General features: G+C 44.9%; 1 protein-coding gene across 1 annotated transcript; it reads left to right on the top strand.

Moving 5' to 3' along the window:
* The first annotated feature begins 7,360 nt into the window (after positions 1–7,360).
* LOC126534402 (AB hydrolase superfamily protein YfhM-like) lies at positions 7,361–54,161 on the top strand. The gene is made up of 7 exons (XM_050181687.3): positions 7,361–7,640; positions 16,245–16,472; positions 24,783–24,919; positions 29,914–30,026; positions 40,422–40,599; positions 49,575–49,711; positions 53,452–54,161. The coding sequence occupies exons 2-7, from the start codon at positions 16,284–16,286 to the stop codon at positions 53,868–53,870; spliced, it is 1,173 nt and encodes a 390-aa protein (XP_050037644.2). The 5' UTR covers positions 7,361–7,640; positions 16,245–16,283; the 3' UTR covers positions 53,871–54,161.
* Positions 54,162–61,816: the final 7,655 nt, after the last annotated feature.

Raw genomic sequence — 61,816 nt, 5'->3', positions numbered from 1 at the left:
CGAGCATAGTCCAATACCGGGCAGACCCGCGGCGAAGGTTAAGCAGGCGTCAAGCACTGCCCGTACATGCGCCGAACCCGAAGATAGCGAAATGCCGGGCCGGCAGGCGGCGGAGGTGGAGTTCGCCATTAAGCGACATACATACCAAGCTTTGCTGCTGATCTTGCTTCGCAGAGTGGAAGGGCACGGGGTTTTTCATGCACTTTTATGGCCATTATTTGCCGACTTTCTGAATTGAATTATTTTGTGCACGCAAATTTCCCTACGCTGTTGCTGTCCTCGGTGTCTGTTCGTCGGCCTCATATATATATATATATATATATATCATAACACGCGAACAAAGACACCAAGGAAAACACAGGGGAGGTTACTTGTACTTATTAACTGAAAATAAAGAAATTATAAACTAATGGAATTGAAAGTGAGTAAAAAACAACTTGCCGCAGGTGGCGAAGGATCCTACGTCTTCGCCTTACCCGCGCGATGTTCAACCAATGGAACCACACTCTCAAAATGTTTACACTCTTTGGGTCGCATATTTGCCACACAAGTATAATCGTCATCTGTCTTGCTTGCGTTTCCTTTCTTGAAAACGCTGCGTTCGCTACTTTCCTGTCGAGCGTGCTCTGTCATGCTGATAATTCGCATGCCATTCGTGACTTGGAAGTACCGGGCTTGCAGCAATAAAGAAAGGAAATGCTGGCACAGATGACGATTATTGTTGTGTGCCAAGATACTACCCAAAGGGTGTAATTTTGTTTAAGAGTGTACCGCGACGTTTCTGGTGTATTTATGTGTTACTACTACAACTAAACCTGGCAGTGTTGGCCAGCTTTGGGAGAGTTGTGTCTGCAATACCACCGAAATCACGATAAGAAAAGAATACTGGGAGACATGGACGAACAGCTATTTCCAAATAACTCACAAACCATGGCGGCGGCTGTGGAACATCCTTTCTGCCGCAAGCGTCACGATTACGTGAACTTTTTGGGTTAATCCAACTTGTTAATAAACGGACACGTGCTACCTGAAGGCATCAATGTTGCTGGATCCACGGCTCTCGTTAGGCAATGAACGAAAAGAAAGGATGTTACCCGACGTGCTCGTTGTTTAGCAATCATAAAAAGAATATCATATCATATCAATTGAATCTATATATATCTATATATATATATATATATATATATATATATATATATATATATTGAACAAGAAAAAAGGAACCCGTCGGACCCGATTTTGATTAGGCATATCACAAGCAGCACACAAACAATGACACCAAGGTGATAGCAATGACACGTTGGTGTCATTGTTGGCGGCCTATGATACACACACACACACACACACACATATATATATATATATATATATATATATATATATATATATATATATATATATATATCTTGCACTTAACCCTTAAGGCGTAGACAATTTTAATTACGATTGGTCACCATCTCCGAAGCCTTTGCCAATTCATGTTCTAGGCAAAATACCACTGCAGGTATTTTGAAACCCTAAGAGCAAAAGTTCTTAAATATACGTTTCTGGGGCTGTCTAAGTCGTGCCTTGTCGACCGTCCACTTCTTTAATTTTTGATAGTGATCCTTCTTTTATGGAGTTTTTATTGCAAATAATCGCTTTTGTGCATTTTAGTATTTCTTTTCCCCTTTCTAGCACGGCGCTTACTTTCAGCATTTGTGTACTATTTGCATTCAAGTTGGCAGAGATTAGTTCGCTGAGCTTTGCTAGTTCATCGCATTTCCCTGTAGGTACGCCATGCTGAACTGATGATGCAACGGTATTTTGCCTCTTGCTGGTAAAACGACAAACAACCAAGCTGACAATGACGTATTTGCAGCATACCTATGCGAATTTGTTAAATGAAGACACCATTGAGATTGCCTGTACAAGAGTAAGTGAGAACCGATCAGCGGAGAAAGATGGGTGGGGCAATGTGAGGCACTGTGAGAAATAAAAATCAATATAAATTAAAACTAACTGCGCATTGCTAGCTTCCAATAACCCGTTCCCGACATCACGCATTCAAACTTAAAACAGCTGTGACATGCGCAGTACAGCCGTGGATGGCATTGCTCTCTGAAGGTTTCTGCTTCCAGAACTTACTATAGGCGAAGCCCATTCCTTGCTAGTCGACGCTGATGAACACTGGGTCAAAGCTCAGAATCCCATAATATGCGCACAGGAAGAGGTCTCGCACTTTGGAAACTATATAGAGCACATACACTTCTTTGGAAGAACGTAACCGCGGGACCTTGTTGCATAGGATGGTGCGTTTTTACAGCCTCACACGCCGATTGTTAGCCGCGACAGTGTTTGCATTGTCAGACGACGATGTGAGGGGTAGCTTTGGGAGAGTTGTGTCTGCAATACCAGCGAATCACGATAAGAAAAGAATACTGGGAGACACGGACGAACAGCTAATTCCAAATAACTCTAGGGATTATCCAGCACGTTTTCATATTTCTACGTGCATTGTGTGTGCGTCTCTTGAAATAGAGACGAAGAAAGACAGCGGTCGCCTCAACCATGACGACTACTATGTACCGCTTTTGTTACAGTCGCCAACTACATTGGTTAGTGCGGCAATTGTCCTTGTAAGTATACCTCGTAAGTTGCCTTCGGTATAATTATTGTGGTGATAACGTAGTAGCTACCTCATCTATTCTTGTCACACATAAGGAAGAAAATGAAGAGGAATACCTGAAACAAAAAAAATCCCAGGTAAATCAAGTACGCAGACACAAGAAACCAAAATTAGGTCGCATCCCAGAAAAGCGTGTTTCACTAGCAAAAAGTAATCAAGTCCTTCCCCAGGCAACAACGGGAATTGTTACAATAATTATCGCTGAAGCGCTCCAATATTTTCTTAGATTTTTATATTTATTATATGTATTTTAATTTTTATATGAAATTTGTCCGCTTTAGATGCTCTAACGGATGCAGTTTACAGAAGGCCCATAACTGTTTTTGATACAAAGGGACAAATTTACAACATGCGGCTTTCCATTTTTTTGTCTCATAAATATTAAAAAATCCTTTTAAAATAATTCAGGCCTTGAATCAAAATTTTGTTTCACGTCACTATAATTTAAATTTCACTTTAAGATGCAAGAAATTTCATTACGATATACCAAGCAGTTATCTTTGAAAAACAAAACATTTGTGCGTTTTACGCGTATCTGAATAGACGTCATAGCAGTAGGGCCCCGCTAAACCTTCCTCTTAAGACTGAATGGTCAAGGTATGAGTCACCAGGGCGTCAAACTTTATGCCAGAAGTGAGACTGCTGTCACTCTGACAGTACCTTCGACAAAAAGTACCCTTTGGTAGTCTGTAAAGTACGAAGAACACTGGTCACTAATCAATGACCTTGCAATTGAATGCACCATTATTACTGAACGAAGTATGCAGTAAGTTGACGTACACTCACACCAACAGATGAGTTTCCTGCACCAGCTCTACCCGCGCCACTGTCGTTCCAGCCATCCATCTCATACTGAAGTTTGAGATCCCCTATATGACAATGTTCACAGCAACATGTCCATGTGATCGGACATTCTGCAAGCACAACCTTGAAAGTTTGTCGTGCTTGTATTTATTTGAAGGCCGCTGTCCGAGTTTGCAGCTGGTCCTACCATGCAGCACACATAAGAAGTGACTATTTTAAAATTCTCTCATCAAGCTCTTTTTAATGAACATGAGGTCATATTCTTATGGCTGCCAGAGGACTCTGTCGCTGTCAGTAACAACCTTCCTCGTAATGATGCGCGATGTGGCGACTGGGGGTCCGAAGACGTGGGACATGCACTCACCGTAGGGCCGTAGGGATCGTAGCCCTTGGTGTGACATCCAGGACGTTATGAGAAGAACGTTCACATATTTGCACTTTTTGCATTTCAAGAACATAAGCATGACAATACCAAGTCCAGTTCAAGTATAAGCTACTGATCTCTCAACGAAGGGACCCTCTCGTCTTTTATTTTATTGTGCTGCTAACGTCGCCTTCCTTGAGCACTCTTCTGAAGCAGTCTTCCGCTTCGGCTGCGGACAGCTTAGCCGAAAAGAAGTGCGTGGCACTGTGCTCTAACAGGGAAGGACACACTAAGGACACACAATGATCCCGTCTCAGAGACAGGCGTGGCAGTTTGGGTCTATTGGTGTTCCTAATGAACACCTATATCCAGTTCGTACTTTTTTTTTTCATTTCGCACTGCACATTCCATCGCACCTCTTTCACGACGATGCAAGGCTAGTTAATGTGCAAACTCTTCCTAGCCGTGGCGTTTGTGAAAGCTTTCTGTTTCCAGGTTGAAAAGGCAGACATTTGCATCTTGGGAGCGTCTAAAGATACAAACACGTGTTGTACGTGTTTCTGTATTTGATATGACATCGAACGCGAAATTCTGTGGATACCGTAAAACCAGCCGGACTCGATACAGTTTCGACGCCTAAAAGTTTCTGGACCATGATGTTCATGCGTTGCAGGCTCACTCATCAAACTACACTGGCATCGCTGACAAAAGATTTAAATTAAGGTGTGACAGGCGGCCCTGCGGTTACGCACTGTTATTTCCTGCATCAATTACTCACTCCCTCCCTCTTTCTTTTTCTTCACTTCACTTGCTTCCCCAGTTTAGGATCGCAAACCGGAACTCACCTCTGGTTAACTCCCTCGCATTTCATTCCTTCTTTTCCTTTCAACTCTTAATGATGCGATGGCTCCACTAAGGGAAAATGTAGACAGATAGGCGCCTATGATTGCTATATATCTCCAGTATTCGCAGGCACAATACATCATCGTAGGCTACCGATGGACGTGCAAACAGATCTTTAGCGTAACGTTTACGGAAACTTTGGCCTGGCTCAGGTTTATTTTATTGGGACGTCCTATCCATGATCAGAGCAACGGACCCGCTTTATTAGAGAATGGGTCGGTATTAAGCTTCAAAGGGGTCCTAAGGAAATTTAGGCATTATATAAGAACAACCCGTGTGCATACATCATCCGGTGACCGTCATATCAGCAAAGTGTTAGTCTAATGTTTGCACCGAATGAGCTCAAAATTCATACCAACGCCGGATGCCTTTAGTATAAGAGCAGCCAATGTTGTCGCCGGTGCAAATGACGCTGCAGCCTTTCTTTAATACCTCGTGGGTCACATCCACGCCGTCAGTGATAATAACGCGATGTAGGAGCCAACACAAGCGCCATCAAATGGAGGATTCTTATGTAAGGGCTGTGTAATGCCGTAACTTGTACTAGGCAGCACTGAAGTAACTACGAGATAAAAAGAAGCTGCCGACTTCGTTATAAAATTGTTACGCAACCTCCGAGCTGAGGAAGTACTGATGGCTGGGAAGCAATCTTACTTCGGGGGACCTGCACTGACAGTATTGTCACGTGGTAGTGACGATAAAGAACACAGTACGAATACTGTGAAAGACAAAGCTAGCTTTTATTGGGCGAACCTGTGCCCACAAAACAGGCTACACTTATAGCACAACGATAGCGGCAAACACAGTCGGCGATCGTCGAAATTCTGATCAGCGGGTCAAGCGCGTCGGCTTTTATAGATCAGTCGTCGAATGTTCCAGAGTAACCGCTGGGACCCGCGTGTCTTCCACAAAGTTCTACACCATTCGCGTCAGGCGATGAAATCAGGTTCGGTGACAACAGACAGCGGATAGAAGCGTCGATAACTTTCCAGAAACTTCGGATACATGCAGGCGCGTCCCGCGCTGTGCGATAACATTTGTTAGGTGGCGAAACGTGGTCGCCCGATAAAGATAAGTGCACGTGCCAATATTGAGACAACCCAAGAGTAGGTGGCTCGACTTGCTCGCACCAATGCTTCCCATTTCATTTAGTTCTGTCTCTCGTATTACTATGCCATTTTAACAAATTCATTTAACGAACACACTCTGCAAGGTGCTTTAGAACCTACAGTGTATAACAAAGGGCAAAATAAACATGTGTTCTATGCCACAGGTGCAAAGAATCACTGGCGAATTGAAGCATACAGCATCTGTGTCGCAGAGCCGCAACAGATGGCGTACTCTCGTTAGCTCTTTCAGAAACAGCCAGTCACCTTTAGCGATTTCTGTCAGGGAAAATCTCTGACTCCGCCATTTGGGTTTTTGCAGGCTTACATATCTTAGAATGCCATCCCAGACTCTTGGCCTGATCGCGGTGAAGATAGGCGCCTTTGTAAAATGAGAAGCCACATCGTTGTTGCTCCGCACATGCTTTCGATTGCAGTCAACCCCATCAAAGCGGTTCGCACACTGATCAGAAACATACCGGGATATGTACGTTGGCAGAAGGTCCTTCCATTATCTTTTCGCTAGTATCGCGCTATTTTGGCTTCGTTGAATCTGTATAGCTACGCGAACGCAGGTGAGTGAATACGATTTCGATAAGTCGGCCTGCACCTTCGGAAGTGTTTTACTTTCATGTTTGAGCTCTGTTTACTAGCCGAGAAAACACGCTAAACGAGAACCAGAAACATACAGGACAAGGCGAAAGACTTCCAGTGAATTTTTATTTACAAAATACATCGGATGCGAAGAATACATCAATAAGCGGATTACTTTCCTTATGGTTCCAGGTTACTTTCCCTTCCATATGAGTGTTGGAAAATATGCTGCATATAACCTATTGCGACGGCTTGTTTATTAATAAACAAGAACCGCTTTTGGTCTCAGTTCTACTCACACCATGAATTCACCCCTTTCCAGCGAAGTATACATCCAATTGAAGACTAGCGTCGTGTGGTGGGTGCTGCTTGTAGTCGTCTTGCATCTTCCTGGCGTTACTTCGCAATGCATCATTCCTGGAGCACGCATCAGCTAGCTCAATTTCCCACTCCTATTCAGCTTCTTGTTTTGTTTTTTCCCGTTGGTTTCATCGCGCTCCTCTACACTGCACATTGAAATTTTCGAGGTGTTCACGTGCGCTCGTAACAGTGCAGCAGTTGCTGCGATCAAGACTATAAAACATATGCACGGAAAGAATTACTTACTCTATAAGCGCACTAGCTATTTCTTTTGTTTAGCTTGCGGTATACGTTCACACCTCGAGCACACATGATTGCGCAAGAAGGAACACCGAAGGCCCCATTTGTTATTAGTCATCTCATATTATATATATTTATATACAGATATCCTGGTGGCCATAACAAACAACCAAGCACATTTCACAGTTGAGAGCATTGAGAGCAGAGGTAACGCAGTGAGGACAATAGAAGAGCCGTGCGGAAGAAAGCTGCACACCTGGCCCTAGTCTTGAGAGGCATTTTGCTGCGAGAAATACCAAGGGCTTGCGCATGCAGCTGCGTCGACGGTGCTGTTCTCTTTGGGGTGAAAAATTGAGAGACCTTTGTGCTTGATTTTCTCTTATTCGCTTATTTGTCACATTTTTTCAAGCAAGGGTTACTGTGGCTTTCTTACGTCTCTTTCTACTGAGTATGCAAGCAGCCAACCAAGAAAGCAAAGAGGCCTGGGTTGCCCTCGTTCTTGATGTTTCCGACTCGTAAGGTAAATCGAAGTGACCTGTTCCCTGCCTCTGCCTAAAACTTGAAACGGCTTCATATCTCAGCACAGATTGCATCGTCCAAGGTAAAGTGCCGTACGGCACCTCAATCTTTTTTCCTATGTAGATCAATCGATATAAAGCTGGAAGAAAGTTGAACGCTACGACCACGCGTGTAGGCTTCCGATTACCTTATTTATTATTCTTAGCTTTGTCTTGCCTAATAACAGATTAAATGAAGATGCTGAGTTATATATCCTGTTGCCTCTTGGCCATGAGGTATAGGTCCAAACATGTTTTTTGGAAACGAAGATTCAAGTATCGGTCGTTGCCACATATTAAGGCTTCTGTGAAATACCTAGATGCGCAACACAATTCATCGAAACGCAGTGGGCAGTGGTGCTTTTACGAATCAACAAAAAATACGCATGAATATCGTATGCGCACGAATGTTGTTAAGAACGAAGATTAGAAGGAAGACTACAGCTGCCTGTAGTTTGTCACGGTTTTACGTACTGAACGCTGCACTGTTATCAGTTATCAGTAGAGTTTTAATCATTGATATCCTAAGTGGGCGAGAAAGGACAGTTCTTCGCAGGAATAGGCAAGTTATCTAGGCAAGCAGCCAACTTAAGAAGAACTCCTGTTTGACTTACAAGTCGTGCACACGCTATAGTCCGCTTTCGATATATCTCTTTTTTTATGTGTGTACGTAGGTTGGAGCCTACCTGGCACCTGTTTTCAGTTGTAAAAAGGAAATTCGAAGGAGCTCAAATACATCATGCGCACATGTGCAGAATATCCGCGTATTGGATTCACCTTTTTTTCGTCTATATTGTAATATATTGCCTCTGACAATGTTAAAGGCCTTAGGAGATGCCTCGCTCGACAAGGTGAACTGCCGTGCAAGATGTACTGCAAGAGAGAAAGTAGACGTCACGTTTATTGCCGATTTCTGTACTTCCGCCCAGAAATCGCTAACTTCTTTACGCAACAGCCATACAATGCCTCTTTTGCTGTATTTTAAATGTAAGCATTATCAATTGTCGCGGCTTGCAACAGCTGCATAGTGTATCATCACTTTTCGGACGGTGCGAGCGGCTACTTTTGTCACGATAAAGTAATGACAGATAAAAAAAAGAAACATTTGTTAGATCAAGGCCGCAAGTGTGCTCAATACAGTGCTTGTTGTTATGGTGTGCGGCGGGTTCCACGTCAACGGCGATCTCGTCGTGAACACTTGCGAAACTTTTGTCTGTCTATATTTTTGCAGCCTACCGCATATCTGCACTTGAAGGTATGATAGCTTCTCGCTCACGTAGCGACGCGGTTCTTCTTTTGGGCTGCGTTTCATAGTATGTAATTTATAAATCACTCCTCGGGAAGGCTACACGGTAGCACACGTTCCGAAGTAGTGAATAGTACCAAACGCCTACTGGAGCCTCTCAATGTGCGGTGATTTTCTTGCCTAGATTTTTTCAGGCTGTAGTTCTTGCCGCAGTTCATCGCTTTTTCTTTCTGAGCTAGAGCATATAACACCAGGGGTACTGTAGATCTCGAATGAGTGGCAGAACATGCATGGAAAAAAGTCACCGTGAATCCAGCGCTGCACGGTGCCATCCCTAATAAAACATGCAACATAGTTTTGATTTCCAGCGTTTCATCTCAGTAGGAACAAATTAGCGATAAAGAAATACCATTTTTATTGGCACTGAAAGGGTCTTTTGATAGTTTTTGACGATATCATCGGCCATGACTGAAAAATGAAACCTTAAGCAAATGTCAAAAATTAAGCATCCGCAAAGCGAAATGAGTCAGCACTGGCAGTTAGGCCGCCATGAAACCTCCTTCATCATGAGTCCCAGCGATGTTGAACTGTATGCAGTAGTTTAGTACCGTGCCCCAAAAACCACGTAGTTGATACTGTGCTTGTGTTGTCGGAATTATGGGCTCATTCGCAGTGCAGGGTTTCTGGAATAGCTCATTCCGGGCTAGCTGTTTTAGGTTCCATGGCCCAATTTGCCTGCACATTCTGGAAACTACAGGAATTCCGTGAGCAAGGTTGACCTGAATACGAGTGGCGATGTTTATTGGCAATGTGTCTTGGGCAGAATCCTTCCGGGCGTGAGACCCCTGGCGCGTGAGCTTTATTCACTTCAACTTCTTCTGAGAGTTTGCGACTGGGCCGTCAAAAAAAGATGACGTAGGTCACACATCTTTCCCTGTCTCGGAAGGAGTCGGCAGTCATGCTGCTTTCTTTTGCGCTTCCTTCGTGGTATTACGTCGGATTGGCGCATGCAGATGGCGACGAAACTTCCTGAGGCGTCACGGATGCACGTTTTGACGAATCTGCCAGGGACGCACGGGTTTCCTCGCCGTCTGGCTGGCTCGGAGGAGCTCCTCGTCGTACTCTTTCAACGTCTTCAGTGGTATTGAGTAACGGTAAAAGATGAGTCCTGTGGCATTTTACAGATTTGCCATCCGTTTCTACCCAATATGACGTACGTTCTGCTGCACGCCACTGAAAGGTGCCTGGCTTGCCTAAGTCAACGATCGATACTTCCAGATGGTCTCACAAGTCTCGCATAGTCCATGCCCCTTGGGGGCCATCATAGTGCGTCTTTTGCTTTTGCTTCTGAAGGTGCTCATATTCAAACGTGCGCAAATTGCAGTTAGGGAGTCGCGGAAGAGGTGTCATGGCAGCTACTGGACATGATGTGTGCAGTTTTCTGCACATCAGAAGTTTTGCGGAAAGCAACAATCCTTGAGGGGACTTGAACGGTCGATAACCGAAGTCACATAGGGGGTCTTCTGTTTTCTTTAGAGACTGCTTCAGGGTGTTTACGACAGCTTCTGCTAAACAATTCCCTTATGGGTACTTGGGACCCCATGTCACGCACTCGAAGTGGTAATTGCGGATGAAGCTTGCCAAAACGAAGCCTGGATTGTAAGCGACCAAGACTTCTGGTATCCCGTATACCAAGACAGATTATTTGCAGGGAGCAACTACCGCTGCTGCTGTCAGAGTACCAAATCGTACCATGTTAGGAAATCTCGAATAATAGTTAGAGGTGATGAGGCGCCAGCATCAGTCAAGGCAGAACAGGTATATTGCGACTCTTTGCCAGAGCTCTGCAAGGAACTCAGTGGTAATCACAGGCATCCCATACGGAAAGCTTTAAGAGGAAGCTTTAGCTCGGGCCCAACTCCGACGCGGCCTATTCAAATACATGTAAAAATGCAAAAACGTCTTTCTGAGACAACCCCTGAACCGATTTTAATGAAATTTGTTGCATTTGAGAGAGAAAGTTAAATTCCAGTGACTGTTGGAAGCGGAATTTTGATTTAGGGTTTGAATTTTGTTAGAAGAATTTTCAAAAATTCAGACGCATGAAAAAAATAGAAGCACGAAGTTTACAAACTAATAGCTCTGCATCAATAACAGATATCGCGATTCTGTAAACGGCATGCATTAGACCATTCAAAGCGGCCAAATTTGATATGTCAGTTTACATCTTACGTGAATTTGTTACGTTGTTTACGAGGGTTCTGCAAAAGTTGTAATTACACATTACTCCATTTTTTGAGGTTCATGTGTAACATATCAATTTTGTCCGCTTTAGATGTGCTATCAGGTACAATTCACAGAATTGCGATATCACTTTTTCTTGCTGAGTTACGGAGTTGTAAACTTGATAGTTTCGTTTTCTGAAAATTTGCGATTTTTGCCAAATTTTTATAAAAAATTGACAACCTAAATCGAAAATTAGAAACCAACAGTCACTAGATTTTAAGTTTTTCTTTTAAATGCAGCAAACCCCGTCATATTTGGTGCAGTGGTTGCCGAGAAAAACGAATTCTCCTTTTACATGTATTTAGATAGGAGCACCCGAGCTAAAGGTTCCTCTTAAGAGGAAGCTTTAGCTCGGGTGCTCCTATCTAAATACATGTAAAAGGAGAATTCGTTTTTCTCGGCAACTACTGCACCAAATTTGACGGGGTTTGCTGCATTTAAAAGAAAAGCTTAAAATCTAGTGACTGTTGGTTTCGAATTTTCGATTTAGGTCCTCAAATTTTTATAAAAATCTGGCAAAAATCGCAAATTTTCAGAAAACGAAACTATCAAGTTTACAACTCCGTAACTCAGCAAGAAAAAATGATATCGCGATTCTGTGAATTGTACCTGATAGCACATCTAAAGCGGACAAAATTGATATGTTACACATGAACCTCAAAAAATTGAGTAATGTGTAATTACAACTTTTGCAGAACCTTCGTAAACAACGTAACAAATTCACGTAAGATGTAAACTGACGTATCAAATTTGTCCGCTTTGAATGGTCTAATGGATGCCGTTTACAGAATCGCGACATCTGTTCTTGATGCATAGCTATTAGCTTGTAAACTTCGTGCTTCTATTTTTTTCAAACGTCTGAATTTTTGAAAATCCTTTTAACAAAATTCAAGCCCTAAATCAAAATTCCGCTTCCAACAGTCACTAGAATTTAACTTTCTCTCTCAAATGCAACAAATTTCATTAAAATCGGTCCAGGGGTTATCTCAGAAAAACGTTTTTGCGTTTTTACATGTATTTGAATAGGCCGCGTCGGAGTTGGGCCCGAGCTAAAGCTTCCTCTTAAGAAGAAGCTTTAGCTCGGAAAATGCTACTTGTCAACGTCTATTCGATTCTAAGAAAAAATAACATTTTGACGTTACCCTTCAGTAGTATGGGTGGTCGAAAGGTTTCGTTTTCGCTCGGCTCTGCGCGCTCGACTCTGCGCCGCGCACGCTTTGGAGTTTCAGTAGCTTCGTTATCGCGTCGTGCTGTACGGGTTCTGCTGGCTCGCGAAACTTTCATTTGGAACAAGCAGCGAGAATGCCACGTCCATGTGATATCGTGGGAAGCCCTCGTTGCTTTCCCGCTCCGGAGAGCCGGTGTCGAGGCCGCCGTCGTAGAACGCAACGACGCCGGCTGCGCGAGCCCTCAGCAGCAGGTCGCGCTCGTCAGTGCTCAAATCGCTGAAGTTGAGCCTAGCATCGCGAGCCAATCTGTCGTTGCCAGGGTCCATTGCGACGAACGTCGAAGTTTGCGTCATAGAATGAAGTACCAGCTTATGGTCGCGCGTTTCTCCTTCCGCTAGCCACCTCACTCCCGCTTTCGCTCTGCTGTCGGCTCTGTCTTGGCTCTTTTTCTGGCCGCGCGTTTGCGTTTTGCGCAGAAAAGACGTAGCGCCGTCTGCGGACGCCGTTCTACTCACCGATGGCGCAACGTCACTATGAGACCATGATGTCAGTACTCCTCGATCGGAGGGCGGGCGATTTGAACTGCGCTAGAGGTACGCGGACGCTTCAGAACGCATTTTCTCTTAAAGTAAGTCTCTCCTTGGCACGAAACAAGCGTTTCGAGGTTTCTGGAATGGTATTTCAACAGTTCACGTTGACTTAATAGTAACCTTTAGTGTCCCTTTAAAGAGGCAAAGCAAAGACTGTTTGCGACAAAGCACGGTCGTCTTCTGAAGCTCCAAGGCTATTTAGCGAAATGAACACCAGCATCGCATGTGTCCAGTGAACTCTTTAGCACATGATGGATGCTTTGGGGGGCCACTTGCTTACGTTGCACCGAACCAGTGAGCCTATAAAAAATATGCGAAAAAACAACAGCCTGGCAGAAATTTATCAAAATTTACGGAAATTTCTGGCAACAAAAGTTACATTCGCTAAAATCTCGCTAAAAAGGAGTAACTGCCGTGTTTGCCGTGGCTACCGCTAATAAACCCGGTAGTCCATTGATAGAACTCATCGAGTGCAAAGAAAGCGAAGCGCAACTTCAATGAGATAATGTGAAAGCCGACACATACAGAGCAAGCAACATTCGTTGTCGAGTTTCCGCGGGCTTTTTCTTGCGCTTATGTATGTGTGATCGTTTGCGCCTGCTAAACTGTTGTTTTTATTATCATTTTGTTAAGTTATAATAAAGCAAATTCATTATTCTCTGGCAAAGAAAAGAAACGAAGTACGCGGAGGTGCATTGCTTCGAACCTCTTCAGTTAAAGCCTATTTAATTCTGCCTAAGCAATTCTTAAGCACAGCTCTTCAGTGTAAATAAATCTTTCTGCATTGAACCTACTAGTATAAAGGCAATAATTCTCGTTTTTAAATTGGGAGCCTATTTCTATATGTTCGTTGAAGGTCTTTAATTTCACATAGTCTGCATCAAAATGTTGTATTGCAAGAGAAAGATCAACACGATGAGTAAGCCAAGCACAGAGGAAACGAAGACAAACGCGGGGACATTTAGTCACGGCGTACTACGCGACCTTTTTTATGCGTTTTGTCCAATAGTGCAAGAAATAAGCTGCGGACAACGGTCTAAGGGCCAACTGAAACAACTGCTTATCGAACATGTTTTCCGTCATCTGAGTATGGTAGCACAAGACTACTCTACCTGGGCATTGTCATGCTTGACAGGGTATATGGCGTGCACTTAGCGTCAGCGGTAGTGAATGAATAGTTTTTTCTTTCTCGGTAATGCTCGCACCCAATGATTACCATGTACATGTGACTTGACCCTGTAAATATTCTTAATGAAAAAAGTACATTTTGACATCACTACACTTTCAGGCATTTATGACGTCCATAATAAGTAACCGTTAAACGGCCTAATTTCACTTGTTTCTCTTGTGATTAATAAATTAATTCTTGGGTTTTACGAGCCAAAACCACCACTTGATTATGATGCACGCCATAGTTGGATACTTCGGGATAATTTTGAAAACCTAGGGATCTTTGACTTTCCTGCAATGCACGTCACAGGGGCGTTCTTTTTTTTTGCATTTCGCCCCATCGAAATATGGCCGCCGGGTCGGCATTCCATCCCACGACCTCGTGTGTAGAAGCACAACACCAAACCAGCTAAGCCACCACGGCGGTTTCTCCCATGTGATACATGGGCTCACAGTTCACTGCCATAATCCAGTCCCAACTATCTCAAGATCAGGTCTATAGTGCGTTTTATGCATACTGTGTATTGTAGACAAAATCATGAGAAAGAAATACCAATGTTGATTAATACGGCGAAGATGTGGAGTCGTTGGGTATTTCAGACAATGGGATCCAGATGATTAAAAAGATTTGAAGATGTAGTAAGTCAGCATTTCATCCAGGGTAATTTTCCCAGAAATGTTTTAAAACATTTTAAAAGGACTCAGGGAAATAGTAGGAAAAACAATTACGGAAAGCATACATACTTTTAACGGAAAGTGTCAGACGATTCATTGTAACACAACGACCGTCTAACACGTCATTTCAGAAGTTCATAACCGTTTCCAGAATTACAAAAAGCTCAGGCTACTAATTTCCGCAGTGTAATAAAGTATGACCAGCTGAACCCCGAAATTCGAAACAGAGATGCAGAAGTGTGCAACTGTCAAGCCCTTAGCAGATGCTGTGCGTTATGTGGCATGTTTAAGCCTGATTATGGGGCGGGCACAATGCAAGCGCCCTTGCCCAGCCGCGCCCCCGCTCGCATCATGCTCTCTTCACCAGGAAGTGTAAACAGTTTTCTAGAATAAAGAAATTCTCCACCTTGTACGGGTATTATTTGCTAGCTTATAGTTCTATAATTTACACGCAAGGAACTTGACCTGAAATTTATTCAAACAAGCTTGAAGTTTATGTATAGAAGCATCCAGGCATTGTGTTTACCCGGCTTTCAATTATGCCCACGGTGAATGTGTAACCAGCCGAAGTTGAAACCGTTTTGAAGGATGTTAGAGAATGCCATTAGTAAAAAGTAAAACTTAATAAAGCAACAAGTTACACACACACTTCCTCTCCAAGAGCAACAATGACGAATGAAAAGGGCTTTAGCAGAGCCATCGGCACTTGAGTACTTCATTACTGACACCTGTGTGTACACACTTGTTGTCTACAAGGCTGTGCGTAAGCAAAGCTAGATCCTGTGGCAGCGCAAGTATAGAGATGCCGGGAGGACCGACATGCAAATGCTCATGCACATTGCGCACCCATCCATCAAAACACATCTTTTTTCACAGATGTGTATCCGCACAATCGCACATCAGCGTCACTCTTCCTCCCTCGATTTCATTTGCACAAAATATTAGTAGCGAAAATTTTCGTTGTTTACTTTCTATGCTTGTTATTTTTTTCATTGTTCACGTTTTGTTAGGCCGGAAGGTGTAATATCCGTGTTACTAAAGTATTAGTACTAGATTTTCTTAAAATAAAGGCGCAGAGGCCGTACAAGCAAAAGAAAAAAACACATTACGAAGTTACAAATAAATTGAAACCAAAAGCTACCTTTAGTAATTTGATAGAATAATACATTACTCTACGTTTTAGACTTCGCAGAGCACACTAGTCCTGTTTAGATGGCAAAGTCACACCAGCGCAATTCGTGACGACGCTGCGAGCTGATTGTAAATGAAGCCTTAGGCGGGGTCGCCACACGCAAACAAACATACTTTATGAAGCGATTCACTCTTACATCAGTTGGGCCCACATAACTACTGACGCTCAGTACAGCTCTAATGCGCACCGATTGAGCAGTCAGCATATTGAGCTATGTATAATAATAAGGATTATAGTTCATTCTCACTTATAAAAAACATCTCATGCTGCACGTGCCTCTAAAATGCATTCTTCAACATGTTCTGTGCCTTTATTTTCAGGTCACTTTTTTCAGGAAGGCTTATTCCCATTCTTTAAACATGGTGGCTGCATCGCTTGCAAAAATAATGATCGTCGCTATCGGAACTAGCATGTGGGTGTGGATGCAAGCTTACGTCAAGATTCAAGTTGTTTTGCACGGAAAATCTATCCTCACGCCTAAACCTCGGAGAGAACCACCACAGTTAACGAATGAAACGTTTGGAAGGCATGAATACGCAAACCTCACCGTAAGTTGCCCTCATTTTACCTGTAAATGAGTACTGTTATAACATTTCCGGCGCCCAATTTTTTTGTGGGAAACGAAGGGCAAGGACCTCGAAGTTCTAGAACAAATACCAGAAGGTCTACGCGCGTTCAATATTTTAATAGAAATCATTTTCTACGGCCAGTTTACGTTTCGTTTCCCGAGAGTTTGTGATTTAATGTCGTCGAAGGTGGTCACGTGCGAGCAGGATATCACGACGTTTTGGACCTTGCTCTCACTCGCTAGGTCAACTCTTCTGCTGCTGCTCATTGCGAGGCCCCTGAGTCACACAATGGATGACTGAGCGAGCCGGAGTGAGTGTCAAAATATCGCGATGTTCTCTTCACTTGTCGTCACCCTCTGCGTCGAAACGTCGCGACGCATACTCCTGAAAAACGAAACTGAAACTGGCTGAAAATATCAATTTTAATAAATCGTTTACGGTGCTCTTCGGTATGCTCGTTCTTCTGCCAGGGTAATGAGGTCCAGTACCTTAATTTGCTCTAAACATGAAAAGTCGAAAATATTATGGCATCAATACTTTAAAGTGATCAGATTTTCAACTTGTTATGTGATGGTGTATAATATCGCTTGTCAAGTTCTTCTTTTACGTCGTGATGTCAAAAGAATATTCTCGCTTAAGACGCCTAATCAGTTAAAAATTGTCTTTCTGCAACACACAAACAATTCAGCGCGTTCTATAGTATCCAAAAAGGAGCGCAATGCTTGTTAGATGGATGTTCATCCGAGGCCTTACGTATCTGACTGTCGATCGAAGGTATAGGAAAAAAATGGTCTGCCTTCACACTGCTCCCTACAACTGTTAGCGACTGCTGTTCGATTTGGCAACGGAAGAGATTGAAAAAAAGCAATATGCCCTGAAGCTACATGAAAGCTGAGACTCCCTGCAGGAAGTTTCATAACGTGCGGTTAAAGACGTTTCGTTCGCGTTTTCGCGTTGACCATACAAGCAACCCTTTTCATATTCGAGAGACGGAAGCACAGCATCTTGCCAGAGTATAATACACGACGATATCAGCGTCTGTGGAACTGCTCAGCGTCAATATTGTGCTTAAATATTCTACAGTGATATCTGTTGTGTGCGCACTCCCATAGTCGCTTTGGTGTCCGCGGCGACCGCCCGCGTCCACCAGTGTCCGAGGCTGGCATCTGAAACTGTGTTGAGAGAAACCGAAAGAAAGAGAAAAATCGGTACTGCTGAAAGTGTATTCGAATTCTAGTCCCACAGAGTGTCAGTTGGAGGTTTTTAGCCTCAGCCTTCCCACTATTACAATCTTTATTACCCATATTCAATCATACTGAGGTTAAGTTATCATGGGCGAACTTGCAAACCGGCCGAGGTAAAAAAAAAAAAAAATAAGCGATGCTGCCGTAAAGTGCAAGAAAGCAATGCAGGAAAGAGAAGGGAGAAATCGCAGGGCCTCTTGATTGTGCGGCGGGTACGTTGCCTCGCGACGAGGTCACCCAGAGGGCAGCCGCTGCCGTTGTTGTGCGGGACCCCAGCGGAGGAGTGACGGCGACGGCGGCTTCCACTCCGTCTGACGCGGCCGCTGTCGTTACCAATACAACACAAATCGCGGCGGACGGAGCTGGGGATCACGCGGGCGCCGACTGCGATGTCAAGGAGTTTCCGGCAACGTACAGAGAGGTGACTGGTCACTACAGGAAAGAAAGAAGAAAATATCCACAACCCCACGGGCGTCTAGACAGGTCCCAGGCGGTCGACCTAAGACGGTTGCAGACGGGCACTTTCACCAACCCCTACCACCTGTACCGCCTGTGGCCCGCGCTGCACCCGTCGCCCGGCTGCCCGTGGTGCGAGCACGAACGGGCCGATATGGCCCATGTGCTTTGGGAATGCCAACGCCACGTCGAACAAGGACAAAGAGGAAGGGGGAATACAACAGCGGAACCCTCTGAAGCGGGGCGCCTCGCTGAGAGATGGCAAGCCGCCCTCCTCAGCGAGGCACCCGAAGACCAGGAGTGGGCCGTCCAGCGGGCCAGGGCCGTTGCCGAGGATCTCGAAAGATCTTCCTCGGGCGATGGACCCCTGGCAGCCTAGCCCCGGGCACCAACATCAACAACCGTTGGACAAATAAAGTTTATTCCTATCCTATCCTATCTTGATTGTGCCGACGAGCCCCACTTCCACAATGATTGAAGTTTCCTTCCTCTCGACAAGGGAATGCTCCGCGCACCTCTGCTAATGTATCCTACAACCGGTTCCGCATTCTGCAATGCAAAATAAACTGGGCATAATATTGCGCTTCTGCCAATGCTACAACACAAAATCATAGTGCGCCTGCAGAGCTATGAATGGCTACAGCCTTGCTCTTGAGCCGATATATAAAGCAGTGTGAAGCTGAAGGAACTTAAACGTAAGGAGAGGTTAGAAGCGAAAGAGAGGATAGGAGAGTGAAAGAAGAAAAAGCCGCGCCTCCTTGTAGTTCTTCACTGTCATAAAGCGCCACCTCGATAAGCAAATACGACAAGAAGTACACTGAACATTAAATGATTTTTTCTTCTCGAAAGCAGACAGCCGGCTTTCATGTTGGAACGCTTACTGAACATAATAAAATACGAACCAGTTCAAGACTTATTGCTTAATATTGTGCTGTCTATCACTTCGTAGCTTGGTAAAATGAACCGAACAGCAATTTAGTTGTTAACAGCCACATACACATAAGTTTTTTTTGCTTGCAGTTAATGCCCCCGACGCTCTCATTTTGTTGTCTAGTACCAACGCTGATGAGCCACCATTATGAGAACTATTCAAGGCTGCACATGAATGCGCACCCTACAGAAAAGCTGCCGGATATATCTCCGCTGGATCGCTATCTTAGATATGGAGGAGGATGACGCAAATTAGGCGATGCCCGAAAGCCCTATCCACCACAACATACAAGGCTCCTACGCAGATGATTCTGTCGCCAGGGCTCCCGATCTGTACACCAGTCTGTTGTCAGGCTTAAACCCACCGCCTGGACTACCTTCTGATCAAGATATACATTCAGTTGCGCTAACATGGCCCAACCAACACCACATAGATAGCACAAGGCCTGTTTACTCGGATCCATGACGTCACGCTACCTGGCCCCAAATTTCCATTTACAAGGCTGGCGTGGTGAAAGCGGTGACGTCAAAATCACTGTTGCCTAGTCGGGAGCATCCCCATTAGATTCTACGGCAGTCGGGCCAGGTAGCATGACGTCATGGATCGGAGTGAAAAGGCCTTGTGCTATCTAGGTAGTGTTGGCCCAATACGGGCACCAACAAGGACATGCGCTGAAACGCTTTTCATACCCCGCTCATGGTTGGTACAGAGAATCGTTCGAGCACTTGATTTGGAAAGTTTCAACTTCGAGAAGTCTCCTCTCTGCGCTGCAGAGCAAGTCCGTTTACCATGATCGTTAAACAACTTTTTCTGACTAATTTCTTTCGGAAAGTGCCCGCTTCAAGTCGAAAAGAAGTCCACAAAGTTGTTGCAGAATCTTTTCCCCCCAATCACGGGCCTCCGCACTCACAAGTTGCGAGCTTCGTGTGTCGTTTGTGACATGATGTGCTGAGCTCTTCTTCCGCTTCCCTTTCTATCTTATCTCTATCCTCTTTAGGATGGTCCGTGCGGTGTTTCTTTCACAACAAAATTGGAAACCTGCGCTTCTTTTTCTTTCGTATGGCGTTTATCGGTTTCCATGAGATAAGCTACAACAGCTAGCCGGAAGTCGCGGCTTTCCAAAGCAGTTCACATACTAGTGTGAACGCAATGAGCTCAGTCTACTTTTGCTAAACCTTATTGCGCCGAGACCGCACATCCGGTGCACACTCTGTCGAGTCACCGAGGTAGCGGTTGGCGCACCTAAGCTGCCGCTGCGTAGTACGAGCAATTATTCGAAACTTCTGGATAGAAACTGCGCACCGCGGCAGCACTACGAAATTAAAAGAAAAAAGGAAAATGTGTGCGATTTCTCTCGAAGTTCGAAGCGGCCACGGTCGAAGTCAGCCCAACATTGTGCGCTAGAATAATAGGATTGTTTCGTGTGCAGAGTAAATATTCCCTTCTGGACGCAAACAATCTGCTTGTAAAGCCCGGGCATCTTCTCGAGCTGTTCTCTGCAGTCCAATATGTCGCGCACATGCATGCTGCAGTGAAACCGTTCTATTTTCTCTTTCAATAGAAAATCACACCTCCGCTTTTCTTCTCTTTTTAATTTCGAATGCTTCACTCTAAGTTGGCAGGTCCGGTATTTAAACAAGGTTTCCAGAAGCTTGTTTTATATTCTTCTTTCAATATTCGAGTGCAGCTCTTGTGTAGCACTCGCGCTAAATGCTATCCACGGTCTTTCTGCAAAAAATAATTATAAGTTGCAACAGTTTGTAGAATAGACAACCCACTTCTACGGGTTCCCTATACGTATGTTTTGTATTATAGGTCCGTCACGTGATGATAGCGTTTCTGCACTACTAACAATTCACATGGCCAAAGTCTCTGCAATGATTATGCCACTCTCCAAGATTCTGTTAGCACCGTTCGCTCACCTCTGCATTCGCCTATGTTGCCACTGCCGATTGTTTTCTCCAACTCGTTAAAGCTCCCTGGTTTTTCCTCCCATCTGCTACCAGAGTTTATTATAATTGAAAAGCATCGGTTGCCTCATTCCACCCATTTTGGGGTAGGCAGGTAGGTTCTTTTGTCGCCCAGTTTTGGACCTCTTGAATAAAAAGAAATGCGTGGCCGATTGGGGAATGAAACTGCTGATTTACCGCACAGTAGTCCGAGGTTCTAACCATTACGCCACGATCGCGCGCGTACGCCTCTCATGCCAAAGTCGACTACCTCTATCGGACGTACGGGCGCGCGAATCTCGTACCAGCTTGTCGCACTCTTATCTAGCGTCCACTCGTACTTTGCGGCGCTGTATTAAAATACACTAGCTTTGGAATCTGTCCATACTTCGCATTCCTTTCCTCGTAGCAGCGGGCGCTATCAAGAAGCTGTGAGACGCTGTACCGCCTTCATTATAGGGCCAGCTCAAACAGGTTTTAACACTTCACGACCGGAGGGAAAACACGATCATCGTTATACATAGCCTACATGACATAAAGATACGCACGTTGAATTATATACCACGTAGTCTCTGATGACGTCACAATCCGTCTTCCTCTCGCATCCGCTGGTGCAGTGCCTATGTAGAACCCAAGAATCGGTGTCTTGAACATGACATCCAACAGCAAACGTAGAAGTCATGCCGTAGTCATCACCGTTGCCTTGCTGTGTTTGTCGAACACACGCTTCCGTCTGACACGTAGTTGCCAGCCTTACGCGAACGCGTTGGTCCACATGGCAACGCTTTGCATAGCATAAAACGATGCTGTGTGCCAGCTACATGCGAACTGCTCTGCATAGGGTCGATACCCACAGTGCGTGGGATGGGCGTAATTTTCCACTGTGGTTATGCTGTCATCGACGCTCAAAATGTATGTTGTTGAACTTCTGTTTCGTTTTTCCACCTCTTAACTGGCGCAGGTGCTGGACTTGTCCCAATGATCTGGGTAAAGAGGCAACGTGTTTTCCCCCACTCGATGTACACCAACTTCTACACAGCTAAAGATGCACATACACTGAATTTATGCACGGGTGTTAAGCTTCCTTTATTACCTTCAAGCATCCCCGGCTTTGACACGAGGTCTCGGCACCTTTGAACGTGTCATGATGTAACCAAGAAATTTGAGAACGGAACGTGCGTCGGCGCATACCTATGGAGTCAACCAGCACTCTTTGTCCGTTTCCTGTGACACAGTTTAAGAAAAATTGCGCAGATCCGAAGCACTTTTCGAAACCTATGTAATGTCAAGCTTTCGTCATGAGTTTATTGAATCGCCATAAATTTGCCTACTTCATTGGTGTGTCTATGGCGTGTCGGCAACTGGCTCGAGCGCAACTATACTATGCAAAGTGACAACTTTCACGTTGGCTTGTATTTCTTCATTTCCCTTACCTAATATAAATCCATCGCCCTCTTTTCGGCCGTTTCTCCGTTGCTGCAATGTGAAACAGAAAGATAACCATCCTCATGATCTAAACGCAGTGATAATCTCCAAAAGCTAGTCGGCGTTTGCATAACATGTACCACCCGCTCTTTCACCCATTTGTTCCTGTGCCTGTGCGCGATAATATTGAAATCATCATCATAATAAACGCCCGGCAATCACCATTACTTGGCATTGACACGGAAGAATTATACGCGCGATTGTGGCTGATCGGTTCGAGCATTGGGCTTCTGGGTCGGGGGGATGAAACTTCATCGCAGCATCGGGCATGTAATTCCATTTTTTTAAGGGTGACCTATTCGTGAAAACAGCAGCCACATCCAGTGAGCCAGCAGCCACGGTCAAGAAACTCCGGGAGAGTTCACCAAGAAAGCTCCACTTTAAAATGCAGCCCTCATGCTGCGTTCAAGAAAGTTGATTCAGCGGCATCATGTGTAAAAAGCGGCCATAGTGTTTCTCGAATGAACAATGTGTTCCTGGATTACCTCCAGAGTGTCGCATTGATCCCCAGAATTTCAAAGGGGCAATTCAAAATTCCGGCGACTAAGTGCTACATATAAAATGCAGCATTCGTAACTTTAAACATACCGTAAACATTTACAATGATACACCTTGACTTTGACAGAGCATTGCGACAGGAGATGGTAGGGCAAATCATGTGGAACAGCCTCTATTGAAAAACACATTTGTGCTCAGGAAAAATTCAATTTTTTTCTCTAATTTACCCTCGCTACTCGCCAACTGTATCAGATTCTGAACTACCTTGCCAGTGCAGGAATTAAAATTTGTTTTCCCGGGCCGCTTTAGAGAATGTTGGATTGAAACCGCTCTGCGTTATTTTCAAGGCAGCACACTTAAACTAGTCTGAGAAACATCATGCTCCCACACAAATTTCCAAAATGAGTGTAATGTAGGAACTTCATTGTTTGTCTGATTTGGAGCCGTATTTTACAACAGTGACTCAGTATTTACTAAGTACGTACCGTTACAAGTTCTACTTGGTTATACCTCTTTGATATTGACCGAAAACCACGTTTATCCTTGATCTTGTTTCGATGCAATAGCTCTAAGCGTCTGCATCAATTCGAGCTTCCCAAGTTTCTCATAATGCTTAAGAGTGCCGCAGCCAAGCCCGTTCTTACGCGTCAAATAAAAAACGTGGCAGTTTCGCCCGGAAGGCGAAGCATTGATAACCATAGCGAAGTGTTAGACAAAACAACAAGTGAGGTTCATAGTTTTATCGGCTGTGTAAATTGCAGTAAACATTCGCGTACTAATTAAATTAGCAAGCATGATGCCAAACTAGGAAAAATGAAATAAAATTAAAGATATCTCCGAAGAGATCGACGTTACCGCACTCAACCTTCCTTGGCGTCTGTCACTCACTGGCATCTCGTACAGCTCCAACTATTGAGCCCAAGAGAACTGGGAGATTCCAACCATCTTGGGCTGTCCACAGTGCTGGCTGCTGAGATCATAAGGCGGTGCGGCGCTTTTTCGAATGTATTCTTGAGTCGCTGCCCCTCGCTTAAGCGCCATCGTGATGGAAGGACATTCACGTAAGATGGCAAACTAGCCCCACGGCCTTTTCAATGAAGCGTAGGCCTGAGGCGCCAGGATGGGTTACCTTTGGGGCTAGCGCCAATATGTGGCCGACATAAACAGGGCATCGACTTTGACAGGGAGGCCATGGTCGAGGTCGATCTGCGGGGCCCAAAGGGCAGAGTTTTCAAACGTTTGCCCATTTTTCTAATGTTGGTTCCTTTTATAAGTACCGAGCCTAGGAAAAATACACGTGCATTGTTTTATCCTGTGTTCCTCTAAAGATGTGCGACATCCGATAACGTTTGCCAAATAGTTGTTAGGTGCTCGCTTTCTTCTGTTCTCCGTTTTAGCGTCTTCACTACAGCGGTATGTATGCTTTGTCACCTCTACTGTGTTAACTTTAGTGTTTGAGTATTTATCAACTTGAACTGTTTGACACAAATAAGTGCGATGAGTCTTTGAGCGATACATTCTTCCACTGATTCCGAACTGTATATTAATAATGTGTTCTAAAAAATATTACAATTTTCCTTTACTATTACTATTGCCCAGGCTCCATTTGCTAACGGAAATAAAGCACACTATGTTTTTTTTTTTTCGTTTTTCTCGAGACAACTGTAACCTCTTGAATTGACTACTTAGAGGGTTTTACATATCGTCATTCTGTTATTTTGCCTAGAACATAACAATGCATTACGTGACTAAAGGCTGTGAAGACACTCGTCCAGACCGTCCTATGTTGCTAATGCTGCATGGATTCTTGGATTTCTGGTACATTTGGAACAGGCAGATACCAGTCCTCGCGGAACAATTCTGGTAAGCGCGCCTCCACTACTAAAATTTACATTACAATGAACGAATAATATGCAGGTTGATACTAGCGACTATAATCGGTAGTAGCTAACGTAGAACATTCTGCCTTCTGAGCAACTGCTCTTCTCGAATAATCAGTTGCCATTGTCCAATAGAAAAAAAAGATACGAACAGTGTAAGGCCTTCAGCTTATTAGGGTTCTTCCTTTGGCAATGCAGATTGGGAAATTCCGTGCAACCAAGATGCATATCAGTCAACTTTGGCGTAACGTTTCAGACAATTAGGTGTTGCATTTGCTAAGACGCATAATTGCAGCAAATACAAAAAAGTATAGGTATTCACCTAACTACTTTTTTTTCACGCACTATTTCACACGCTAACACTATTTCATATAATGTGGACAATTTTGTGCATGTTAAAGTCGGGGCATTAAAATAACGAACTCATTCAGAAGCGATACAAATACCTGCTCTGATATCCTCAGCCCGAAATCTGCCAATGATATAAAAAAGGGGCGCCAGTAAGTTTCTACGGTCGTGCCTCATGAAGGCTTATTCAAAGTATATGTCACGGACACATAAAAACAAGTGAAGAGCCTAGTGCTTTTCTGAGATTGGGGGCAGAGGACAAGCCCGAAGTAATGAGCGACTTCGTTTGAAAACCTGCAACACGTACCGTAAAATATTTAACAAAACGTTTATTCACTGAACTCTTCTTCACAGCGTATTACACACTTTGACTTTTGCGCATCTCTTTCTTGTCTGTGTGTTCTGTCTGGAGAACCAGTATTATGCTGCGTAAAACCGACGACTTGCATTATTTTTTTGTATACGCTCCTAATTTTTTAAATTTTTATAAAACAAGTAAGAGCACTGAACGGGCGCATACACGTGGTTTGTAAAGTGAGGGCTTTTGAAGATATGCCAATATCTTAGAAATTTCTGAAATATTTTTGCAAGGCAATCAGTATTACTTGGAAGAGGACGTAAACGTCCTTAATAGTGAGACGAATGTGCCACATACGTGTTGTAGGTGACAAAATACGAAAGCAAGCTTGACGACCACAACACGATGTCTGCAGGAGCAATAGCTGCTTAGGCAACACGATATGTTTTACTAGTTGAACGCCCAAACTTATTTCCAACACAGCCATCCTTCCATTTGTTTGGTACTTTGTTATAGTGCGTCGCCGCCACTATACACGAACAGGTTTTTACTGTCTGCTTCGGCAGAGCTACAAAATAACAAAAGCAGCATACTTGGACTGATAGAGGCTTGACCTTGAGGCATTCGCACAAACTTCGTGTCTGTGCAGCAGCAAAATTTTATACGAATGGTTATGAAATTCTGAGGCAAGAAAGAGGGGTGTTGACTATGTGGCAGCTGAAATATTTCCCCTTCTCATTACGCAAACTGTATTGTTGTTGGTAAGCCTGTTTATTTCTGGAACTTAGCCTTTCGGACCCGCACTTTATAGTACCCAAGAAATTAACGAATGAACGTGTCACAAGTTTTCCCACACTGACTAAAAATTTCTGAATCAATGGCAATAGCACAAGAGCTTATTTATCAGTATTTTGTTTAGCATTCAACCAATTATTATCAAGACGATAGTCCATTGCGAATATGTTTTTTTTCCAAAACCAAGAAGGCATCAAATATGGAGGATTAGAATGAAGTATTCTCCGACTGCGTACCTGTTAGTGATTGCAAAAGGGTTCACTGTCTTTATCAGCAATTTTTCCCATTCCTTTTCTTTAAAGAGAGTATTAAAGCAAACCTTTCTTCGGCTCTTTCTCCGGTTTGGGGATTTGTCTACGTTGGCATGTCGGATATATTTGTGGATAAATCTACTATACAGACAACTTGGGTCATTGGATCATTGGGTATGTGTCCGAAGGGATAACTTGCCGCTGGGTAGCTTAGTAGATAACTTGGGTCACTCGGTATATGACCATTCTTGGTGAATCCCCGAAAGTGTATGCCCCTCTGTGAGACAAGCGGTATGATGCTTTAGATGCATTTAGGTATGTGTCGTACTTCTCTGTGTGTACACCTCTCATCAAACTTCTTCCATTGACAAGCATCATACATCGTCTTCGTCCTCGTGATGTCGACGGCTAACGGCTTCAGGCGGCGAGGCTATCACCCGCTACTAAGCGCTGCCACTTCGCTAACTCAAACTTCGCGTAATTTAGACTGGGACATTGCGTTGGGTCTGATTTATTATGTTCGCCTTCCTTGCTTTTTACATATCAGTGTTCAAAAATACGGATGGGTTGGAAGAGCCATTGTTGAAGAACTTTGGCAAACTTTAAAAATAAATTCAACAATACGACGGGAATCTTGCAGTTCATGTGAAATGAAACTCTTTATGCTTGTGCACAAGCTTATCAATGTTCACGCGTATGTGGGGACATGTGCTTGTGAAATGAGTGGGCAGGTTATCCGTGTAATTCGTTTCTCTCTCAATTATGACGCGTCGTGTTGGTGTTCATTTTAGATCTTCGCGTTCAAGGAGAGCACTGCCGTTGTCATTTGAATAAACGACGCAATGAACGTTCCGCTTATGAGGTACTTTACAGCGATGTGGCGCCTTTTCGGAAGAGACGCTGGAATAATATTAACCAGAGGACTGTGCAAGGTGAATTACGGGACGTAAAGTTGTAAGTTTTACATATCTCAGAAAGACGTGATCCATTGCTCCTCCCAATATCAACGTTGGCAGGTGTCGTTATAGATCTGGGGACAGCTCCACTTCTACAACCCCTGCATCTCGGCGAGACGCACATTGTGCTGTTTGCTTCGAAAACTTGATCACTGCCTTCGTTTACGCGCAAGTATACGTTTGGTTTTTGCGGCATAACGTTTACGTGCTTCTTCAACGAGATGCTTCTAGTTGGCGCCCACTTCTTCTGTCCTTGAAATGCGCTTCGTTCCCATAAAACACACCCACTAATAAACCCTCATTCAACAATTCACGCGTAGACGCAGCTTTTCTACTAAGTCACGTGGTGTATTAGGCGAGAAAACCATGAACGTCAAATTGCGCGGAAGGTGGAAAGAAAGCTTCGTTTTAATAGAACTAAGCCTTCCTACTCCTCGTGTCACAGTGCCACATTCATTCTGTGGTATCAGCCAAGATTCGGCACAAGTGTCACATACCCAGTTTCATATACGCAGTGGACCAAGTTGGCAATCTGCAAATACAGCAGCCAGCACATACGCAATTGGTGAAATGGTCTATATATGTCCAAAAATATATGCGGCGGCAAAACGAAGAGCATCAAACTCCGGGGAAGTGCCAAAGGAAGATTTATCTTTAAAACAGGAACGTTTTTTGCAACTGGTGATCTGTACACGTCCTTTCAATGCACAAGGAAAGAGAAGCGAAACTCTGACAAACAAGTACACACATGTTAACTTGCACTGTCGACACGCGTAAATTAGAAGCTTTCATCGATCGCTACATGTATAATTGTTTAGCTTGGAGATAACTATAAGGTATCTCCAGGCAAATTTTGAATATATTATCAGTTGCCTAATGTTCTAACGCTAAGCTCTATATCAGAAACAAAGCGGACAACTTCTCTTTGAGCACCGCGCCGACAGGCTGACAGGATGTCACGTAAAGAAATTCAGCGTAAGAAAGTATCATTTCCTTCTACGCCAACAAGCTCTTAAGATATACGCAATGCCGAGAAGGCTTAACTCGACACTTTCACCAGCCACGTCAAAAAAATCTGCCTTCCATTCAGTAAAAATATTCAGAGCTATTTTGAAACGTTGGTTGAGCAAATTTTCGTATTCAAAATGTAATAGAAAGAGGTCCTTTTAGGGCGCATATGTATAGAACCCCAGGTAGAGCACAAGCAAGCTTCGACTTGAAGTTGCATCTAGACACCGACACATGAAGCATAACCGCTGCCTCTCAGACGGAGGTGCTGCGCTTCAGAAACGCTCCTTGGTGATTGTTATACGGTGACGAGTTGCTTGAAAAACGGTTCTTCAATCTAGTGCATTTGTGTATTCTTCGTTAGCGGACGGTGACAATACTTTAGCCCGGATTCTCCGATGAGTGTCAGGTGAAAGTATTATTTAGGTAGCTGCGTTGCTATACATTTTGGGAGTTGAAACAGCGTCGAGTAAGGAACACTCTAAACTGCGAAGTAAACTGTGCCTAATGAATCTCGACACACTTACACTATAAAAAGAAGGTTCTAACATGTTAGAATGTACATTCACAACAGTTTTTGCAAACCCCACCTTCCCGTGCAACGTAAGACGCTAAAGGTTAAGAAGCAGAACTATTTCAATCTGTACGTAAGGACCAAAGCGCAGAATTATGCAAGCACCATGCCATAAAAACATTAAGACAAGGGTTAAACATTTATTTAGTGAAACGTGAACGGAAATCGGATAACGATTAAGGTATGAGAAGCTAAAGTAAATACACATATGTATGTGTTTTATTCGTGTAACCAGCTCGGAGCTACGGTAAATTAACTGTGTCATTTGCAGCATAAAAGGCAATTTTCAAAACCCGCTTTATCATGAAGTACTGGCATACTGAAGTATAAGTGAGCGTTCTAAAGCAACTCAGCACGGTTATCACAAAAACATGTGATTGATGTTTCGTACATTCTGTTAGAAAATAAAGATTATCGAAATGTATTTCCTTTTGGAAATAGCACGTAACTTCACGTAACGTAACAATATTATTTCATTTGCCTCCAGAAAATGAAGTGCTTTTTCGCACACATTTTGCTCTCATAGTGGGTGTCTCTTATTTTGGCTATCATTTCCTTGTCGTGTTAAAAAACTGACTGTTTTGATGGAGGACGAATTTCTGGTGAATCAGTTCCAGTAATTTCCCTTCAGATATGTGGCGCAAAAGTGCCTATTTAAGCTCACTTCATCAGGTCATTTCCCTTTCTATAACAATCGCTTCTTCTACAGCATTGTTTCTATGTTGTTGTTTTTTTCGTTGATTTCAGCGTCGTGGCTCCGGATTTGCGCGGATATGGCCTTACCACCAAGCCCAAAAATCCAGAAGACTACATGATGACAAATCTGATAGAAGATCTGAGAGAACTTATCCAAGTTTTACGTGAGTGGGAGCTTCGTGTAAAGCTTTACACATGTTGTGATAATAAATTACTATGTAGCCGCATCATATACGGACTATTATTGAACGTTAGAGCGGATGGCAAAATGCTTATAGCGGAAAAAAAACTGTTTACTGTATCATACAATGCCGCTTTAAATGTTTTCTTTTAGCGTTTCAGTTGCCCAACGGGAATCACCTATAGTAGACGACATTAGAAATACACTAATGCAAAAGTCGCGATGCATTCTGCGTTTATAACCATTGTTTTGATACTGCCATATCTGTCCACAAGTGGGGTCAAATTCCAGAATCTGTTAATTGTCCAACTGCCTTTGCAGAACCGTGACAGACAGTCTCCAGCGCTAAAGGCGAACGAGGACATAGCACGCATTTAGTAAAACCTGGAAAATGGTATAAATATCAAGGATATCCGGGAACAAGCACACTCACACAAACCATGAAAAACTCAAAGACAGTCACATGTGATTGACATTGTTCAATACCATGCCAAGACCTATGAGATTAGGTCTAAATATGTGGACATATTATTTCATGTTCTGTCACCATTAAATTCTCACTGTGTTAAGCTGTCAATTAGGCTAAGCCCTTCTTTCTTGGGCAAGGTGTTAAATGATTTATGGGGTTTAGCATGCCAAAACCACGATCTGATTAGGAGGCAAGCCGTATTGGGGGACTCAGTAAATTTGGGCCATATGGAGTTCTTTAACGTGCACCTCAATCTAAGTACACGGGTCTTTTCGCATTTCGCCCCCCATCGAAGTTTTCTGCTTCTTGTTTGTCAGCTTGTGCACCCTAAAGGGCTGCAGAAAATAGCGCATCTTCCTCTTCGCCATCACTCTCTTTCTCTCTCTCTCACGTATCTCTTCTTCTGTTGAGAAATGGAGTTGTGCAGTCAAACTGAAGTCAACGAGCAAGAGAATTCGCATAAGCCATGCCAAAAAAGCCCAGTAATCAACGCCCTATTTAGAAGTACGATTTTTGTTAAGTGCGTCATTATCTCATTAGTTAGAGTTAACAATTGTGCTACTCTATGCCTCAAACCAAAAACCGCTAGTAATGGGAACATTTTAACACAACGCTTGGTCCCAAGATGCCCAGAGAAACATTTATGTTCTGTCGTATAATTGGCGCACCAAACAGCAGTAAATATTTATGTGTTGACTAATAGCTTGTATTTTCCAGTGTTCGAGTCAATATAAGCACTTCAGGACTTGACGAGTGCAGATATCGTGCCGGCACACATGGACGATTTAAAGTTTAGCCTATCGCTGATGCAGTGAAGCAATAAGCAGAAAGTGATAGCAATTCAGACAATTTGGTTGCATTGCTACGTTCGTTATTCTGTCAAGGTTTTAGTACAATGTTGAGTCTGCAATAAATAATATTGTGAAGATAAAATTATGCTAGTGATGAATCCTTCGGTCTGCATATGTGCATCTTCAAAGATTTTGCGGCAGTGCTGCGGTGGTAATATTGAAAGCAACAACGCTTTCTTGGTGCTTAAAGTCATGATTAGCGGTGCACCTCACGAGAATCACCAATTTTATAGTTCTGGATAAATTAAAACGGTCATCGAAAAACGCCGTTGAATAAAGTTAATTGGCACATGGCAAAACGGAGTACCAAACGTGTACGGAAGCAAAAGCCATAAGCTTTGTTTAGCAGCAAAAAATAAAAGCGAAGAGAGACGTAGCGAAGGCACCTCGAAAAACACTGCCATAGTGTACGGCCCTGGTAAGTTTCTTGCAACCGGGATTAGCTGAGACGAGCGAAATTTACCCTTTTTTGGCAAGTTCCCGGCCAGTGAATGACTGTACTGAAGATAATCACTGCAGGGGGGGGGAGCCTTGAGGTGGCAGACCAAGCCCGTGGCCTTCCGAAATTTTTGTGTACCAGCATACGTGGCAGAAAAGAATGTGTGACAATGACCACCTGCTCGCTCCCTCCCCACTCACCGGCTCAGTGCATGCTCATCACCCTACCCCTCCGAATTTTTGGTTACTACGCTGAATCACAGTGACTGGCTGCAGACTTGAAGTGACCGCATGACATATAAAAAAAAATTGAAGCGCTTGGCGTTGGAGACATACATAAAAGAAAAAGAAAAGTGGCATTGCACCTTTAAAAAATCTCGTGCGCAAAGAAGCAATTTACTACACATGTCCTTACCGCAAAACACATATCATGTTGCCCAAGATTAAGTTTTTGTGGAAGGAAAACGTTCTCGCAAATTTTGTCACGAGAAATAACAGAACGCATCTCTATGCCGGAAAACAGCTTTCCGGGGAAGAAAATGAACCCATGTTTGCGACAAAGTGCGGAACTTCATGGCGTCACACTCAAACGCAAGCAGTCAATCGGTCAGCGTTTTTCGAGTGCTATTTACATATATCAGAAAGTTTGTTTTATGTCAGGAGACGACATAGCTTAAGAAAACGTTGCAGTGAAACGGCCCCACAATTCTTCCAAGATTCGCATCGCCAACAACAACTGGCTCACACCTGCGGGAATCCTAAGGAGGTGCGGAAATCTAGAAGTCCCTGCTTTGCCGTGCACAGCTGTGCCTTTCAAATGAGAGGTGTGCACACAGATGGCACTACGCACTCGTAAATGGCACTTGTACAGCGAGGAGAACACGCATCTTCTACCAGCTGTTCTTTTGGAAACTTCCGTAAAAATGGCCAAATGCATTCGATTCCTTCATAAAATGCACCGAATGAAGTTTTTATCATTGATGGTTGGCTGTACGCAGTCAAAGTTAAATTGAGATGCCACTTGTAACAGAAGCGGTGCACACCCCATAATGCCATGCTCTCAGGCTTGTGACACCGCTGTTCTCTCTATCTGTGATGCATTGGACTGGCTTCAGCATTACAGTGTCGATTTAACTGAATTATTATTAACATTCAGTTTCGGCAAGAACATTTGGAGAATTACGAAGAATTCTAATCATGAGAAATAAATTTACAACACAATAAAAATTGGTTGCTGCGAATACCGCAGGCCTTAAAAAGTCATCACTTGAAGTTTTCCTACTATTGAAAACCGTTTAATATAGCATTCAACCGGAACTAACGTATTCACACCCTACACTGCACAACATTGAGGAACAGGAGCGTGAGTTTGGTGCTGAAGATGATGACCCTTCAGTAACTGGAATGCTGTGGACTTTGTAAATTCAGTAGATAATGCAAATAGATTTCCCGTCTGGCTACGTAAATACATTTCCCGTGTGGAAAACTTCGGTTTACATTATTTCGTTCATATTGTATGCACACGCATTGCAGCGCGAGAAAAGCGCTAAAAAAACGCCAACAAAGCACGGACACGTCAGCCATATGTGCACGAATACAAAGAAGGCATACGTGAGCCGGTCCTGTTTTACTTGTCATTTCTTTATGCGTGTTTCTTGCGGACTGCACTGCCTACAAAAGCAAAGGCGCTAGACAACAAGTATAGAGCAACAAAACGAATTATGCAGCAAAACATGTTAGCGTAATGTTAATAGGCAAGTGGATCGTGGTGTGAATTAATGAGCATGAACGGGACTATCGGACATTATAGTTGAGAATAATAGGAAAAAAGAAAGTCCATCTGGCCATTATTGTCGTGTCTACTGCTGTAGTGCGGTGATGCGAGCGAAAGACTGACGCCACTCCGATACATCCACGTAACCAAAAAGTCCCGTGTTTATACAGCCGCTTTTTATCCCTTTCTTTATCAGTGACGTCACATAGTCCGTGCACACTCGTGCTTGGCCAAAACCGAGATAGGCGATAACACCACAATTATCGCAGATAATAGGAGAACTCCGACAGGAAGGTAGGTGGTGTGAATGAATTAGAAGATTTGCTGGCGTAAGATGAAGTCTGCTGGTGTAAGACAGGCATAATTGGTGATGACTGGGAGAGGCTTTCGTTCTGCAGTGGACGGAAATAGACAGTTTATGATAATGTGATGATGATACAAGTTACAAAGCTTAGTGCTTGCTATAGTCCAATTCACGTACGTAGCTTCTTGTGAGCCGTATGTTTATTTAAGCAAGAAAAAGACATCAACCAACCCCAACCAAAGAAAAAAAAAGCAATGTGTCGCAGTCTGCGTCGAACCTAGTCGCAAACAGTTTACTTTGTCGTCTTAAAGATGCAGGGGATCCATGAGGAGAAACCACTCCCACAACCGCATTCCACTAATATTTGCGCTACCTTCAGTGTGCAGTGGTTAGAATACGTACACAGAGCTTCACACAGAGAGCTTATCATACATACATACCTTCCCACCATCGAATGTGTTGGCGAAATCCTGCACAAACAAGCTGGATAATCTACAAGCCGTAGCAAACTTTGGTGGCAATCAGTAGTAGCGCGGTGGAGGTCTTGCCATTCAAAGGAAAGACGCGTGTAGAAGTGGCTGTAGGCAATAAATTGGTTAGAAAGTTATAGGTTAGAGCAAAATGGCACGTGAAGTTGCACGAGAATTGTCCTTCGAAATACTGAAATCAACAAACATGGTGTGACGTAGGTCCAAATAGCAAAATTTCTTCGCAAGCTTAGAGGTAGCGCATCGGCAGCGTCTCGGTCTTCCACGTTGCAGTCTGGAGTTCTCTCCCCTGCCGCTCTTTCTGGATCTTCCTCTGTGTTGTGGCAGCTTTTTGTCATGGAGAAGACTTAGATCTGATAGTGGCAAAATGATAACAACCGGTGCGTCTCACTGCTGCTCGACAGGCACATATACTGCGATGTCAAATCATGCATTAAGTCCGTCTACTGCGCTTTTTCTACAGTACCGTTTATTCCGCTGTTTTTGCATGCACACTGCAGTGCACATGAGACCGGCGCAATAGACTTATCTGGAAGTGTCAGCAGATGGTCCGGTGTGTGCGGCTGTCCGGCAGGGGCGAGCACGCACAGCTTCTGTCATCTCGGTTTGCGAGATGTAGGTGGCGAAGAAGGTTATCGCTTTCGCCACGCCAGAGCATTAGCCGGCGACAAAAAAGACACGAACAAAAAAGAAGATAAAAGAGGGAATTCGTATCCTACCAAGGTACCCAGCGCAGCAATCAAATATTTTATCGTAAGGGTTTCCAAAACGGCCTACTTGCGATCGTTTCTGCATTTGTTGTATTAATCACTTCCTATCCCCTCGACAGGTATTCACCTCAACTCTTTTCGTTAATTACGAAGTTGTTATAAACCGATTGTTGCGCGTATTCCTTACGTTCTACTCCAACCTTTTATCTATAACGAACTGAATGCAAACACCCACTGTATGTTTCGTCAGAAAAGCCAGCGCTCAGCCGCGTTGTCACCAATTACCAATGAAGGGAGCTATCAAGCGAGCTATCACATTTAAGTTGATGTTACTGGTCTGCATAATAGTATAACTAAAGCACGCTCCTGTAGAAGTGTCGAGAAAGAACTGCTTTAAGAGACAAAGTATATGGTACGACAAAAGCCACTCCAGGCACGTACTTAAGGGGGGGCCCAGGGGGGGGGAGGGTGTCTGGGCCCCCGCCCCCGAAATTAAGTGGCGTACCCCTGCCCCCCTTGCCCAGGCCACCATTCCTCACACACATTCCTAAAGCGCCGCCAAATCAATGTTGAGACTTCACAGCTATTCGGCGGTCAACATTTTGCTGTCCTTTTCCCTCCTTTTGAATGGTGGTAGTTATCGGCATCTTCAGAGGTGTGAAGGCCAGTTTTCTCATCGATTCGGGGCCCACGCGATTAACTGCGTTCAGTTGCGCCATCTACAACAACGGTCACGCGCATCGCTGTTGCTTCGTTAGTTCAACCTTCTTTGTTTAGACTGATCCAGGGACCAGGAAGGGGATTCAGTTCGTAGTCAGCTGGTCCGTATGCTCGTGAAACGACTTGCGGCAGGAGAAAATGCCAGTTGCGTTTAACTTTTCCTTTTGCATCATTATTTTCTCAAATGACGGCCCGCCGTGACGCTCGCAAATTCTCGAAAACATATACCCGTGATAGCTGTTAGATAATGCGCAAAATAGAATAATGCGAAACAGCGGCCATCTTCAAACCATGCCACAACCGTTAAACCCACAAGAAATATGAGTGTCACCCGTTAGCTCGTCTGGTTTTTCCCTAATTGTACAGAACTTTTCGTGCAAGATTGGAAACTGGAAACAAGAGTCGCAAGGCGGAGTTCGGAAATTAAGTGATGTACTATGGTAGAGAGCCGAGGCAACCGCCAAAGAGAACGGAAAAGCGAAAATTAACAAATTTAACTTTTGTTTGTGAAAATGTTTATGAACCAACACCTTTTTATCTAAAAAGGAAGGGGAGAAAACGCCATCGGAAGTGGAAAATGATTCCGTGTGTTTTAAATGATGTTTCTACAGTTATCAGTCGATCCGTCTGACATAATAACTTCTCTGCTGTGTTTGTGTAGGTGTTTTTCTAACCTTCCGTGGTGGGTGCAGAACGTCTAGATGAACCGTATATAGCGTCCGGCGCTCTAAGTGGTTGTACGGCACCAGCGGCCTCGCATTGTTACGCAACTTGCCAAATAACAATACGACTCGGTTTTGCACTTGGTAGAGCTGTAAATGAGTGATTCGAAAGAACTGCGATTGTTCCGTAAATATATATTTTTCTATATTTCTTCCACAGGTAATTCAAAAACACTACTAGAAAACTTTATTTTAGACTTTCGCTTGTTTACTTGTTCTTGGCATTGTTCTTCTTGCGCGAGTTCATTTTACGTAGTTCCTTGTTTGTCAAGTAAAGAAGAGGTGTATGTAACAGGCGTACCTCAGAGACACTTCATTTCATTTCTCTTTTGCGGGTTTAAGGGTCTTTATGGCGAATGGTAGGCACCATTCACGTTTGTACTAGTAAAGGTACCCCCCTCCCCCTCCTATTCATCGAAACGTTACCTTGGGTTGGGCACCCCTCCCGAAAAAAAGTGTCCTGGGTACGTGCCTGCGCCGCTCCCACCTTTTCGCGAGGGAGAACTGAAGGCTGCTTGAAGGGCGATCCGCGGAGTTTACTGCTCAACGAGTGTTGCTGTAGTCGGCTTTGGTTAGTTACCGTTTCTGTTCTTTTTTTATCTTGATCGCAGTTTCAACTTCCGCATCCTCGTACTTGCTAAATGCCGCAAATTAACCTATTTGCACCAATTGTTTTAGCAGATCCTAATTGCATCATTGGTACATTTCCAAGCACCGTTTTCATAGTATCCCGCAGAGAGGCACTGACGGGAATAAAATTCTTTTTGTGAAAGCGCACATCAACGTTATGGCAAACAGATGTGGCAGTTATTACAGCACTGATCAGCACGCCGATCTTCGTGGGCTGCGCCGATTTAGGGATGCTTCACCAGAGCACAGACAAAATAAGTGTTGACGTGCCGCAAGCAAGCATTTAGCTGTTCAGTGGGCTTGTGGTCGACGTATCCTAACGTGAAACAGGCCATAACCTACGAAATGCATCAAAAGTGCTTTTATAGAAACATTGCCTGATCTGTCTAAGATAGCTGTAAACAATGTAAGGGATACATCAGACGTACCTTTAGCAACAACCAAAAGGAAGAAGGAAAGGAATATGTGCAAACGCTTGTGGCGAAGTCTGGTAGCCCTTACAAGGCATTCGCCCTGCTCACCTTATTTCTCGCTTTTTGCTCCACACCAACGTGTCAGCGGCACAGTTCAGATTCTCGTGTCTACTGATGTGTTGTTTCCTCTCTCTCCCTGTCTCAGCCGATTCGCCCACGTCAGCATAGCCGTCTTAGTACGACTGGTTCCATCCAAGTATCTCGCAACCCTGTCCCCCTTCACCGCGCTTTTGCTGACAAATTCCAATCCTTCGCTTTGTTTGACTGCGGGGGATACCCAGCTCCGCGCACATGTCTTGGCTGTGCCCCTACCATTCCACCACTCCTTTTTTTCTTCTTTATCCCTTCAACCTACTGTAACACTGACTGCATGCCTGTCACAGACATGCCTCTCTGGCTGAACAATAGCACTTGGTGAAGTTCATCATCTCAACACCGAACTACTGCACAAGGGAAGCAGGCCCTGGATGGAGAGGCTCAATGTATTTACAATGAGGCCCTTGCTTAATTGGTAGAAATTGCCTATGCACATACAATTTAAATCAATGAAGCAAGGTGCTTTCTTCAGTTATTTGGGAGGGATGCAGTTCTTGTTGACCATCTTATTCCTGATGAACTCAGGGATTCATACTATTTATCAGGGACCCGCAAATAACTGTGCCAAATATTCAGGAGTGTAGCGTATTTTTCTGAAAAAGTTCTCATATGCTTCCATTCTCTACTTGGAGCTTACCACGGTCATCGGAAATTAAAGGGTACAATCATTGCCTTCTTCTGGTGCTAACATAAGGGGTAGAAACGTAGAGACTAACAATGAAGCTCGAGAACAAGTTAAGGACCAGGCAAAGGGGGATGTGACGAAACATGTTAGGTGCAATGGCAAGAAAAACAAGAGCGCGGTGTGGATCAGAGAGCAAACGACATAAATGTACCTTGGCAGTCGATGTTGTGCGCAGGGCAGATAAGCGGTGGACTATTAGAGTTACAGAAGGGGTTTCAGGGGAAGGAAGTGCAGTTGAGGATGGCCGAAACTTAGGCGGGGGGATGAAATTAGTAAATTTACAGGCGCAAGTTGGAATCACTTAGCGCCAGATAAGGTCACTCTAAGAGACCTTTGTCCTGCAGCAAGCATAACATAGGCTGATGATAATGTTGATGATGCTTCTATTTCCTCTAAATATTTAATTACGTGAAACAGCAGTAATTTACATAGGTGTACGGTAAGCACATCGATGCAACTCCTATGGAGGTACCGTAAAACTGTTCGCAATACAAAAACACAGAATGTCAGATGTTGCGCCTCACAAGTGTGTAAGGCGGATCTGCGCGTTACAGTAAGTTCTTCAAATAAATTTCGTATCAATGCTGTTAAGATACAACTCCGGACAGTGATGCTAAGTGGAGAAAGCCTTGAGCTTTCTTTCTCACGTTTTGCACTAGCAAAGCTCTGGTGGGAAGTATAAATGGGGCTATTGTAGCTGGTGAAGATTAACTTCCAGACTAAATGGCAGTAGAACAGCAGAAACGATTACTGCAGTAACGCCTACTAGCCAGAGAAGATGCTTCGCAGCAAAGAGACCGTACCAGTGACAAGCATGGCAATTCAAATATGAAAGGTTTCACACGAAACGCCACAGGCACGGCAATCGCAAGCTGTGGCTTCTCAATTTCATGGTCGTTTACATGCACACATTATTTCAGGCAATTCACAATCGCCGAGAAGCATGCCTTCCGACTCTTGACATGCCATCACCGTCACACCATGGCACCGTCGTCGTGTTGTCGTGTCACCACTGTCATCACTTGAGAAACCTTATCGCGTTGTATTCATGCCGTTGTCGTCGTACCACGTTTGTGGCTCCGTCGACGTAAGTTCTTCGTAATTCTATTGTAATCATGTTCTCGTCGTTCAATCGTATTCCTGTCACAGTTCTCATGCCATCATCAGCATTTTAGCATCGTCATGCATTCGTTACTATACCATCGCCTTCATTCCATTGGGATCATTCCATCCTCGTCATTCCGTTGTCGTCATAAATATATGTCATACTGTCGTCTCCAACACCATTGTCGGCATACACTTGTTGTCTTCTCATTGCGCTCTAGCCGTCATGCTATCATCTTTATGCCATGGTCATCATTTCGGAGTCATCTTATACTCATCCTGCCTTAATCGTCATACCAGTGTCATTATTCTGTTGACGTTATTCCTTCTGCGTCATTGAATCGTCAACACTGTGTCGTTTTTGAATAGTCGTCTTCATGCCGTCATGCTCATGGGTGACCATCGCCAGGGAGTGCGATAGCAAAGTAGGTCGATAACGGAGACAGGGTATGTCACATATAGCTGAACCAGCAGAACTCGCAAAATGAACACCACAGATTCGAAATGAATGTGTCTTCAGCAAAAGGATTCGCCACTAGATTCTTTCAGTACTAATCGAATTGCCGTCAACAGTCATCGGGAGATGGACTATGCCCGGATTTTAATTTTTGAATAGGCAAATCACCTTTTCTGCAGTTTTCTGGTGTTCTTAAATATTTGAACGTCCAATAAGCTTAATGTGTATTCGCAAATACGTGAGAAAACTTAGTTCTTTAGGGTTAAGTTGGAAGTTTATTTTCATGTTTAATAGGGTAATGTGTGAGAGAGAAAATATTTTTATTCACTGATGGAGAATTATTTGGGCGTACATGTAGGCACCTGCTTGCTATTACCTATACTGTTGATGCCATTTATAATGCCAACACGTGATCATCGTACTCGTGAGGCTTAACTTTTTTTCTTCTCGACTGCAGTGGTGGCGATCAAGAGAGATATTGTGCTTATTGGACACGACTGGGGTGGAATGACTGCCTTGTGCTTCGCAACCATGCATGAGAAGTTAATAGATGGTCTCATAATCATCAATGCAGTACATCCTATGGCCTTTTATAAGCAGCAAGAGCGAAGTCTGAAACAAATAAGAAAGAGCTGGTGAGAGCATTGCCCTTATCGATCTATCTACGCAACTGAATTTGTTTAAGGAATGTGATGTAAATTAACTACAGCACCCTGGCTGGTTCTTTGTCAACATGCAGCAGCTCTATTGCATGAATTTGGCGGCTGGTTTTCCCATCGCAGCATCGGTAGCATCTCGGGTACGATTGAAAAAAAGAATACATGTGTACTTCGAGAGCTTGGGTATCAGGGATGGGCAAGATAACCTACTTTCCTTTTCTCGTGACGTGCTCCAGTTTTATAAGCCCCAATCTTTTTCACACAGTCGATGTTCTTTGGTCTCTCTTAGCCCACCTACCAAAATTTTGAATATACATATAACTACCCTATTTTTAATTTAGTAATCGCCCCGGAGGTTCAGTCGTTTTTTAATTCTACTCCTGAGCACGAGGCCTTAAGAGCTCAATGCCTCACACCTTTAATTCGAGAGGTTATTTCGCAATTCGTAACTTTCTCAAGAGAAAAAAAATGGCAGACGAATACGTTACTTCCTAAAAAGAAATTTTAGCGCAGCTCCTCTGCTGTTCTGGGTTTTCGGTATATTGAGGCGAAGAATTCGAGCAAGACATGTACGTACAGTTATGGACAACTTTTCATTGTTCACACACATTCCGTCTTTAGAAGCAGACCACTCCCAGTTCTTGATTGTCATGCAGCAAGCTTTGTGGTCGGAGAAATAGATGGATATATGCTCCACTTGCTGCACCACTGCCTGGTTCGGAGTAGCGTACCTCTGGATTCTGGCGGCGACAGCGCTGGGCCTCTGCTCGGGCAGCTCATTTAGCAACGGTGGCAGACGAAGGACTTCCACTGGTTGCCTCGCTCATAGCTCAGAAAGAACTGGCTAAGAATGAACTAGTTATATAGGCAGACGGATTATATTATAATATAAACCGTCTGTGAGCCTCGGGCAATCCGTCTCGTGCGGAACATTTCGCACCGGCTGCCGCAAACAGAGCGTAGATTGGCGCAACTGCCCAACTTATCGGGAGGTAGTAGGAGGCAGCGTTAGGCGCATAGGAACGTTTGCGCGGCGAAGAGATTGCAGCGACTGACTGACGCCGCTGACGCTGCTAGCGAGTCAACTGAAGGTGACTGGGCTTTTCGGCTGGGGAAGCGCGCACCGTTATCCGCTGATGCCGAGCCGGCGCTTCGGCAAGCGCAGAACACCACGCGCTCTCCCTTGGTCACCGCCACGGAGGAGGGGGGGGGGGGGCGTTTCATCGAGCGCAGCGCATCATTAAGATTAGCTGGCACCGAGCCGGCACTCTGACTGCCGCTACACAAGGGTGGCATTGGAGGAGGAGCGAAGTGAGCAAGGCTCGCACCATGCGCGAGAGATGGCACCAGGGGCGCGCGCAGCTGGGCCTGGCTACGGAGCTACTAGCTGGGCCCGGCTACGTAGCGCGCTGGGCCCGGCTACGGAGCTGGTTACGGCGAGGGACGACGGCGCCGCGAAACGCAGGAACGGGTGCCAAAGAGCAGCGCTCAAAAATACTGTGGCGATAGTGTGGCGTGCGTCAGTACCCATCAGTGCAACACAATTGCGATTAGCACGGTTTCTGTTTCGTGTCCTATGCTCTGTGTTGCCGTTTATACGGACGATCCTTGAAGGCGAAACCATGCGAAAGCAAAAACGAACATTACAGCCTGATATTTGCCAATTTTTTCCACACAATATGGCCCCGACATAAATATCCTTGTGGGATACAACATTTAGTCATTAAGATGTATTGGCCATCAGTCAACCGACAAGCTTTAGACGTCATCATATATCTCAAAGTCTGCGCTCGTCTTCAAACGACATTAAAGTACGGGCGTTCAAATTTCAAAGCTTCTAAGTGTGATGCATTAACCATGTTTGAGGATAATTACCTTAAGATATCTAATCCAATGCACATGAATTTTGCATTTCTAACGCAAGTAAAATAGAAGAGGGGTGGGGAGGCCATTTCCTTAAAACAGCCTATTTCGGTTATTTGTACAAGGAATTGCTGTTGTAAAGTGGATGTCCGATCAAGTGAGCAGATAGTAAAAAAAATACCGTGAGAACTAAAGTCGGGTTGCTATTTATGCCTGTGATAGCTTGCGCTTTGCTACAAGAAACTCACTACACATTTCAGTGACGAGCCTGTCCCTTAGCCATATCGAGGACCTTGCAGAATAAAGCAACACTTGCATACGGCATTAAAGCCTGTTGAATCACAACGCACGCCGTGCTTGACCTTGTACAGCTGCACCACAGCGCCACAGCGCGATGAGACACGCGCAGCGAATTTCACTCACGAACGAGCACGTCTAGTAACTTATTTATTCATCGTGAGCTAAAAGATGCACGCGATCACTCTGTAAATTTCTGCTATGCGACGCACCCAATTGCACGAGTCTATACCACCTCCTTAGGCACTAGCTGTGTGTGTGTGCGTGTGCGTGTGCGTGCGTGTGGACGTGTGCGCGTGTGCGCGTGCGCGTGTGCGTGTGTGTGTGTGTGTGTGTGTGTGTGTGTGTGTGTGTGTGTGTGTGTGTGTGTGTGTGTGTGTTTGTGTGTTTGTGTGTTTGTGTGTGTGTGTGTGTTCGCGGAGTCCTCATAGCATATGCTCGTAATAATTGGATTACACGGACTCTGGAAAAGTAGGTTGTGCGTAGACATGGAGAAGCCCCGCGAACAACGAAATCTTCCTTTTTCATTTCTTTTTTTGTAGAAAACAGTGGCTTATGTACTAGAATAAGCTAAAACGCGTTATCGCGTGGGAAAGCGGTCGCGCGTTGCAGCTCACCCTGAGTGCGATAGCGCGTAGCGTGTACACAGTGCCGCAAGAGCGGCAGCCTGAGTGGATTTCTTCGTTAGATACATGCGTTTACCTGCCGGATTGACTATGTGTGTACCTACTGTTTGTAAATAGTTATTGTGCTTTTTTATTTCTATAGAGCAAAGAATAAACAAAAGCGTCTATTGTAAAATAGTATGGAGCATGTAACTTTTGCGCAGGGGCGCCAGGGTTCCAAACCGATCACCGGACGTTCTTATTTATTTATGTACTGTTAGGGGTAATCGGTGACGTCCTGTGTCCCAAGGGTTCAATAAATGGCCACGAACACATGAATGTCTAGGTGGCGAGAAGAGTCAAAGAAAGCTATCGTTTGAAAACCTCAACAGTGAATACATTGTGACGACGGATCGCGTTTAATTACAAGATGAAGAATGCTCAGCGAAAGCAGTTCACAGAGCCGCACGTGAGCCAGCCCAGCTGCGTTCTTCTTTCCCTCCAAACTCTGCTCGCACGTTTCACTTCCCTATTCGCAGACGATGCTGCCCACTGGGCGAGTCATTCAGGAAATGGACTGTAGAATGGGTTAAGGCGCGCGACGTGTGTCAGCTGTGTCTCTCTAGAGGAGCGACCATCACTTGTGACGCGGGAGATCACATACGTAACGTCACTGAGGCGGTCGACTATGACGAATGGACCGGAGTAGCGGGCCGGGAACTAACGACACAGACTATACGTTTGCGAAACAGTGTCCACAAGCGCGCAAGGAGAGCGAGGGCAGAGCAGATAAAATGAGGCACACCCTGTATTCTCGGGCTTCGCGGTGTTGTAAGCATAAGTGATATAAGGTAGCACTTCGTCCCAGTTTTTGTGCCTGAAATCGGTGGACACTGTTATCCATATTGGATGACATGTTCTCAAGAGTCTTGTTCGTGCGCTCTACGAGTTCATTACCCGGCGGGTGATAAGGAGTGGCATGGTGGAACTGGCAGGCAGACAGACGCAGGATTGTCTCAACGACGTCGGCGATGAACTGATGCCCGCGATCACAGATGCTGACTCGTGGAGGACCCTGGCGTAGAATTACATAGCGAAGCATAAACTGTGATGCCTGGAAGGCCTTTGCTGCATGTATTGCCGCAGTTTCTTGCGTAGCGTGTCAGATGGTCGACACAGACTACCCATCTATTGGCACTGTTTGATCGCGGAAATGGGCCGAGGAGATCGACATCAACAGTCTCGAATAGAGAGTTAGGAGGCGATACAGGATGAAGAAGTACGGGCGGCGTAGTCATGAGACGCTTGTGACGTTGGCATTGTTCGCAAGCCGACACGTCTCTTTCCGTGTCATGTTGTATCTTCGTCCAGTTTGCTGGATGTGGTGAAACGTTCGGGCAAAGCCCATGTAGCAGCAGGTAGCGTAGTCGGGCATGAAGCGAAGAACGTCCGAACGTACAGTGCGTGGAACGACGGAAAGCAGGCGGGCTCCTTGGCTTGAATAATTTTTTTTAGAGGATGTCGTCGAGGAGCACAAGATATCTTGGTTTGGCGTACTCATTCGCAGAGACGAACATAGGCTCTAAGCCCCGGTCGTCATGTTGGGCTTTCCGGAATGTCGCGAGGTCAGGGAACGGGGCGTCGATAGCCTGGATACACTGGTCGAAGTTGTCGGCGTCTGCATGACTGTCTACAAGAGACAGTCAGCATCTGCATGGTGGTTACCGCTCTTTAGCGTACTATAAAGTCAAACTCTTCTAAGCGCAGGGCCCATCGACCTAGTCAGCCCGATGGGTCACGTAGGCCCACCAACCAACAAAGGGAATGATGGTCGGTGATGACTCAGAAACAACGACCGTTGATGGCGAAACTTGTGAACGGCAAAAACGACTGCCAGGCACTCCTGTTCTGTCAGTGTGTGGTTGCTTGTTCAATGAACGGCTTGCATAGGCAACCACGCGTTCATCATTGTCATGACGTTGGACGAGCACTGCGCTGAAGCCGATTGCGCTGCAAACGGTATGAATTTCTGTAGGAGCAGAAGAATCAAAGCAGCACAGCCCGGACCCCAATGTCAGCATGAACTTAAGCTGCATAAATGCTGAGTCACAATCCGGTGTCCAATCGAAAGGCACATCTTTCTTCAGCAAGTCTGCCAGTTGTTGCGCCTTATCAGCAAAGTATGGAACAAAGCGGCGGCAGTATGAGCATAAGTACATAAAACTTCTTAGGTCACGGAGAGATTGAGGCTGCTTGAAGTTTCTGACAGCAGCGACTTTCTTGCAGATCCGATCTAACGCATTTTTTGTCCGCAAGGCGTCCCAGAACCAGTGTTTCGCGTTCTCCAAAATGACATTTCTTAGTTCAATATCAGCGCAGCTTTCCCCAGGCAAGTTAGAACAAGACCAAGGCGATGGCCATGTTCCTGTAATGTTCGGCCAAATATCACCACATCGTCCAGCTAACACAAACTGATTTTCCATTTGAGGCCCAACTAAATTGTGTCCATATATCTTTCACACGATGCGGGGGCATTGCAATACCCGAACGACATAAAATTAAATTTAGAAAAACCGCCTGCCGTTACAAAAGCTGTCTTTTTGCAGTCAGTTGGATTCATAGGAATTCGCCAATACCCGGATCGCAAGTCTACCGAAGAAAATAAGACACCCAATGCAAGCAATCGATTACGTCATCGATGCGAGGAAGTGTGTAGACGTCCTTCTTGGTTATGCAGTTGAGACGTCGATCGTAAACACAGAACCTCCATGGCTCGTCCATTTTCATAACGAAGATAACAGGCGTAGCCCAGGGACTCCACGACTCTTGAATAACGCCGGTGGTTAGCATCTCGCTGACTTGCTCTGAAATGACATTGCGCTCCGACGTGGAAACTCGGTGAGGCTTCTGTTAGAGAGGATGCGCAGATCCGGTGTCAACCTTGTGACGAGTGCGTGAGCTCGGTACCTGAGTTACGTGCGCCTTCCGTTACAAATAAAACAGTTTAGAGTGTCTGGCCAACAATGTAACTAAGGCTCTCCTCTTCTGCGAGGAAAGAGACTTGGTAATCCTATTTAAGTACTCCGATTCTGTACCATACACATCAGGAGGGTCAGACTTAGCGCAGTCGCTTAGCGCTCCAATGCAGATGGCACACTCCTTTTCAAACAGGGCCTGGGGCATACCCTCCAGGATCATAAGTGAGTCGACTGTACAGTTCACCGCCCATAACTGTGTTTTTCCCCCAGTAAATGACACAAGGCACCAATGCACAAACATGTTTTTCTTCCCGCTAGGCAAGCGGAACGGCTCAATCGCAATGTCAAATAAACGTTAACTCGGGTCGGTTGTCGAAGCATTAACTAGCACGCTGGACGGGGACCAAGCCGGAAGAACAGAACCTTTTATTACAACGCGGTGGTCGCTTCAATAAGGAGGCTGTTGGCGAAAGCGGTCAACGGAACTTCGCCTGCTCTGCAGTCCACAGTCGCACGACACTCTTGCAAAAAGTCGATGCCAAGGATACCGTCGTGCATGGAAGGAGCAAGTACTGAAATTCTGCCTTGAAGGCCTTGCCACGACAGAAACAGACACGGTGCATGCACCGACTGGACGGAAAGACGCGCTGTTCATTGCCGGTAGTAGGTTTGTCACAATTAAGCATAACTTTAAGGCCAAGTCGTTTCTTGAAAACTAAGCATATCACAGAAACAGTTGCTCCGATGTCTATCAAGTGGGACCATCGTCAACAGGCTCATGAACCTTGTTCTGAAGCGTTGAAATTGGGGGAGACATACTCGTATGCACTGCTGTGCGTCCAGCGGCTTCACCTCCATCGGCCGTGCAGGCTAGATTCCGGGTAGCGGAGTTGAAAACCGCGGCCAGGGCCGTGGAGATGGTGACCGTCGCTGGCGGGTTGTAGGCGGCGTCAGGCTTCTCACAAAGGTGAAACAATCACTACGCACGTTCTACCTGCACAGGGGCTGCTGGGCAGTTGTATATGAAGGCCAGTAGGTGTAATCGAGCAATTGGCTTCGCCGTGGGAATGCCGCAGATCACTCGGAAAATGTACGTGGACCACGTCGTGGAGGGCAGAGCCGCGCGATGTGTCCACGAACACCGCTCTGGTAGCACACGGGGCGTTCACGCGGCGTACCAAAAGTCGCGGTATTGTGAGTGCACTCGGCACACTGTTCCCACTCTGGAACGAAATGAAATGGCCGGCTGTTCTAGCTGTAGCTGTCACGGCGCGGGCAAGGCGGCTCGACGCTACACGCCATTGGTAGCGGAGCCCTCAGCCGGGACACGCGGTTGGAGTAGCTGCTTTAATCAAAACTTGCCGCATTAATACTTGGTATATGATCGATGGTATATCACACTGCGTGTCTCTAGCTTCCAGAGGAACAGAAGAACGCCGACGTAATTGCTAGCGTAAGATGTGAAGAATGGTGGATGAAAGGCCGGCAGTTAGTGAATCATGGCATACATCGACGGCGGTGGCGGCCGTGACGTTGGCCAGACGTCCAAACTTCGAAGTGATGTCTTTTAAGGGTATCGAGGGTTCGGCGGGACTAATCATGTCAGCCACCGATTACAGGCTCTCCTTGCTGATAAGTAAGTGATAAACATCCTCGGCAATACCTTTGAAGATACGGCCCACCTTGTCTCCTTCCACCCTGTGGGCGCCAACCGACTTGCACAACTTCAGTATCCCTTCAATGTATTGTACGTTCAGCAAATCTGCCCGGTAACGAGCCCTCGGTGACTACGTCTGCTTCGCACATTTCTTCTTCGTTGCTGGGTTCCCAAAGGCTTCCTAATTTACGCCAAAATTGTTCCCAGGTTGTCAAAGTATCTTCATGGTTCTCAAACCATACCGACGCAGTAAAATGAAGGAACAACCCAACGTTAGACAACTAGCTAGCGTCATTCCAACCATTGGATCGGCTCACCCGCTGATAGTGGCTGAACCATTCATCCCAGTCATCGCCGGGTTTTCCAGTAAAGGTCCGCGGCTCCCTGTAGAGGTAAGAAGACGCCCTCATGGACAGTTGCTGGATGTCTCCGTTCGAGCTTATTTCTTGACGTAATGGCGCCAAGCCCACAAGTCCACGGCTGCGGCGAAGCTCTTAGTGTGGGGATTTTCTCGTGCAGCTACTACCTAGGTAACCATAGGTAGTAGCTGGCTTACCCAACACCTCCACCACAATTGTGACGATCGATCGCGTTTATTTACAAGATCAAGAATGCAAAGGTGTCACACAGCAAAAGCAAACCCCTCCAAACTCCACTCGCACGTTTCTGTATATATGTTTCCATCATCACATCAACACTTACGAAAGAACCTGTGCCTAGAAAATATTTGCAGGCCGCTTAAGGATAAAAAGTAGGGGGCTTTACATAGTAAAACCGCGAGCAGATTATGGGAAATAGCGTAGTTCTGGACTGTGGAATAATCTGGACCACCTGGCGTTCTGCAACGTGCATCTATATCTAAGTATACGGGTGTTTTCGCATTTCACTCCGTCAAAATGTGGCCGCCATGGCCAGGATTCGATCCCGGGACGTCATTGTTAGCAGCCCAGCGCCACCTAAGGATGAGTATTCAATATTCTCGTACTGAATCAGTTCATGCAACCAAAACCAGAAGGAAAGCTCCCGTAGCGCCCATCTATTTAAATCAGCAACCGCAAAGCAGCCAACCTATGTTGCCGCTCTGCGCAGGGGCGTAGACGACGATATGCGATTGAGACAACACGTGCAATCAATGATATCCCGAGCCTATCTCAGTATTATGGCACCATGCAGTTGAACCGCCTGCAAACACACCTTTTTACGAACCGTAAATTTTACTCAAAATGTTATACAAAGTCATCAGATATTTCTAAAAGTAGACACAGAATGAATTTTACATATTGTCCATGCGTACATGCCAGCGTAAAGTTTGATTTTGCATCTTATAATGATTATTTTTAAGCTTACAACTATAAGAGGTAGCAACATGGGGGCATCCTTGTGGTAGCCCCTATGTTCGCACAACATTTCCTCTAGAGTCATTATAGTAAATTAACTTATAATGACGAGACATCGAGGCTCGAGAGACCCTAGTGAAATATTAAAAAGACTCATGACTGCATAATAGATTTATGAGCAACAGCGCTTTAAAAACAAGTGACTTTATTGCAGGTTTATGCGGCCATTCCAGCACCCTGAAATCCCTGAGAAGTATATCATGATGAAGGATTTCGCTCTGTTTGACAAGATGCACAAAGGATTCACATTTGAGGAGGAAGAAGCCCACAAGTACATGTTCTCACAGAATGGTACTGATATGTTATTTTATCGGCTTGTTAAGCTAGCAGGATCTGACCATAACAAATGTCGAACTGCACAGCGCGCTATCGCTAGCACTGCTTTTTCTTGTCCTCTTTCGTAGGATGCCTCGAAAACGGCGTTGAGTTACGTGCCATGAAATTTTAGTTTTCAATGGCAAGTTCCTAATTTTCGGGTTACTTTTTAGACTAGATCCAGACAAACCTAATTTATTACTTATTCTGTAATCAGTGGCGTTTACAATCTACTCAAGAACGCAGAGGCCACTGTTAGGCAACGTTGATTTACAAAACTTTATTGAGCTTTATATAAAACTTGGTACCGGTATTCACAAAAGTCTCTTACGTTAGAATTATTCGCAATGCGAAGTTGGAGCCAGTCCTGATGTTAAACATAATATTAGCACAGGTGAGCTGTTACCTACGTAGTGCACTTACGAACAAAAGAGTTTGTGAAATCGGCCTCTGGCCGCTCTCACTCAGGCATCGGGCGGTCGCCTCTACTTAGTGGTCACTCTCAGTACCACATTTGCTCAATTTTCCGTGGATTGCAGGTTGCTTACCAACGAAATCATTAATACAGGCTTAGATGACAAAACTTTAATATTTTTCAGCCCCTAGCCATGCCATAAAGCGTGCGTTATATAATCGCAGAAAGCATTTCAACAAATAAGCAATAATGCGAAAATATTAGCGACGTCTTCAGTGAACCTTTCAGTGCATCGCAGAGCGCTTACAGACAATGAAGATCAGTAACACGACCTCTATCTGTGCTATTGGTGCATGCATGCGATATTTTGTTTCCCACCATTAAATGAATATATTTTCAAAATTTCGGAAGCAAATGCTGCTATATGCAGATCAGTTATGTAACATCTGAAATACACAGCCGCCGAAGCGATAACTACATAAATAAGCAACGAGTGTTTCTTGCCCATCGCTCACAATTAAATACCTGGCAGCAATTAAGTAAGTGTAGAGCTTGCGAAGCAAACTTTGTGCACTGTTTCCAACAATGCTATTGCTGAAAGTCCTTATGCAGTTTCATATTCATTAAAAAGAAGCATGTCAATTGAAACTGTGTTTATTCACACGATACTGTAGTTATCATTGGCTGAGGCAGAAGGGGAAAATCGAAAGAAGCACAATATATATCCGTAACATTTAAATACATGTAATAAATATAAATCAGACTAGAACAGAATACAAACACTGGGTGTTTCTGCGAAGGCTCTTAAGCGTTTCTAATAATATCTCTTAGTGTCTCGGTGGTTCTGCATTAAAAACCCTTATGCAGATACAACCCACAAGTTGGATTCTATGCAAAGCGAAGTTTTATTGAAGCTGTTCAACGCTATACAAGTAACAGCGAGAAACACAATGGGGTTTATTTTTATCCTGAGAATAGTGTAATTTTATGCATTTATGTTTGTATCGAACACACAGTCAATCTCGTGCTACTTTTATCTCTCGGCTTTAAATCGCTCAAATATATGCCGACATGCAAACCCCGAATCATGTGCATACCCAGTGTACGTCTACGGAGCGATGACACTAGGACAGAGGTGGTTTATTATGTTTGTCGAAGGGGGGGAAATGGCGGCTATAGGTGTATGTAGAGCTATGGGTACGACGCCTGTTCAGCTACATTTAGGTATTGTGTACCTCTATTCTCAGAGTGACAGATTCGCCCTCTGCAGTATTGGCCAATAGGCACACCCACACTGGTAGACACCGAATGGTTCAACAATATACCGTATTTACTCGCATAATGATCGCACTTTTTTGTGAGAAAAATTGACACAAATTCAGGGGTGCGATCATTACGCGGGTTAAATTTCCCGCGAGAAAAAAAAAATTTTTTTCGTCCTGCGTTTGCTGCGGGATGCGGGTGCGGGACACCAAAACAAAAATGGCGGCCGGCAAAGCAAGCCGAACGCGCCGAACGCGATCTTTTTTTTCTTCTCGTGAGTACATTACGTGCATTGAAACAGTTTCTTCCGTATCAGTGATGAATAATATCGTTAATATTGGCAAGTTTGCGGCAATAATGTAGCCATGTCCACTTTGAGGGGACAGAAACAGAGATGGGCGTGCTTAGCTGCCAGTGACATAGAAACACATGGCCGGCGTGCTGCGGAAACTGCGGCATCTGTCTTCACTACTATCCTAACACGGCACGTTTCCGCTAAGGGTAGGCGAATATCTTAGCTGTGTTAAAAGCATCGGCGTATGAATAGGGTACACTTTTAACGTATCAGTGTAAACGTGATTACTATGATTGCCGCGCGCGATTTGTTGCGTGCTCACGAGTGCAGATGAAAAAAATCGGAAGGAGCGTTTTTTGTTTTTGTTAACCACAACCATTATAAAGCCTACCCATAATAAAGGCAAGTTTGGTTGTACGTCTTTTAGCCATGGAAGTGCGGAAAGTGATGAAAGTAATGAAATGAGGCATCTACTTAAGAATGTTTGGTGCGTGCAGACGAGTCGTTCGCGTAGCATTTGACAGATGGTAAGCGCGATCATTATTAGCTAAACTTGGCACACGACATATCGCTGCGGCAAGTTCAGGGTGCGATTATTACACGGGAAATAAAAAAAATTGAATTTTGACGACAAAATTCAGGGGTGCGATCATTACGCGAGTGCGATCATTATGCGAGTAAATACGGTAATTAATAGGGAGAGAGAGAGAGAGAGAGATAGGGACGGTAACCAGGCTGAACCCGGTGGGCTACTCTGCACTGGGAAATGGTGAGAACGAATTGAAATAGGAGAAGGAAGAAAACAGTTCACACTTTCTACAGGTACACAGGCAAGCACTCATCGCTGGGTTACTCACAGGTCATTCAGGCTGGCGAGCTTCAAAAAACGCAGCAGCGCCTGTGGCCTTGCGCATACAGACGCACCCGACGCCACAAGCCGAAGATCGCCTCTGTAAAGTGGTGTTCAGCAACATATCAAAACTGTGAATCACGAAACTTTTTATTGGGTGGTTTTGTGCGCACAAAAGCAAGTGAAACTCGAAGCGCAACAATAGCGGCCAACACAGTCGGCGATCGTCCAGCGTAATCACTTTTGCCCGCGTGCCTTCAAGGAAGTACTAAACAATTTGCAGCTCACACAATCAGATTACGAAAGGATCGGTGACAAGAGACAACGGACAGAGCCACCGATAACATTCAAGGCACTTCCTATACATGCAGGCGCCTCCTGCGTCGATCGATAAGGTTTGGAATTTGTTAGCCGGTGAGAGGCGGTCACCGGAGCAAGATAAAGAAGTGCACTTCTTGGGAGTACTTATTTGCGCTATGCCATATTAAGAGGTTGATGTGCCGTAGAAATACTTTTAAACTGACAAAAAGAATAGAAGTGCGCTTACCGGCACTAATATGTTGGCCAGGATAAAGGGTTTATTTATGCCCGCTTGCTGGTGACGTAAGGCGCACAGTCATATGCGCTCGAGAAAACGCCATGATAGGTGTTCAAATTGTTAGCAATTGTTTGCTTGTTTAGAAGGCGCATGCTATTGTGTTTATGAGTTAGAGGTCACGTAGAGCAACCGGGTGGCAAGGCCCGAACACTCGAGTAGGCACACAGTGTTTTCTGACCAAGTGGCTGTGCGATTAGAAATATGAAGCACTAGCATGCTGTTTACGTCATGCGCATAGCAAACTTGCTAAATGTGTCTTTTGTCGCATGTCTATTCCTTTCGTTTCACTGCACAGGCTCGCTGACTGCCGCCCTCAACTACTATCGGGCCTTCAAAAAAGACCAAGACCAACTCAAGAAACTACCGTACCGCAAGATCAACGTTACCACCATTATTCTATGGGGAGAGAAGGACCCGTTTCTCACCACACGCATTGCGACGTACAACCAAAAGTGGTTGAGAAATTCCAAGGTAGTTTACTACACGCGGGCAAGTCACTGGGTGCTGCGGGAGTGCGCCACGGAGGTCAACGAGCACATTCGCAATTTCGCGATGGACGAATGGGAGGATGTAGCACCAGAGGAAAGGAGCCTGCAGGCATGGAAACCAGCTGACAATCCATGCGCCGTGTCCATGAAATCGGGCAAGAAGAAAAAAGAAACTTCGTTTGCGTATCTTCCAAGCAATGTGCTCGTCCCCAATTTCGCGCACTAATACAACCTTCACCGTGAGCTCTCTTGCTCGGTGTTTTGGTTCCTTTTAATGTAAAGAAAGGAGTTGGTAGAGTGTTCAGAATGTATTTCGTGCGATATAAGAATTCGTGGGACAATTTACATGATTAAAACAGTATGTTAATAAAGTAAATAATATGCGTGTTACCATTTATGTATTAAAAATTGTGGCTTTGGCTACATTGCTCTTATAAAGCTATCGTTTACTAAGGCGTTCGGCCAGCACACATGTCTGGAAAAATCAATAAATTCATCTCTGCAAGTAAAACAACAACGGCTCTTCCTGTGTGCCACCTACCTTGTGATGTGAAAGTCGAAAGTCGCTTATCTCATCGGTCACATAGACGTAGGCCTTCATCCAGAAGTTGTTATAGGAAACATTTTATTCTCTGAAATGCTGCCTAAGGTATGTATGCCCCGAGTTTCGTTTCTGCTTTCATAATTGCCATTCGTCCTAACTTTGGGATCCCAATTGTCAAGCGCTGTCTTGATTAGCCCTCTAAACATGAATGATCCAAATTGACATAATTTTATGCATTTGTAAGCAGGTTTAACACTGCTGTTATTACGAAACGTTTGAAGATTTACTTTATAATGTTTAGCCCCTTAGTCATATAACGATCACAATAGGACGTAACCTTAAACCGAAGTCTTTTTTCCGAATCTTCTTTCGGAATCTTTTTTCCGTTTGCATACTCCCTCTGCATACGTGGTCTGCACGCTTTTGTGACGCCAGCTCCAAGCTCTTCAGGGTTTCGACTATTGTAACGTTTGCACTATCACAGCCCAGCACACGAACGCCACAGCCCAGCGCCTCCATTTTTGTCGCATGGAAAAGCAAGCACAGCACGTGTCATAGTATGCAACACTACCGCGGCAACACCCGCCACGTTGCGTTTATGGTTGCGCGGAGGCGAGTGCCATCTGGTGGCGTTGCGAGAAACCCAGGGGCCCGCGCTATCCAGCGCACAGCAGCAGCAGCAGCGCCCTGAAGGTCGGGAGAAGACTCAAAGGAGAAGACGCTGAAGACGTCGGGAGAAGACGTTGCAGGCGCCGAGCACAGTCCGAATGGCATATTCTTGAACTCGTAGAGCCCATCTGCGGTGATGAAGGCCGTCTTTTCGCGATCTCTTTCGTCGACTTCTATTTGCCAATAGCCATACTTGAGGTCCACCGACGAGAAGTATTTGGCGTTGCAGAGCCCATCCAATGCGTCGTCTATTCGTGGGAGGGGGTATACAGCCTTCTTCGTGATCTTGTTTAGAAGACGATAAACGACGCAGAAACGTAGGGTTCCGTCCTTTTTCTTCACCAAGACTGCAGGAGATGCCCACGGGCTTTTGGACGGCTGGATGATGTCCTCGCGCAGCATTTCGTCGACTTGATGCCTTATAGCCTCACGTTCTCACGCAGAAACTCGATAAGGGCTCTGGCGGAGTGGTCAACCACACTCTTCGGATATTATGCGATGCTTTGTGACTGGCGTTTGTCGAATCCGTGATGACGTCGAAAAGCACTCTTTGTACCATCTAAGTAAGCTTCTCAGCTGTTGTTGCTTAATCATGGGGAGACTTGGATTTATGTCGAAGTCTGGTTCGGAAACTACGGTCGTCGGGGTACATGCGGCAGAATCCGAGAGGACAAACGCATTGCTGGTTTCCAGAATTTCCTCGATGTATGCGATCGTCGTGCCCTTGTTGATGTACTTGAACTCCTGGCTGAAATTTGTCAACAACACTTTCGTGTTTCCTCCGTGCAGTCGAGCGATTCCTCTAGCGACGCAAATTTCACGGTCGAGCAGTAGATGTTCGTCGCCTTCGATGACGCCTTCTACGTCAGCGGGTATTTCGGTGCCGACCGAAATAACAATGCTCAAGCGAGGCGGAATGTTCACTTGATCTTCGAGAACACTCAAGGCGTGGTGGCCACGAGAGCTCTCCGGCGGTATCACTTGATCTTCCGACAGCGTTATCGATTTTGACTTCAGGTCTATGATTGCGCTGTGTTGGTTCAGGAAGTCCATGCCGAGAATGACGTCTCGTGAACACTCTTGGAGGATAAGGAATGTGGCAGGGTAAGTCCGGTCATGAACGGTTATTCTTGCCGTACAGATTCCAGTTGGCGTAATGAGGTGTCCTCCAGGGCTCGAATTTGAGGGCCTTCCCATGCAGTTTTAACTTTCTTCAACTGGGCGGCGATGTGTCCACTAATTACGGAGTAATCGGCGGCAACTGCGTGGCCGTTGAGAAGCACGTCGAGGTCGGTGGTTCTTTGTCTGGCCTTGCAGTTAGGCCTTGGCGTCGGATCACGGCAACGTCGTGTTGAACTGAAGCTGGAACGTCGCGTCACCAGGTCGTCTTTCGTCGTCGTATTCTTTGTTTCCAGACTTCGTCGGGACGGCGGCGTGTCGTTATGTCGTCGAGGTAGTTTCTTCGGCGTTTTCGTTGGCGGCGGAAGATCTTCGTCAGTTCGACAGCAACCGCACCTCCATCGGTTGCTGCTTTTAGTTTTCCGGATATGGGTTCGCTGACCGGCCCCGGGCTGGGCCAGTGTATGGTCGGCGCTGCGGCGACAGGTAGCGGCCTGGTGATGGCGAACGCGACGGTCGTCGAGAGCTCCACTGAGTAGCGGCCAGGTAGTCGGCGACATCGCGAGGGCGTTCACCTTGCTGCACGCGCGGAGCGTTGACCGCGAAACCTCGCAGTCCCATCTCCCGGTATGGACATCGTCGGTAGACGTGACCCGCTTCGTCGCAGTGTTAGCAGAGCGGGCGGTGGTCAGGAGCGCGCCAAACGTCTGTCTTCCTCGGGTAGCAGCGCTGGGCGACGGGTGGGCGTGCACGGTGAATTTCAACTGCTGAAAGATTTGGATAATTTCGCCCGTAACATTCGCCTACGCGAATACTTCCATGACTGGCCCAATTCCAGCTATTTGAAAAACGCGTTACCCTCTGGCAAGCACTGGATCCCTCCCTCACAACGTGATAGACGCTTGGATATGTATATCGAAGCAGTACAGCGAGACGTTCTGCAATTGTATAAAAAACAAGCACCCTTCCACTGCAATTTGTCCGCCAGCGAAATGAAAGCACTACATACCCTGTCCTCTGGCAAAGACATCGTCATTAAGCCTGCTGACAAAGGTGGTGCCGTTGTCATAATGAACAAGTCCGATTATACTGCAAAGGTGCACATACAACTAGCAGATGCGACGTTTTATAAACGCCTTGATCATGACGCCACTGAAGAATACAAATCTCTGGTCAAAAGCACGGTGCACGATCTCGTCAAAAATAAAAAGTGCCTGACAACGCAATCCATTCTCTCATTTCACTAAGTCTTGCTGCCGGTCGTTTTTACCTTTTACCTAAAATACATAAAATAAACAACCACGGTCTTCACATAATTTCTCGTATAGGTAAAGTAAAAAAAAATTTTCCAGCTACGTAGATTACCTCATTAGTAATATCCCAGCTACATTTCCGCCTTACGTAAGGGATACTACCAACTTTCTGTCAGATATTTATCGATCTCAATTTTTCTCAAGGCTGTCTTTTGGTTACACTTGATGTAGTATTCTTGTACACTAACCAGACGTAGATGGCCTCAGGGCAGTCGTAAATTTTTACGAAGCAGCATTACCCGCGAAACTAATCGACAGCAATACGTTGGCCGCTTTGCTGACCCTTATTTTAGAACTAAACAACTTCGAATTTCAAGGTCAACACTATGTCCAAGCTAGTGGAACATCAATGGGTACGCGGATCGGCCCCAACTACTTCAATATACTTATGAGTGAGCTAGAAAACAAATGTTCAATAACACGGCCGCTAAAACCTTTGTATTACAAGCGTTACATCGACGATCTTTTTATAATTTGGTCACATGGTGAACAGGAGCTGCTTTCCTTTATTTCTGACTTTAACAATGCGCATCCATCCATATCATGTTGTCACACGTATTTTGCATCTACTATTACCTTCCTTGATTCCAGGGTTTCAGTGCTAAATGATAAACTACCTACTGCCCTGCGCAAAAAACCGACAGACCGATATCAATATTTTCACTTCGATCGTAACCACGTTAAACATTGCAAGACTAGCATTCCTTATATTCAGGCCTTACGTTTCAAAAGAATCTGCTCTGAACAATGCGGGTTTTAAAAAAATTGCGCAGCCCTAGAGAACGCTTTAGTCAAACAAAATTATCCACCACAACTAATTGACGACGCAATAAAACGCGCAGACGTGCATGACCATAGGACGCTTCTGTCCCCTGCGAAGAAACCGACTCCCTCCCCCGAGACAAATCTTGTCCTAACACATTGTACACCAGTGCCGCGTGTTTCAGATGTACTCAAAAAGCACCGAAATATTCTAATGAAAAGTGAACGCCGCAAAGACATCTTCGCCGCACCGCCTAAGTAGTATACCGTAGAGTTATAAATATTCGAGATATATTACCATCATCATCTAAGAATCACTGCCCCGACGCCATCGGAAGCTATCCTTGCCGAAAATGCAATGCAAAGTATGCCTCTACATGTGTACATCACAGCAAGTCCCTAGTACGGCTTCAAACTTTCATTTAAAAATGGTAGGCGATTTCAACTGCGGTACTAAAAATGTAATATACATGCTTGTATGTACACTGTGCAAGAAGCAGTAAATCGGACAAACACAAGGGCATTTTAGATTGCGCTTTAACAATCACAAATCCCAACCCAACCCAACCTACCCAACCCATCCCCCATCTACCCATCCAACCCAACCTACCCATCTCAAAACGCGTACATCTCTCTGACCACTCATTTGATAAGATGAAAGTCACGTTGCTTGAATCCGGATTTCATTCAAATTATGATAGAGAAGCCCGTGAATCCTTTCTTATCTAAATTTTGATACTGTCGCGTCTTGTTTGACTGAAATTCTTGGAAAATGGAGTTACCTGACGACATAGCCCGTCAAATCTTCCCTCGTTTCCCTTCCATTTTACCAGTACGGCACTATTTTGTCCCTTTAGCACGTCACTATTTTTCGCTTTTGTTTTATTTTGTTGTTCTTGATTGGTGACATAGCACCTATTCGGGGACGTTTTTTGTTGTCTCCTGATAATTCTTCCCAATTTCATATTTTGCGCGTATCTTGAAATGATGTGTTTGCAGACGCCATCTGTTTAGACATTTATCAACTGTTCGTCAGAACGATTGACACGCATTCTGTTCGCCCATTTTCTTCGGTCTTTATTTAAGTAGATCTTCATCTGGTTGGCATGCGCATGTATATAAACCGTACCTACGCCATGCATTGTATTCTGATGAAGGTCGGACCCCGGCCGAAACGTCAAGAAATCGCTTCATACGCGCATCTACTTCACTGTATATATTTGGCCGGATCCAGAAGCTTTTGTTTGCTGGTACATATATATATATATATATATATATATATATATATATATATATATATATATATATATATATATATATATATATATTATATATATATATATATATATATATATATATATGGCGGGTGCTTCAGCAAACTTTCAATTTTTTTTATAATGTGCCTGTGGCGGTTAGCACAGTTCTAGTCCTTGAGCTGTTCTACTCGAACAGGCGGACAACCACAGAAATTGAAACGCATATTTCACTAATTAAAAAATCACTAATCAAGTTCGAATTAATCCCCTTATTGCCTATGTTGCAATTTACAAATTCTAGTGGCAGAGCCTGCAAGGCATATCCACTTGAAAGGAATTGTGTTGTTGACACCATATACGAGATATGCGCCGTCAAGCTTACGGCATAAATGCAGTGTCGTTCGCCTTTCTTAACAAAACGTCGTTTTATGCACTGATGCACCAAAGTGGAACGCCAATGCATTTCTCCGTGAAGTTTGCGAATTATTATCTCGAAACTGGTGTCATCCTGAGAATTCGTTGTCATCCTGTGTCATCCTGAGAATTCCTGAGCTTGCGAACTCCCAAAGTAGAATTTGTAAATTGCAATATGTGCCATGAGGTAGTTAGAAACATAATTAGTGATTTTTGTTGATTAGCCGATTACACATTTTAATATTGGTTCAAGTAATGTTCACCTCTTCGAGTAGACCAACTCATGGACTTGAATTGTGCTTTCTTCCACAGATAATTTAAAAAAAAAATTGACAGTCTTCGTTTAAACAACCGGTGTGTATAGACCTTTTCATCGGGCGAGGAGGATAGGGCGCGCGGAGAAGTATTGCTGTCGCGTGCTGCGGAACGAGTTCGAGATTTTTTAGATCATACTTTGTGAAATTTACGCCATGTCCGTTCATATAAGGTCGTCAGGGCAGCCTTTCGGTGGATCGGTAACTACAGTAGGCCGAAATATCTCTTGGGGGCGCAAAAATGTGACGCGCTTTATCAGCCGCGGTGTACGCACATTATCAGTCGCGGTGTGTGTATGTGTTGTGATCTATTTTGCTTATATTGGTATTAATTCAACAACGAAAACCGGTGTCTGTATTAGCAGGATGAAATGGTAAATCTGCTCACTATCTGATCGCTTGGCGAAGGGAGTAAAACATAAAGCATAAGAGCGCATGCTCGTGCGCAGCCAACCTAAGGCAACATCGAAACATCCAAGCGGCAGGCGCTATCAAATATTTGTGATGCAACGGCATCGTTGTCGCGCATTTCATGTCAGTTTGTGCTTTCTTGCTTGTCGAAGTTTGTCTGAATTTGGTGACGTGGGTAGCTTCATTGCTTCTTAATCTGTTCAGTCAAAAGTAGTGAGTTACGACCGCCAGATAATTGTGTAGTTCTTTTCGTGCGACTGCGCTGGCCGACAGGCTTGGCATCCAACAATAGGATCAGCACTCTACACCTAAAGCTTTCGTCGGCCTCCAAAGAAAGTATGTTCTGTGCAGGAATGCGATTTTTACAACCGTACGGCTGGCCTTTTCCTGCATCGCTTTCCACGCTGAAAGCTCGAAACGGCCATCAAGTCGAATGGCGGGGCATTTGAATATATAGCTCCAAAGGAAGAACAACAAAACAAATTTCGCGCCTTCCAAAACAAAATGACGTCACTTCTGCTTTTAACGGACATGGCGTCACATTATTTTTTCTTCCGCCAGAAGTGTTCCCACCACATACAGATGGCGCTAAGCCCCATGGACCGCCGATGGACCGCCATGTTTTGAACGTATGGGCTCCTATGGAAGCTTCGCTACCAGGTATATTTACCTTGGATGTTCTTCCATGTGCTGCTGCTATTATTCTTGGGCCGGCTGTCTCCCGTCACGCCAGCACCGCTACGGAATGTCATGCCTCAACCCTCTTGGTGTCCTGATGCCACAAAGCACTATGCGACTCGATTCTCAGCCAAGTGCACCGCATCACCGCACCCACCACTGCCAGTTCTGGACACTACTGTGTATGCAGTCCGGCAACATGGAACGGCGTCAGCTGACCCAGCCGCTCAAAAACGCGCACATTTCACCGACGCAACGGGCCACGGCACCGCAGTTACGACGCCACGCTCACCGCTGATGTTCTTGCAGGTCTGTCAGTGTGAAACTTTCTGTTACCGTAACGACGATGTTTGCCTTCTCGCGGTGTCGTGGCCACCCAATTCTTTCAAATGTGCCCGCGCTGCTTTGATGTACCTTTGGCGCGTTCTACTTCTCGGTGGCGATGTTGAATCAAACCTTGGGCCCATGACTAAGGCACAAGAGGACAAATTAGACTATGTGAGCTCTTGTGGCACAATGTTTGGAAGCTAGCCATACTACAGTCTTGGAGTCATTGAATAAGAACCTAACCATTCATATCAGCCTCAAGAATGACTTGGATGCCCTAACAAAGCGTGTCGTTGAATTGGAATCTAAAACTGAATTGGCGCCATCTACACAGCCCGCGTTAACCCCGAACTTAGATTTGTCTA

The sequence above is a fragment of the Dermacentor andersoni genome, chromosome 7 (assembly GCF_023375885.2).
Source record: "Dermacentor andersoni chromosome 7, qqDerAnde1_hic_scaffold, whole genome shotgun sequence".
In the NCBI taxonomy this organism is placed as follows: domain Eukaryota; kingdom Metazoa; phylum Arthropoda; class Arachnida; order Ixodida; family Ixodidae; genus Dermacentor; species Dermacentor andersoni.
The sequence above is the reverse complement of the archived record's forward strand: the minus strand, read 5'-3'. Positions and strand labels throughout refer to the sequence as shown.

Excerpts from the sequence above, each read along its gene's own strand:
- LOC126534402 (XM_050181687.3), top strand. The coding sequence starts at position 16,284 with ATGGTGGCTGCATCGCTTGCAAAAATAATGATCGTCGCTATCGGAACT. Across the intron at positions 40,600-49,574 it reads AAACAAATAAGAAAGAGCTG|GTTTATGCGGCCATTCCAGC; the intron begins GTGAGAGCATTG and ends ACTTTATTGCAG. Across the intron at positions 49,712-53,451 it reads GTACATGTTCTCACAGAATG|GCTCGCTGACTGCCGCCCTC; the intron begins GTACTGATATGT and ends TTCACTGCACAG.